Here is a 72,089-nt window from a genome sequence, read left to right as displayed (position 1 = left end):
TTATCTTTTATTAATTTTATTTAAAGATTTGTTTATTTATTAGAGGTGGGAGGAGGAGAAGAGGGAGAAAAATCCTCAAGACTCCCCACTGAGTGTGGACCCTGGGGAGGGCTCAATCCCAGGACCCTGAGACCTGAGCTGAAGTCAACAGTCAGAGGCTCAACTGACTAGGTCACCCAGGCACCCCTCTTTTATTAAATTTTTTAAAATTACATTTGAAAGCAGAGATTTCTCATGTCTGTGATCCCAGGATAGTTTTGAGATAGTTAGCTATCTACTTTTCTTGTGTCTCATCTCTCTTCCTGATGTCCACATTCTGTTAAAATGTCCACACTGCCCAGTCCCCAGCTGAATCCTCTTTGGATCAGTATCCGGCGCCATAAATTGCGTTCTCCACTGATATGGAGGTGTAGGTTCAGTGACCAATTCCAATGGAGGCTTTGGCACACAGGTGGGAAAGTAATTTCACCCACAGGTGTATAAAGCCTTAAAAAACCTCTTAAAAATTAATAAATGTTGTTTTTTAAAAATGGCTTTAGATTTATAGAAAAGTTGAGCAGAAAGTATGGAGAGTTCCCATATATTCCCTTCTTCCTGCACAGAGAGTCCCTATTAACATCTAGAATTAGTATGGTACATTTGTTGTAGTTAATCAACCAACGTCATTAATATGTCATTATAATACTGATACATTGACCCAGTATTGATACATTATCACCTTATAATTAATAAGCAATATAGATGTTTGAGCAAATATTGATATTTTGAACAATATCGAAATAGCAATGTATTGTTTGTTAAGATTTCATTCAGTTTTTAAAAAAGATTTGTGTATATATTTTACAGATTGAGACAGAGAGTGGGGAGAGGCACAGAGGGAGAGAGAAAGCTCAAGCAGGGTCCTTGCTGAAGGTGGAGTCAGACCTGGGGCTTGATCCCAGGACCCCGAGATCACGACCTGAGGTGAAACTAAGAGCTGGTTACTTAACCAGTTGAGCCACTAAGGCACCCCAGATTTCATTCAGTTTTGACCCAATGTCCTTTTTCTGTTCCAGGATCTCAACCCATCGAGGATACCACATTATATTTTCTTGTTACGTCTCCCTAGGCTCCCCTTGGCTGTGATGGTCTCATGTGTTTCTTTTTTGGTAATCTTCACAGCTTTGAGGAGTACAGGTCACATGTATTATTCTTCTCTTGAGCATCTGTTTTTCCCATGATTCAGCTGGGAGTTTTGAGGAGGAGGATCACAAAGATAAAGTCTCATTTCGTCACCTCCTGTCACGGAGACATTATGATGCTGACGTGTACTGGGATCACTAGTTCATCAGGTCTGTCTGCTGTAAAGTTAGTCTTCTGTCCCCATTTCCCATGCTGCAGCCTCTGGAAGGGAGTCATGGTGTGCAGCTCACACTTAAGTAGTTCTATTCCTCCTTGTTTAGGGTGAAGGATCTACTAACTTACTTGGAATTCTTTTGCATGGCAGGTTTGTCTCTTCTCCTTCATTTATTAACTTATTCAATTATTTATGTTGGTATGGATTTAGTGATGTTTAAAATAATTTAGGTTAAAATCCAATACTACTTTATTTACTTTTGTTCAAAATTTTCCAGCTTTGGATGTTGAGAACTCTTTCAGTTGGTGCCTGTGTCCTTTTAACCGAACCCCATCATTTTGTGTGTTTGAGTACCTTCTCATTCTTACTGTAGGTCACTACAAGATATTGCAGGCTCATCTTGTAGGTTTTCTACCTTAAACTGGCCATTTCTTAAAAAAACTCTGGATCATCTGGGAACTAGGTATATTCTTTGTAACAAGAGTATCTTTTTTTTTTTAAATACCATTTAAGCTGACAAGCAAAAAAATATATGTGTATATTCTAACCTGTGTATATCTGCATATGTGTAAATAGTTCTTTGTCTAACTATATCTATATTAGGTTAAATGTGAGTTCTTACTATTGTTTCAGACTCTAATCCATCACCATATGGATTATTCTAACCTCCTCCCCTTGCTTAAATTCCTGCTTTAATAGTGACAAATGTGTTTTCCACCATCTACCATCCAGTTATTAGTTGTTAAACTCCAGTATACATAGATAGAAGTATCAGAATTACTAGTGCTATACGTGAGAAACAATCAACTAGAGTCAAGTGCTTATTTACAGTTCTTTATGCCTTTAATCTTGCAGACATCATTTATTGCCAAAGTTACTTGCGTCAGAACCACTCCCTCCACCCCCATCAGTGAGGTTGTTTTATGTATTTGTAATATCGTTAAATTCTTTTGTCCCAGCCTGCTTTCTTTCCTGGGAAGGAGTTCTATAAGCTTTGACAGATGTGTAATGTCATGTATCCACCATTACGGTATCACGTAGAAGGGTCTCACCATTCTACCAGTCCCCTGTGCCCCCCCATTTCTACCCTCCACCCTCTTACAATCTCTGGCAACCACTTTTTAACTGTCTCTAGGGTCTTGCCTTTTCCAGAATGTCACACAATTGGAAAGATACAGTAGTTAGCCTTTCCAGACTGGATTCCTTCACTTAGTAATATGCATTTAAGGTTCCTCCAGGCCTTTCCACGATTTGATAGCTTATTTTTTTCTTTTTGTTGAATAATGTGTTGTATGGATGTGTCACAGTTTCCTTATACATGCACCTGTTCAAAGACATGCTTGGTGGCCTCCAGTCTATGGTGATTATGAATAGTGCTGCTATAAATATTTGTGTACAGCTCCATCGGTTCACATCCACACTCAGGAGCCTAGCTGCTGAAGGAAGGAGAGAAGCTTCTCTTTATGTAATATTTAAAGGTTTTCCCTTCTCTCTGTCCTGTCTTGGGACAGTAAAGTAATAAAGTGTCTCTTTTTAAAAGATGATTATGTAAGAATCACATGATAATATTCCATAGTTGAAGCCAAAGTGTCTGTTTGACTTATCATTGACATGATTGTGAATATGATGGTTCATAACTAAATGTGTCATGACAGCATGTAGCATCAGTGAAAAATGACACATGAAGGACAGATGTCTTATGCAAGGTAGAGATACTGCCTTGCATTGTTTAGCATCATACTGGAATACAGTGAAATTAAAATAAAATCTTTCTAGATTTTCTGAAAGTAAAAATAGCTGAAATGAAAAATGAAATTTAAAGAAATGATTTTATTGTTGGCCCTTCTCTGTTGCTGTCCTCAGTACAGGTTTAATCTGCCTATGTGGTAGCCCAGTACTGAGCCTATTCTAATGGTCTCTGAGGAGGACTATGTATCATTTAACTACTACATTTGAGTTCCTGGAGAGTGGAGACTGTGTCTTGTTCATTTTGAAATGCCCCGCAGTGCCCATTAACATTGTACCTAATAAATATTAGCAGTATTTATTGACTAAATGTATATGCACAGCACCATTAACTCTGAATAATTTGCTTCTAAGCTTAAAGTATAACTCTCCTTCTTTCAGTACCTACAAGGGCTTTCCAGAACATTTTTTGAGTCAGTCACTATTGTATTGTTTTGCAATGCTCATATTCTAGGGATGAGAGCCATTTTTAAAGACGCAACTGTGATTCATCCTCCACTACAGATTAATTTCCTTTGGAAGATGATGATGGATGGGTGTTTGTTGTCAGAGAGAGGGGCGACATTGGGAGGAGTGTCAGAGGAGAATATATTTATTAAGATAAATAAACATCAAATTTTATAGGCACTCAAAACATGCTTTCTGAGAAGGACCTTGCTGGGATTGTTTCTCCATTCATTTTTCAGCTTCTGTGCTTTAATTTATTGAAAATTTTGCTAGCCCAAATCTGCTTCTACCCACTGGAAAAACATTGGCTTTATAATGAAGCAAATTTATTGCTAACTGTGCCCTTTGAATTTTATGCATGCTGTTCATTTTGACAGCCAGCGTTGAATTGGTTTTTAGCTCTTATCTGAGTTTGTACTGTTGTATAATATCTGTTTTGAAAAAGTTATAATTTTTTTTTTTTGAGAAAGCCACTAGTGGGAGGGAAGCCACTTTGTAAGTATTTTGATGTGAGTCTAGGTTTTGTAAACAGCTTGTCTGAAGAAAAATGTATGTTATTAGTCCTTTTTCCTCCTATGTTATGATCATTTGTATTCTGTATTATCTGTGTACTTTTTACCTAATGTTGAAAAGCAGTGGTTCACAAAAACCAGACTGTAACAAAGTTTCCATTGGCTGTCAGTAAAATTTAGCAATTACAGACAATGTTGCTTCTTCCTCTTAAGGCTAAATTTAGTCAGTTTAAAGGACTATCCTTCATTCTATGATTCTGTTAAATATCTTTTCTTTCACAAGATGTAGTGACAGAATGGCAGCTATTTAAAAATTGTTCTTATTTAACAAAATGACAAGTTGGAAACCCTATAGAAGATTGGTTTTGTTTGTTTGTGGTCTAGGCCAGGAGAACTCATGGAAACTACTGTAAAGAGTGGCAAAGACTACTTCTGATCCCCAAATTAGCAGTTGCTGTGTACAAACTGATTGTTCTCTGAAAGAAATGTTTCAACTAACCACATTGCCTTTGGACAAGCTGAAAGAATGGGCGGCAGTTTACTTCTTCCTATATACCAGAAATCTCCCCAAAGAGAATTAGACCTTTAAGGACATAAGTCTGGGCCCAGGCTGAAGGAAAGCTCAGATCCAGCTGGAAGCATGCACAGGATTACCTGGTGCTGGGAAAGCAGAAAAATGGGCTCATATGTGCAACACAGGATCCCCTACTGGGGAAAGATGAGAATCTCCTTGGGGGGTAAATCAAGTTATTGGCAGTAGAGTAACATCAGAGAGGACAAACTGCAACTTTGTGAGCTGGATCTAGTTTCATGTTGGCCCAGGACCTGGGCTGATGAATTCCTTGCATGTGACACTTCTAGGGGCAGCCCACTGGCCTCAACAGTAAACAGAACAGTGGTGGGCCCGATCATCATTATCCATGGAGGACAATCTCCTGCAGCCAATTCATTTTCCACCGCAATTTAATTTCCCCCTGGGGGCTGATAGCCAAGTCGGTTGGTAAGAGCGTAGAAACATTGCTTCAGTAAGAAATCATGCAGGCTTTTAACATTTCTGGTAAGGACTTCGTTAGCATTACTAATTTTCTCTCTTCATCCGGACTTGTGGCTAACTCTTTTTTTTTTTTTTTTTAAGATTTTATTTATTTATTTGACAGACAGAGATCACAAGTAGGCAGAGAAGCAAACAGGGGGTGGGGGGAGCAGGCTTCCCGCTGAGCAGAGAGCCGGATGCGGGGCTCCATCCCAGGACTCCCAGATCATGATCTGAGCCGAAGGCAGACACTTAACCCACGGAGCCACCCAGGTACCCCCTTGTGGCTAAGTCTTAGCACAAAGCCTGCTACCACAGAAGGAACAGGCATCTTGGCAAGCACATGCCAAGACTATTACCCTCATCAGGCACTCGCACAAGCCCATTGTCGCTTGACCACAGTAGTGAGGAGTAGTCAAAGGGCAGCCCAGTTGGGGTTAATGTAGAGCATGAAATCAGCCATAATACCTGGCTTGCTAAAATGTGACACAAAGGCCACTGAGGGGAGGGAAGGTTTCAGAGAAAGGTGTAGGCCCTTGGAATGATGAGGCCTGCTTGACCACTTTACAGTTGGAAGGTGGGGGGGAGTTCTTCCTGAAGCTTTTGAAGCCCAAACAGCCACTCTGTGATCTGACAGTTGTGTGCATTGGCCCTTAGGCTGTGTTTAGTAGAACATGCAGGTTAGCATATCGTATCTTTCCCATAAACAGGTCCTCCTAGTTTCAGTAAGACCCCTTGTCACACATCATGTGCTTGAGAAAGAGTGATAAGGATTTGTGATTATCCTGAAGGACCAAAAAAAGCGGGAGCAAAGAGCAAAGGGTCTTTGTCTCTGAGAATTGGCCCCTTTGCCTTCTCCTCTCTTTCACAGCAAAGTTTGGAGTCATCTTTCATTCACCGGTGCAGGGATTGCTGGCCATTCCTGGCACAGCGCCTGGGAAAAAGCGACCAGTTAACATCTGGTTGATGTCATTCTGGGGTGGGGATGACAGGGGACAGGGAGGAAGTTTGGTGCTTCTGTGGTTCCTCTATTCACTTTTCAACTGTTCCCCTTGTAGACCTAGTCATAAAATATCAGTTGTTCCAGTGGCCTAAGGTTGTCTAGGAAGCCTTTCGTATCATAAATACACTTCTCTTTGGATCCACTTCTGATTTTCTCTAAACCAATTACCCATTTATGATACAGACGAATGCACTGAAATAAGCATAAGTTCTTCCCTGTCTTAAGAAGCTTTGTCAGTTGGCCAACCATTTGCTTATGCTAACTCTTGGCAAAATGAAATCCAGCTAATTATGTTGACAACAAAATCCTGGCCAGGAAGCGATGTTATTATTCTCTGTGAGGATCTGACTTCGAACTTTTCCATATTGTAGGAACAGGGCCTTCCGCGCCAACACCCTTCCATGTCATAACTGTTAACAGAGGAGTAGACACTTAAACTCCATTGCCAAAAGGAGCATTCTATAGCTTCCTCATCGATTCCTTTCTGAGGAGGGGTGAGGGACTTAATCTGATTGGTGAGTCTGGGGCAAGAAATGGAAATCACTTCCTTTAAACCTCCTGAGCCCTCTCAAAAATACTGAGCTGCATAGAGGGTTTATTTGGGCTTTTCCCATGAAAATGGAAAGATTACTGGGCAGGCTTTGCTTTTAAAGGGGTGGTCTTTGGTTTCCAGTTCAATGTATGGTGGGGCAGGTAGGAATATTTCTGAAGTTGATTCAGGATACCAACAAAAACCAGTGATTTAAAGCTCTATTCTGCAATCAGCTTTACCAAAAGCAAAACTGACATATTAATCTCCATATATCTGTTTCTTGGTTCTTATTCCTCAATCAGTTCCAAACGTGACAAAGGAATGTTATTTAATTTGGCCTTTAAATCCCAACACACACTCCCAAGCAGCTTAGTAGTGACAGGTGCAGAAACCATTGTTACTCATATGGTTCAATTTTCATGTCATCCGTGTCCTGGAAACCTTATATAAAACCTTCTGGACATATATCCTTACCTTTAACCATCTATGGGGATTCTGGGTCTGCTTTCTCCAACTGAGCTACTGTGTGACCTAGATCAGTGTAAGTTAATATTGATACGTTTAGCTTGGAGATCTAGAGCTGATTATAGGGGACCTGGTCAAGGACCACAGATGACCTAGAAGCTCCCTTCCTCTGTGAGGTCTTCAGACATTGCAGCCTTCCAGATAAGGTGATATTGGGGTCCAGAGGTCATGGGGGTCAGTTTCTGGAGTGCTTTCTTCTATATCTCTATTTTAAAATGCACCTGATGTGTTTCATGTGATTTACCTTCTCCCATCCAAGTACTAACCAGGCCTGACCCTGCTTAGCTTCCAAGATCAGACAAGATCGGGCGCGTTCAGGGTGGTATGGCCATAGACGTCATGTGATTTACCTTCTCAGTACATCTGCTTGCCACCTTAAATTCAGCAGAAAAACCAGAGGACCCTAAATGTAGGTAACTTTGTGATACCATGCTAAAATCTACCTCCACGTCTAATGTCCCATCTGATTGACAATAAGGATTTTTGTCTTTGAGATTTTTCCTCTTCAGTTCCCATTCCTATCTATTGTTTCCTGGTTGAACTCTGTACTAGCCCCAATCCAGGCCTCCCTCTACCAACCAAAGGGCCTTGATTGGACTGTGCTGATGGCTTTATCGATTAAGGTGTATTTGGAAACCTAATACTGGTTTTATGACATAATAATTTATTTGTGTTAATATGATAACGTGTCTGAAGATAGTTCATTTTGTTCCTTTCTCTGCTCTTCTGTGTACCCTGGGAGGCTGATCTCGGAGGATTGTGTTACCTGGTGTAATGAGAAAACCACTTAAGGTTGAAACTTCCCCCTCCCCCAAATTTAGTGACCTTTGTCTCAACCTCATTCTAAGTAATAGGTGCCTGCCACCCTGCTCTGCTAGGATGAAGGACTGCTCTTCCTCCTGCTCTTTATGCCCCCACCCTCTCCTGACCTGTTTCTGGAACCTGCAAATGATAAATTTGGGACTTTATCTCCTATGTGTGAGTGTATTTGGATGCTGAGGAAATCCACCTGCCAATCCTGTGTATGTGGCTTGTTCCCACTCATTCAGTATGTCATAATTTGCATATTCTTAATTAATACACCAGATCTGGCTTCTCAACATGTCTGTGTTCTTTTAACCTTGGATTTCAGGCTGAGTGTGGCTGATGGGTGACAACAGCTGGAAATACCCAGCAAGTAGGACGGAGAAGGTGGGATATTTCTTTTCCTGGTTTCCTCCCTGCTGAGTTAAGTTGGGTTGAGGCTTGGATCTTTTACTTAATACCACAGCTCCTGTGGGGCAGCCATTCCCTACCCCTTCTCTTCTGATTCAAGGCCTATTGCCATTTCCTTTTCAAACTTCATGTCATGATGGTTTTTCACTGTTGCTGGGTGCTCGGGTTTCATTATTCCTTTTGGTTTCTCCTAGTCCTGCCCACACCATTGTAAGAAGCTCCTTTATTAAACTCTGTATAGGTACTTTTTGAGTGTGCCACCTGTTTCCTGCTGATACTCTAATTCATACAGCATTGCCATTGATTCCGCAGAATGGAGGGATCAGATTGGTACCATTGCTTTGATTTTTCCCCCTCTTTCCTTCATGTTTGCAATGTAGATGCTACTATACCTCTGTGTATGAGGCATAAAGATATGAGGAAAGGTGCCAGATGAATGTTGTCCCTTTCAGCAAGAAAAGCAAAAGGTTTTCCTTTGGCCTTATGGTGTCTTATCATCAAGGGCTACCCAGTGCCTTTAGGATTTCCAGGGTGATAAGAAAATTGGGGATCAACACTCATAAGAGCACCTACTATGGATTGGGCACTGTATTAGGTTCTTGACATGTCTCACTGATTCTAGGTGAGGCAGTTAAATGGAGGTGAACGCACTAGATCAAGGTCACTCATCTAGAAAATGGCAAACAGGGGATTTCAACAATAATGCCCTTTGAGCAGCAATCAAACCCTTTATTCAAATGAAATCTTACGTGGAATAAAAAGAAAAAGATAACAGTTAAGCTCCTCTAGTTAAGTCAGGGAAGGAATCTGAGATGTTGATTAGCATTTTCCTGATCATTAGTGATGTTGAGCATCTTATATCCATTAGTCATTTGTATTCTTCTTTGGAGAACTGTCTACTCAACTTTTTAGCCCATTTAAAAAATTGGATTATTACTATCTATATGCTGCCTATAAGAGACTCAGTTGAGACCTAAAGACACATGCAGATCGAAACATTATTGAAAACATTTATCATGCAAATGGAATGAAAAGAAAGCTGGGACAGTGATACTTATATCAGACAAAATAGACTTTAAAATAAAGACGGTAATAAGAGACAAAGAAGAACGTACATAATCGTAAAGGAAACAATCCAACAAGAAGGTAAAACAATTGTAAATATTTATGCACCCAACATGGGAGCACCCAAATATATAAAGCAACTATTAACAGACATAGAGGAAAAAATTGATAGTAGTAATATAATAATAGTAGGGGACTTTAACACCCATTTATATCAATGGCTAGAGCATCCAGAATGAAAATCAACAAGGAAACAGTGGCTTTGAATGGCATACTGGGCCAGATGGATTTAACATGTATATCCAGAACATTCCATCCTAAAACAGTGAAATACACATTATTTTCAAGTGCACATGAAACATTCTCCAGAATAGATCACATGTCAGGCCACAAATCAAGCCTCAACAGATTAAAAAAAGATTGAAATCAATTCATACATTTTTTTTTTTCTGACCACAACTGTACGAAACTGAAATTGATCACAAGAAAAACCTGTGAAGAAAACAAATTTGTGGAGGTTAAATAATGTACTACTAAATAAATGGGCCAACCAAGAAATCAAAGGGCAATTAAAAAATACATAGAGACAAATAAAAATGATAACACAAACTTCCAAAATCTTTGGAATGCAGGAAAAGCTGTTTTTTTTTTAAGATTTATTTATTTATTTGACAGACAGAGATCACAAGTAGGCAGAGGCAGGCAGAGAGAGAGGGGGAAGCAGGCTCCCCGCTGAGCAGAGAGCCCGATATGGGGCTTGATCCCAGGACCCTGGGATCGTGACCTGAGCTGAAGGTAGAGGCTTCAACTCACTGAGCCACCCAGGCACCCCAGGAAAAGCTGTTTTATGAAGGAAGTTTATAGCAAGAAAAATCTCAAATAAACAACTAACTTTATACCTAAGACCGGAAGAAAAAGAATAATTAAACACCAAACCAGTAGAATAAATGAAATAGAAGCAAACAAACAAAGAACAATAGAAGAGCTCAATGAAACCAGGAGCTGGTTCTTTGAAAAGATTAGATAAACCTCTAGCCAACAGAGAGAGAGAGAGAGAGAACCCAAATGAACAAAATCAGAAACAAAAGAGAAGTAAAAACCCACACTACAAAAAAACACAAAGGATCATAAGGGAATATTATGAAAAACTATATGCCAACAAATTGGACAAACTAGAAGTGAATAAATTCCCAGAAACATATAATCTCCCAAAAATTAATCAGGAAGAAATGGAAAACTTGAAAAGACTGATTACCAGCTATGAAATTGAATCAGTAATCAAAAAACTCCCAACAAACAAAACTCCAGGACCAGATGGCTTCACAAGTGAATTCCACAAAACATTAAAGAAGAGTTACTGTCCATTCTTTTCAAGCTATACCAAACAATAGAAGAACCCTTGTGCCCTGTTGGTAGGATTGCAAGCTGGTGCAGCAACTGAGGAAAACAGTATGGAGGTTCCTCAAAAAATTAGAAATAATATTACCATATGACCCAGTAATTCCACTGCTGGGTATTTACGCAAAGAATACAGAAATACTAATTCAAAAAGATATATGCACAACTTTATTTATTGTAGCATTATTTACAATAGCCAAAATGTGAAAATAGCCCAAGTGTGCATAGATAGATGGATGGATAAAGAAGATTTCACACAATGCTATATTACTCAGCTATAAAAAAAAGAATGAAATTTTGCCATTTGCAATAACACGGATGGATCTAGAGGTATAATGCTAAGTGAAATAAGTCAATCGGAGAAAGACAAATACTGTATGATTTCACTCAGATGTGGAATTTAAGAAGCAAAACAAACAAAAAAGAGACAAATAAAAAACCAGATTCTTAACTATAGAGAACTAACAGGTGGTTACCAGAAAGGAGGTAGGTGAAGGTATGGCTGAATTTGGTGAAGGGGTTTAAGAGTACACTTAAATTGTGTTGAGCACTGAATAATGTATAGAATTAGTGAATTGCTATATGGTACACCTAAAACTAACATCATATTTTAAATGGAATTAAGAAATATATGAAAAAAAAGACCAGGGAAGAGTCATCTTTGCCTTATTCCTGATCTTAGAGAAAAGCAAATCTTTCACATTTTCACCAGTAGGTAAAATGTTAGCTTTGGGCTGGTCAAATATGGCCCTTATTATTTTGAGATAATTTCCCTGTATTCCTAGTTTGTTGAGCATTTTTGTCATGAAAGAGATTTAAATTTTTCAGTTGCTTTTTCTGGATGTGTTGAGATGATATGGTGATTTTTATCTTTATTCTGTAATGTGAAGGATTATATTAAATCATTTTCATAGTTAATTCATCTCTGCATCCTGGGGATAAATCCCACTTGGTCATGGGGTATGATACTTTTAATGTGCTCTTGAATTTGGTTTGTTGGTACTTGTTGAGGACTTTTACATCTGTCTTCATCAGGGTTATTGTAGTTTTTTGGTGATGTCTATGTGGTTTTGGTATCAGGTTAATGCTGACCTTATGAAATGAGTTTGGAAGTATTGCCTCTCTTCAATTTTTTGGAAGAGTTTGAGAAGGATTAATATTAATTCTTTAAGTGTTTGGTAGAACTTACCAGTCAAGCCATCTCATCCTGGGATTTATTTTGTTGGGTTTTTTTTTTTTTTTTTTTTTTTGACTGATTCAGACTTTGTTTCTTCATGATTTGGTCTTGGTAGATTTTGTGTTCCTAGGAATTTATCCATTTCTTCTATGTTATTTAGTTGGTGTCTAATTTTTTTAAAAAGATTATTTATTTATTTATTTATTTGAGAGAGAGAGAGAGAGAGAGAGAGAGAGAGAGTGTGTCAGAGTCAGAGTGCACACAAGCAGGATGAGGGGAAGAGGGAGAAGCAGGCTCTCTGCTGAGCAGGGAGCTGGTTGTAGGGCTTGATTCCAGGACTCTGGGATCATAACCTGAGTTGAAGGCAGATGCTTAACTGACAGAGCCACCCAGGAACCCCTAGTGGGTGTATAATTTTTCACAGTAGTCTCATCCTTTTTTCCCCTTGTGATATCAGTTGTAATGTCTCCCCTTTTATTTCTGACTTTATTTATTTGAGTCTTCTCTCTTTTTTTCTTAGTCAATTTTGTTGATCTTTGCAAGTAACCAACTCCAAGGTTTGTTTCTGTTTCTCTATCCTTTATTTAATTTGTTTCTGTTATAACTTCATTATTTTCTTGTTTATCTGTGAGATTATATCTTTTCCCCGTTCCTTGAGGTATGAAGTTAGGTTGTTTATTTGTGGTCTTTCTTTTTTTAAAATGCGGGTATATATCCCATGAACTTCCCTTTTAGTACTGCTTTTGTGCATTTCATTAATTTGGTATGCTGAGTTTTTATTTTCATTCGTTTTGAGGTATTTTCTATTTTACCTTTTGATTTCTTCTTTAATCTACTAGTTGTTCAAAAGTATGTTGCTTAATTCTCACATATTCATGAATTTTCCAGTTTTTTTCTGCTATTGATTTCAAGTGTTGTTCCATTGTGGTTGAATAAGAGTCTTGGTATGATAATGGTCTTCCTAAATTTAGAACTTATTTTGTGACCTAATGTGATATAGTCTGGTAAATGTTACACATACATTTGGGAAGAATATATATATCCTTCTGCTTTCAGGTGGAATGTTTTGGGTAAGTCTGTTATGTCCATTTGTTCTATAGTGTTGCTCAAATTTGCTGTTTCTTTGTTGATTTTCTGTCTGGTTATTCTATCCATTATTGAAAGTGGGGTATTGAAGTCTCTTACTATTATTATATTGCTGTCTGTTTCTCCTTTCAATTCTGTCAATGTTTGCTTCCTATACTGAAGTGCTCTGAACTTGGGTGCATAGGTATTTATAATTGTTATATTTTCCTGGTGAATTGACCCTTTTATCATATTGTTCTTCTTTGTCTTTTGTCACAGTTTTTGATTCCGAGTCTACATTTTGTCAGGTGTAAGTGTACACTCTCCTGCTGTCTTTTTGTTGCCATTTGCATGGAACATCTTTTTCCATCTTTCACTTTCAGCTGGTATGTGACCTTAAATCTAAATTCAGTCTCTTATAGAAAACATTTATTTGGACTTCAAAAAAAAAACCTATATAGCCACTTTATGTCATTTCCTATAGTTTTAACTTTACTTCCAGTTAGTTAACATACAGTGTGACACTAGTTTCAGGTATACAATTAGTGATTCATCACTTCATACATCACCCAGGGTTCATCCCAAGTGCACTCCACCATCTATTTCCCCCATCCCCCACCCGCCTCCCCTCTGGTAACCATCACTCTCTGTCTTTTGATTGTGGAGTTTAATCCACTTACATTTAAACTAGTTATTTAGGGCGCCTGGGTGGCTCAGTGGGTTAAGCCGCTGCCTTCGGCTCAGGTCATGATCTCAGGGTCCTGGGATCAAGTCCCGCATCGGGCTCTCTGCTCAGCAGGGAGCCTGCTTCCCTCTCTCTCTCTCTCTGCCTGCCTCTCCATCTACTTGTGATTTCTCTCTGTCAAATAAATAAATAAAATCTTAAAAAAAAAAAACTAAACTAGTTATTTATACGGAAGGATTTATACTTGCCATTTTGATCATTGTTTTTCTGTATGTATTATAGTTCCCTTTGCCCCTTTTTTCTTACTACCTTCCCTTGTGTTCCACTGATTTTTGGTATTGATACGCTTTGATTCCGCTCTCTCTCTCTCTTTGTGTAACTGTACAAAGGTTTTCTTTGTGGATACTATGGGCATAAAATATCTTACAGTTACAAAAGTCTGTTTTAAGCTGGTAAAAATATAACTTCAATTGTAGATAATAACCCTCCACATTTACTTCTTCCACCTATACTTTACATCTATTTACATTTTAAAAATGATAGCTACTTTTAATTCTTTTGCCTTTTAACTTTTTAAAAAATATTTTATTTATTTATTTGACAGAGAGAGAGATCACAAGCAGGCAGAGAGCCAGGCAGAGAGGTGGGGGGAAGCAGGCACCCCGCTGAGCAGAGAGCCCGATGCGGGCCTGATCCCAGGACCCTGAGATCATGACCTGAGTGGGAGGCAGAGGGTTAACCCACTGAGCCACCCAGGAGCCACTTGACTTTTAACTTTTTAAAAAAGATTTATTTGTTTGTTTATTTATTTATTTATTTGAGAGAGAGAGTGTGTATGCACGTGAGAGAGCATGAGTGGGGGAGGTAGAGGAAGACACCACACCCACACCATATCTTGACTCTAGCTGAAACCAAGAGCCAGAGGCTTAACCTCCTGAGCCACCCAGGCACCCTGCCTTTTAACTTTTAGACTAAATTTAACTTTTAGACTAAAATTCAGAGTAATTTACCCACCACTGTTATAACAATATGTATTCTGTATTATATACATATCTTTTACCAGCTTTATATTTTGCTCTATGCTATTGGGTTGCTGCTCAGGGTCCCTTCATTTCAAGATGGAAAATCTATCTTTAGCAATTTTTGTAGGTGGATGTAATAGTGATTAATTTCCTTAACTTTTATTTATCAGAGAAAGCCTCTATCTTCCTTTTTTCTTTTTCTTTTTTTTTTAGGGCAGTTTCGCCAGATATAATCTTGGTTAGCAGGGGTTTTGTTTTTTGTCTTTGTTTTTCAGCACTTTGAATATCATCTCACTCTCTTTTGAACTGAAAGCCTTCTGCTGAAAGTCCACTGAGGGTTTTATGTGGATTCCTTTGTGTATGAGGAGTTGCTTTTCTTTTGGCGATTTTAAAACTTTCCGTCTTCAACTTTTGATAATCTAATTATGGTGTGTCATAGTACAAAGCACCATCTTTGCTCTTAGTTGCCCCTAAGAATCTAGAGTACTCCTGGTTCCAAAAGTACTCTGAGGTATGCAAGAAAGAAGTCAGTCTTTTGGGCACCCCCTAGAATATTGGGAATGTTATGTGTGGTCCAACTCATTCCCCCTGCATAGTGAAGTTGGAAGCTGTTTTTTCCCTTACTCACTTGTGCTGCACTGAGCTGATGGGGAGAAGATGTGGTGAGTGTTCATATGCTAGTTCAAACTGTTGCTTCTGTATGTGCAGTTGCCAGGGTCTGACATATGCTAGGTCCTATGAGTGGTCCTAGGTGCTCTGAAATAGGTGAAATAGAAGCCAGTCCCTTGGGCAGTGCTCAGAAAAGTTGGAGTGTTGGTTGTGTGGTCTAAACTTTTCACTCCTCAGTGGGAAACTGGGAACTGAAGTTCTCCTCCTGATTATGTACTGTGCTTGGGAAGGGGAATTATGGAAAGAGTGCATCTCCAATTTTTCTACCAGTTTCAGTGTGGCTGATTTTGTACTTGTACAGGATGTAGTGAACTCTTAACTAGTTCTGGCTTTTTCACAAAGGAAATGCATCCATTTTTGATGTTGAACTTGTGTGCCCATTGGGTAAAGAAGAGTCCAGTGCTTCCTATTCCACCATCTTGCTGACATCTCTCTGTCTCATGTTTTATTTTTTGGGTGTCCTTGAAGATGTTGATGATTTCCCCCCAGATATTCTAGTATATTCTAGTATTTCTGTAACTGTTTTGTATTTGTTGTACTTGTTGTTTATGGGATGTCTTCCTCTCTTTCCCTGGGTTGTCTGCTTTTAATTGACAATTTTATATGATTCCTTTTTCTCCTCTTTTAACATATTAATTATACTCCTTTAAAATTATTCTTTTAGTGGTTGCTCTAGAGTTTGCACTATACATTTTTTAATAATTCTAAGTTGATATTCAAATAACTCTTAGCTCCTCATGGGTAGGATATGTACCTTAAAACAAAAGATTCCCAATTTCTTCATCTCATGATGTATAACATCGCTGCATTCATCTCACTTATATAATGGTTGTTATTACTTTGAAAAAATATTTATTAGATCAGGAAGGAAGAAAAAAATAAAAATTTATTTTACTTTCACTTACACCTTTGGTACTCTTCCTTTATTTATGTAGATATGATTTTTTTAAAGATTTTATTTATTTATTTGACAGAGATCACAAGTAGGCAGAGAGGCAGGCAGAGAGAGAGGAGGAAGCAGGTTCCCTGCTGAGCAGAGAGCCCGATGTGGGGCTTGATCCCAGGACCCTGAGATCATGACGTGAGCCAAAGGCAGTGGCCTAACCCACTGAGCCACCCAGGCACCCCTATAGATCTGATTTTTAAAACTATGCCATTTTTCTTTTCTCTGAAGAACTACATTTAAGGTTTTTATTTTTCAAGACAGGTCAACTTGGTACAGAATTTTAGGTTTCTTTTTTTTTTTTTTTTTTTTAACTAACATTTTGAATATTTCACTTTAGTCTCTTCTCACTTGCATGTATTTTGACAAGAAGTCTTATGTAATTCCTACCCTTATTTCTATAAAGTTAAGGTGTTTTTCTTCTATGGCTTCTTTTAAGATTTTCTCTTTACCGTTGATTTTCTGCATTTTGAATACTGTATGTCTAAGTGTAGATTTTTATGGATATCTATCCTATGTGGTGTTCTCTGTGCTTCCTCTGGGATCTGTGATTTGGTAACTGCCTTTATTATGGAAAATTCTCAGCCATAATTACTTCAATGTTTCTTCTGCTTTCTTCTCTGCTTCTACTGCTTCTGGTAGTGCCATTATATTATGTTATACTTCCTTGTAGTTGTCCCACAGTTCCTGGATATTTAGTTCCCTACTTTTCCATCCCTTTTCCCTTTGCCTTTGAGTTTGGGAGGTTTCTATTGTCGTAGTATCAAGATCACTGATTCTTTCCTTGTTTATGTCCAATTTACTGATGAGCCAACAAAAGTATTTTTTTCATTTCTGTTACAGTGGATTTCTAGCATTTCTTTTTGACTTGTTCTTAGAGTTTCTAGCTCTGCCCATCTGTTCTTGTGTTTTAGTATTAGATCTCTTGGTATATTAATCATGGTTATTTTAAATTAATGGTTGATAATTCCAAAATCACTAACATATTTGAGTCTGTTTTGATGTTTGTCCCTTCAGATTATGTTTTTTCCTTGTATTATTAAACATGTCTTGGATTTTTGTTTATGTTTCTGTTTTGCATTTTACCATGGCTTGCCTTTTTTTTTTTTCTTTCACTGAAAACTGGACATGATGTAGTGTGTGAAAGGAGCTGAGATAGGACTTTAGTGCAATGTTTTATGTCTGTTTGGCGAGGAGTTAGGCTATGTTTATTGTTTGCTTTAGCTGTTAAGTTAAAGAGGCTTTAGTTTCCTCTGGTGTCCTAATTTTTGTCTCTTCTCTTCTTTTTGGTTTTCCCTAGAGACTCCTTATGAAGAATCCTGATTGATATGCTGGTAAGATATAGGAGGAAGGGGAAGCATTCTATATTTGTGATTAAGTCACAGGTTTTTAGTGGGCCTGTACCTCTGGGACTTTCACAGTATTTTTCAGCTTTTACTACCTCCTCCTGCCTTAGATGAGACAGAAAGCCTAGAGGGGGCTAGAGTTGGGTAGTTTCCCTTATCCAACTCTGATAAAGTTCTGATAAAATATATTCCCTGCCAGGTAGGCCTTTGTTGTGGAAAATGCTCATGGTTTATTTCAAAATGGCTACTTTTCCATTCCCGGGTAAATATGGGATTTTTCTCTGCTCTTTACCATAGGAACCTGGTGAAGCTCCTGGAGGTAAAGCCCATGTAAGTGTGACTCTGCCCACATTGGGCTCCTAGTAATTTAAAACTCTCAAACTAGTCTATTCTTAGCTCCCAGCATTCACTGAAGTTATCATTTAAGTGTTTGAATGGCTTCTGGTACTGGGGCAGTACCTTAGCAGGCTATATTCCTTATAGCCTTACCAGTCTATATTCTCTGTATTCACTTCTCTCTCCAGTTTTGGGGGTGGTGGTTTGTCCTGTGATTTCGATTTTCTGAATGATCTAAGAAGAGTAATTGATTTTCAAATTTTTAGCATTTTCCTTATTGTAAGGGCGGGAGTCATGACTGCTAAGCTCTGTACATGTCAAATTATAGAATTCAAATTATAGAATGTCTTGTACTACTATTTTCTATGTGTTCAAATACATCTAGTAATCAATCAATAATAATAATAGTAATTATTATTATTAATAATTAATTAATTAATTTTTTTCCCTGGACACCTCCTTCCTGGAATCTTCCATTATCCAGACTGAAAAAGTCTAAGGTCTACTTCAGTTTTGTTGTCTATTGCCTTTACCATCAGGAGATTTCCTTTGCCCTTCCTTCATTAGATGTTTTTCTTTTGGTTCCTATGTCTTATTTTTTCTTGATTTACTCTCTCAATTTTGGTAAAGTAGATTCTCCAGAATCTTCCTGGGAAATGGTACATAGGAGATAAAATTTCTGGGTCACTCCAAGTTTTAAACTATCTTTTATTTTATTCTTCTGTCATACTTGATCGGTGATTAGGTACAAGATTATGAATTAAAAATAGTTTTTCCTTAATATCTAGGATACATTGCTATATATTAAAATCTAAAAAAAAAAATTAATACCAGTATGATTCCTCATCTTTTTCCTCTCTAATTTGGAATCTGTTGGGATTTTTCTTTATCTCTAATACTATGAAAACTCACGATGATGTGTCCTGGTGTAAGTCTTTATTCATTTATTGTACTGAGCCTTAGGAGGTCCTTTCAGTTTCGAAATTCATGTACATCAGTTTTGAGAAATAAGTTTTGTAATTCTTTTGATAATTTACTTCCCTTTTTCTTTTTCCCCCAGAAACAGCTATTCATCAGATATTGGATCTCTTAGATTGATCCTCTGATTTTTATTTTTTTCCATTTTCCATTAAAAAAAATCTTTCTTGAAGATTTTTGACTTTTATCATTCAACATCAGTTCTTTTAAATTTTAGCTGGAGCATCATCATCATTTTAATTTCTAAGTGGACTTTCTCATTTGTTCATCTGCTTTTATACTAATAGTCTATTTTTGTATAAAAATGCAATATTTTCACTTTTATTTGAGGATAGTATTTGTAGGTAATTACATTTTTTTTTCTTTTTCCTGTATTGTCTCTCTCTCTATTTTTTTGGTATTTTTGCCTGTATAGTCACATTGTCTCTGTTTTCCATGTTGGAAGATTTTCCTGGAAATTGTTTTAAAATGTACCCATGATTTTGTTTTTATTCAGATATGGTGAATTCTAACAGAGCAGGAGATAATTACCATTGAAAAGATAGTGGTTATTCATAATTTCCAAGAGGAGGGGGTATGTCACGGCATGTCCACGGCATGTAGGGCCACAAGAAGCATTACAAGTATCAGCCAGGAGGCAGAATTAATGAGAGGGGAGTGTGGGCAAAAGCCTTTATTGTGGCTCTTGGATGCTGTAGATTCTCTATGATTAGACACAATATAGAGAAAAACAACTTGGCATGTTTCAGAAAGTGATGAGTGAGAAATACACTATTTAAAGTATTCATTAATTATGGCAGCAAGGTCTACCCTTTCCTGATTAACATAGACCCAATATCTCCAGAAAATAACCATCTAGTTCCCTAAGTTGAATATGCCTGGTTGCTAGCATTTGATAACAAGAGTGTGGAGGAATAGGAAAGAGATCTTCTCTTGCTGCAAAGGTGACAAAGGGGGTGTAGAGGTGTGTAATGTAGTGTAAAGGTGTAAGGTGTAAAGGTGCGCATCACCTCTTTTATTTAGTCTCATGCTTCTTATTATCCCCAGTATTTGGCCTTCTCTGTGTTCTGCTGGGTTTGCTTCTCTGTCATCTCTCTGTATAAGCACTTAGATTTCAACTTCTACTCTTCCACCAGTTACCACTTTTCTCTTCTCTTTCCATTTTCCTTATTTGGGTATTGCTCACTTACATTTGTATTCTCTTTGTCTTTATGGATTATACTTTTTCCCCCTTTTACTGACTTTTTGGTGCAAGTACAGAAGAGAGAGACTATAAAAATGCATGCTGAATTAATCATATTTATCTGGAAGTTTGCTTTCATTTTCAATACCCAGGTTACCATTTTTTGGTTTCAGATGGGACTTCTTGGTCTATATATCTTATTTCTGGTAATCTTTGTGGCTATTACTGACCCTCATGATAACTTTCAGGTCTTCGACAAATTCTGATGCTTGAACGTATGTATCTCTTGCCAATCAGATGTATCTGGGAAAGACTATCCTGTTAAGTGTGATGGCCTAGCCTCTGAGCTTTGTATCTATCGCCCAACATCCCAACATCTGCCTATTGGTCCAGCATCTCTCTGAGCTCTCTCTAACTTTTCTGGTCCATAGCACAGTAAGTCTGACACAAAATACTGTCCAAAACTTCCATGGGCATGAAATACCCTCTGCCTGGCATGTCTTGTCCTATTTTATATACCTGGTGAGCTTTTACTCAGCTATCAAGACTAATGCAAGTGTTTGCACTTGTTTTGTTTTGCTGATGGTTTTCCTGTTCTTACCCTTAGGTAGAGGCAGAATTTATCTTCTATGTCCCAAATCACCTTGCATTCATTTCCAGTATGTAGCACTGATTGACTGATTAATTTTTACTGGTCTGTTTTGACTTTAAGGGCAGTGAGTTATGTATCTTTGCATCTCAGTGGTTAGAATTATCCTTGCCACACAATAAGCACTCAGAACATCTTTGCTGAAAGTACTCAGGACATTTCCCCCCCATTCTTCTGCTATTTTAGGAAGTCTGAAACATCCAGAACCCAGGTCTCTTGGCATTTCTCTTGGAGAGTTCTGGGAAAGGAGAAATTGTGATTCTCATTAGAAGCCATTTATTCTCAACTGGCAAATTTCCCCTGATTAACTAAATTCTCTCAAGCTGAAAGGAATATATATTCCAACCTTAAAATATTCTCCTGAAGCACATTTCCCCTTCTCCATGCTTCTTCCTCCTCTTCCTTTTTCCCTTTCTTTTCTTTATTTTCCGAATTCTATAAAATAACACTGTTAAGGTGCATTTAAAAAAATAAAAAAAAGCAAACCTGATCCTCTCTCTTGTTGGAGAAATGGCTGTGTCTAACACTGGCGTCAATCCTCTGAGCTTTATGCAGGGTAAGGGGATTACCCAGTCTCTTGACTAGCATAGAGAATAGTGGATGGCACTTTTTCCCAAAGTAAATACTCCAAATGAGTGCAGAGGGGAGGTTGTCTCAGCAGGATGCTAAGGGCTTCAGCATACCTGCTAGGTCTTCTTCTTTGCTTCGGAGAACAATGTCTGATAGTTCAAGCCAGAGAGATTTAATATTGCAGATATAAACTTGCTACTCTAAACCTGAGTCAAGGTGAAATCAGGATCTTGTGCCTGTCAGCTTGCTTTTGGTGTTTAAGTGAATGTCAGTGAATATATTAGAGAGGGCCACTCTTTAAAAAAAAAAACAAAAAACAAAATAAATCAAAACAAAGCAAAAAAACAAAACAAAAAAACCCTCCTTGAATGCTAAATGTATTGCAAAAAGAGAAGATTCTATTTTATCTATTCTACTTAATCTTTTTATCCCTAATTTTTAATAGCATAAGGTATAAAACAAACACTTAAACCCTACTAAGAGCATATGATTACAAATTTATTATAACCATATATACAAAATGCACTTGAAACTTGAATGGATAACTTTCAGTTTATACTTTTAAATAACATGAGAAAGTAAATCAGAATAATATACTTAGTGTTAATAATAATACCTAAAAATGGGCCTTAATATACAAACCCTTTTAATGGCTTTTTAAATTTATTTTTTAAACTGAAGTATAGTTGACACTCAACGTCACGTTATTTTCAGGTGTACAGTATAGTGACTGGACAACTGCACATATTGTGCTGTGCTCACCACAAGTGTAGCTGCTGTCTGTCACCATACAACCCTATTACAATGCCATTAACTGTATTCCTATGCTGTGCGTTTCATCCCCATGACTTATTTATTCCATAACCGGAAGTCTATAATTCCCACTCCATTTCAACTCTTTTCCCCACCATCCTCCTTCTGGCAACCACCAGTTTGTTCTCTGTATTTATGGGTCTTTTTCTGTTTATTTGTTTTGTATTTTAGAGTCTATATATAAGTGAAATCATATGGTGTCTGTCTTTGTCTGAGTTACTTTGCATAGCATAATACCCTCAGGCCCATCCATATTGTTGCAAATGACAGAAATCTCATTCCTTTTTATGGCTGAGTAATATTCGTGTGTGTGTGTGTGTGTGTGTGTGTGTGTGTACATGTGTATCTCACATCTTCTTTTTGGTTTTTTTTTTTAAGATTTTATTTATTTATTTGACAGACAGAGATCACTAGTAGGCAGAGAAACCCACAGAAAAAGAGGAAGGGTCTTTTCCCTGCTGAGCAGACAGCCCAATGCGGGGCTCGATCCCAGGACCCTGAGATCATGACCTGAGCTGAAGGCAGAGGCTTTAACCCACTGAGCCACCCAGGCGCCCCTATCTCACATCTTCTGTATTCATTCATCTATTGATGGACATAGGTTGCTTCCACATCTTCACTATTGTAAATAATGCTGCAGTAAACACAGGGGTGCATATATCATTTTGAATTAGTAGTTTTGGTTTTTTGACTAAATACTCACTAGTGGAATTACTGGATTATGAGATATTTCTATTTTTAATTTTTTGAGGAACTTTCATACTGTTTTCCATAGAGTTTGCACCAATTTACATTCCCATCAACAGTGCATGAAAGTTCCCTTTTCTCCACATCCTCACCAACACTTGTTATTTCTCATCTTTTCCATGATCTCCGTTCTAACAGGTGCGAGGCAATATCTCATTGTGGTTTTGATATGCATTTCCCTGATGATTATATTGTACTTATTTTTTTTTTTTAAAGATTTTATTTATTTATTTGAAAGAGATCACAAGTAGGCAGAGGGCAGGCAGAGAGAGGAGGTGGGAAGCAGACTCCCTGCTGAGCAGAGAGCCTGATATGGGGCTCGATCCCAGGACTCTGGGTTCATGACCTGAGCCGAAGGCGGAGGCTTTAACCCACTGAGCCACCCAGGCGCCCCTATTCTACTTATTCTTAATGAATTAAAGTTTTATGTGAAAGAGGAGACATGAATGTAGATAGTAACTAAAGCAGAATTCACAAACTCAGATGTCTTCAGATGACAGACATGACAGACAATCAACTTAAAGGCGTGAAGTCCCAAGGTATGATACTAGCAAGGGAGGGACTCTGAGGAAATTGGTGAGTGTTTCACTTAAAGACAAACAATTCAAACTTTTGAAAAGCACTTAGTGGGCTATAGCCCATAGTCTATGAGGGTGGGATTTCTGAACTAAGATGATGCCGTCCAATCAGGCATGTGGTAAGTATTGTGAGGTCTGGTTAAAAGCAGGAATCCCAGGGATAGCCCCAGAACTTCTAAGCCAGAATCTTCAGAAAAGGGTTCTGTGAATATCTATCTACCTACCTACATACCTATCTTTCTATTATCTATAATCTATCATCTATTTATCTCTATCTACTATTTAATTATCTATTACCCAAGTGATACTTTTGACTGGGAAATCTTGGGAGCTTTGAAATACAATGCATAGCCTGGTGCTCTGTAACTAAATGCAGAGCTATCAGATTGGGGAAGATTAGAGGCCAAATGATGGGCTAATACAGGATGAGCGTTAAGAGATGGAAGTGAGGTCAGGGAGGATATCCTGAGGGAGAGATGTGAATGCTGTGAATATCTTGAATGCAGTCAAGGAGATGGATAGGGCTACGGTTATATTATGCATGTGAGCCAGTGGGTTTGCTAATATTTCCATGGTCCTACGGACTGGTTTGAGATGTTTAGAACATGAGGAGTAGAACAGCCTTTGAATGTGTTTTTGTCCCTACTGGAAACTTGCTTGGGATAGGGAAATGGAGTCTTCTGCTGATAGACCAACTTGTTTTTTGAATGCCTCAGTTGTCATAAGGTCTGTTTGCCATTTTTCTGGATGAAAAGATTCCAAAGTTGTTCTAATTTATATTTTTCATTTATAAAGGTCATTGACAATAGATCACTTAATCTGCCAACTTTTGAAGGGAAAATAAAATTCCGTCATGAAAAATCGATGGTTTTCTCTGCACCTTAGTGAAATGTCATGTCGGTGGTAAGACTAAGATTAAAAAAATGACCCTACTACAACTTGGCATATCAAAGGTAGAAAACAGTTGTCAAGCTATAATCACCTGTTACTTTGCTGCACAAAAATAAAGTAAGCTTATGATAAATGTAAGGGAAAATCAAACAAACATAGTATGGTAAATAAAAATATTAAAAATACTTGCTTTATAGATTCCATAGATAAAGTGCATAAACACAGATACTGTCTGAACAAGCTTGAAAGTTCAACATTTTGTTTTGGTAGCAATGGAAGTATTGGATAGTGGGAATAGAATTAAAGAGATTCAAGCTCTGGTTTGTTATTGGTAATGACTAATTGATAGCGCTGCTCAAAACTATATGGTTATTAATAATGCTGCGCAGACTTTTGTTCATTACTAAAGCTACTGCTGTTGAGCACTAAAAAAGGTCAGCTACTATTCTAGTAAATACCACTTTGGTATTTCTCAATTTTTTTTTTTTTTTTACAACAACCATCAGAGTAGTCTTATTACTTTTATGTTGAGGAGAACTGTGACTCAAATGAGTAGAGCTAAGGTTTGCAACAATCAGTCTGACCTCCTGTTTTTCACCAACTGACTGCCAGAATCAGCAAGTAGTTGATTAATTGCCTACCATAAGCAGGTTACTACGCAAGGTAAATATAAAATAAGGATCTGGGACTATGAATGGAAATGATGATGACTAACAATTTAAAATAGGGTACAAAAGCCATGCAAGCAGTGAAGACATTGTATATCAGGAAAAGTCAGTGGAAGGAGTTATCATTGAGGAATAAGGACAGACTTCATTGATTCATCCTGGAGGGAAACACAGGATTTGGGCAAGTAAAATGACAAGGGAGGTGAGTGGGGGTGTGATGTGGTTTTTGAGGATTAACCTGACTTCAGTGAGAGAGTGGATTTTTTCCTGGAGCAGGTGAGTGGAGAGATGCCTGAAGGAGTTTATTGCTACTGCCTCCTTCCTATGTCCACATCTTGTGGTGATGATGACCTAGAAAAGTGAAAATGAAGAGAGGTCGTGGAAACATTAAATTATCAGCCTTGCATACTTAACCTCAGCTTAATCAAAAACGTAAAGAGCAGAAATTACTGTCCTTGGCTAATGGCTATAAATTAAGAACCTTGGTAAAAGGGCGACTATAGACATAGGCGCTTTGAGAGGACAAGCATGCACCTAGCCATTATTTATTGTTAGATAACAAAAATATTAGTATTTGAATACCTGTCACTAAAAAATTTGATAAATATTTATTTATATCCTATCACTGTGAAGTTATAATTCTAAGACTCTTTGCTAGTCAGGGGAAAGATTTTTCTACAATGAAAAAATTTAAATAGTTCTCCAAACTGTACACACATAACTTTTAGACTAGAATGTTTATTGTAAGAAGTAACATTTACAAGAACATTGCTATATAAAATTGTGTTCACTTAAGGTTATAAGCTATATCAGTTTACCAATTTGGGCATTTATTGATTTACTATAGAATTAGCTGCTTTACTATGGTTTAGCTTTGATAACTCAACCTGGATAATGCTCTGTGGAAATTTTCTTAATAGACAGATAGCTGAAGGCATATATTTCCCTTGAAAACAAATTCACAAATAGAATGCAGCTTCTTACAGACTGGTTTTTAGCCACAACTCAGAATTTGTTTTTGGAGTGGAATAGATTCTGAAGACCTAGGAAGGGTGAATGAATGTGTGATTGATTCATTGACTTTAAGCAAAATGTGCTCTGAGTTTCCTGCACATGGTGACCCATTCCTAAGTTCTCTGTCTGTGGACTAGAGGCAAAATGACCTGTATAGGGGTTCAAGGTCTTATGCTGACTGCTCAACTCATCAATGTGGATAAGTCTTTGGAGAAACCTTTGTATAAATGTTGTGATATCTTGAAAAGTTTTCTGAGGTCTGATGAAGTTCTAAAATGCCATAAATCTTTGATTCTTTCATTTTCTTAGGACCACAGAATATATTCAAAGGCTAGTTGTTTGGGGTTTGAGAGCAGCCCAATGGCACAAAACCGAGTAGAACAAACTCACTCACTTACACAGAGAGACCATGGTTCTGTCACATGGTTCTGCTTTAACTGATGGCTTCCAACTATAACAGTTCAAAAAAAGACATTACTGGATTCTCAAGACTCTTAGCAAAATCTCTGATTGCTCAGGCATTAATATTATTAATTCCTAGTTTAAATCAGAGTAGATTAAAAAAAATACCTTTGGAGAAGGTAGTATTGTCATTTTATCGAAATTAAAAGAATCTTTTTTGTATTATATTTACCAAATTGAGCATTTTGTGCTCAACTCCAAACACATTTAGACTTGGTTTCAATAGTTTCAGGACCCACATGTGTCTCAGAGGTAATTTAATACCATATTTCATTTAATGTTCACTTACATGGTCTGTTTTTTGCCACACTTTGTTCTAAATTGATTCAGAAGAGTTAATCTTCAAACACTCTTACCTCCTTCTGCCAGCTGGTCTCTTTGTAGGTTCTTTAGACGATATTGGGCTGGTAAAAATAAAGGTCTTATTTTGTTAAGTGGCTACTCTATCATCAGAAGAGCAAAACAGACTCCAGTCAATTTTTAGGCCTATTGGTTAAATCTTCTTGTGTAGCTATCTGAGAGTTCTAAAACTCAGGAATAATTTATTTGGTTAAAGTTTCTTTACCTGTAAAAAGTGAAATATTTATAAATACATTTACAGTAGTTCATTTGTAGTATTTATTTGTAAATTACTAAAATATAAGGAAGAAGTGGAGAAACATGGGCAATGAAGATAAAGATCGTCTCTATTAGTAAGGATTCAGTCAGGAAAATAGAAAGCACTAGGTATTTCAAGCCGAGAGGGATCAATGCAGGGAGCTGATTGATAATTTGTTGGAAGGATGGAGGAGCAAATCAGAAAAGAATATGTTACCCAGACATCAGCTGCCACCCCTGGTGCTGCCACGGCTGCTGCTGCTGTTGGAGCCCTGCTCTTGCTTCTAGAAGTTCTTACTATACTAGGAGATAAGAAGAGGTGAGATGTTTTCATTGAGTAGCCAGAAATCCAGGGGTGAGAAAGGTGTGCAGAGAGGGATAGAAGAAGACTCTGAAGATGGACTGGGAAATGATGGCTCTGTAATTTCTTGTAAATGAGAAGTATTGAAGGAGGTAGACTCAGTGATGACCGGGACATAATAAATTTTTACAGAAATTTGTTGAATCAAGGACATTGTAGCCCACCTCAAGAACTTGGGGAATTAATTTATTTTGATGCTATAATCAGGATCGTTGTTCTATTTCACCAGTTATATTTACTTCAGTTATAAAATGCAAGCCCTCTCACATGCCTGAAATCAAAACTTTTCTTGGAGTTTCTCTTTATAATTCAAAGCATCACTTACTGGGTTATGAATTAGCCCTTGTTATTTATCTGCTGCAAGTGTTTAGGAAAGAAGGAACTCTGGCATTTTTGGAGACCATCCTATCCTTGAAGTCCACACACCTGAAGGGCAGTTCTTTCTGCTGGGACCTTCTGCCTCTTGCCCTTGTTTTCTGGAAATCCTTCCTTCTTGGACTATCCTTTTTCTGTTTTATCCTATGTATTGGTCCTGAAAAATGGGCAGAATGCCACATATAGGCCATCTCATGGTAGAACTGAACATTCATGGTAGAATTGAACCTAATATATTGACATAGAAACAAATGCTATGAAATTGAATCCTTGTTTTCTTCTTTTGTGGGGGGCAGGTGACTGGGAGCTGGATCTGTGTAGAATGCAGGAATCAACCATTGAAACTGGTTTGATTAAGCAGTTAAGCCACATAGCTATTTGTCTATTTTCCCCTTCACTAAACTGACCAGCTTTTTGACAGAATGGAGTAATTAATTAAATAAAAATGTCTATTTGAGCACTTTATTCTACCTCTCTTAGTTATTTGAAATGTATTTTTATTACAACCAGTGAATTACTGAATACCAGTTTAGAAATAGTTTGCATTGTATGACAAGATAACCACTAGAGCTTAATATTTTTCGAAAGATTATCCAAGATATAAGGCTTAAAATGTAGTCATTGACATTTAGAATTTTCTTTATGCCCTTCCCTTAATCAGTCACTTCTTACCAACTCGTCTAAGTTCAATCTTTCCCCAGTATATGTCCCTCATAATGTGTCAGTCTTCTCCTTACTTTTGCTTGGCTCTACTTTGGTTCAATAGGGTGATTACAGTGCCTACCTGTGAACACCTAGATCTGTTTTGCATCCTTTCAATGGTGGAGGAACAGGACTTGGGGTTTATCATTAGAGGAAATAGGAAGTGTCTTAGTCTCATGATTCCCAATTAAGAGCTCTTTCTTTTGTATAGTTAGTGGGGTTGGATGTAACCTTGAAGGTCTATTGCAATTGAAGGAAAAATAGAAAAATGTTGAGTGTGTTTAATTCTGTTCGCTAAGCATACCACCTTCCAGTAAATAATCACAATATTTCCCCCCCTACTAAGTCTCTCAGGAATTGTCTGAGTGGCTGAATGATCTGAGGAAAAATTCCAGCTACACTGGGGCCAATGTACAAGATGAAGTTTACTGTAGTTGATGTTTCTCACAGGTTAGTCTGTGAAGTTTGTAATTTACCATGAGACTCCAAATTAAATGTATGGCCATGGTGCATGGGAATTTATTGTTGAGAAATGGTGTGATATGATCAAAGAAGATTTTCAAGAAGGGGGTTGCAGGGTTTGGCAGAAATCTTTTTACTAGGGACGGACAGGCAGAGGTAGAGTGGGAGCACAGTTGGCTAACATCAGAGACTCAGTTAGGCAAGTCTGGGATGGTGATCTAGGGGCTTAGATTCCCAGCTGTGCTCTAGGCAAGCATTTGGCACCTTGTGTCTAAGACAAAAAGGCAAGACAAACATGGCAATAGAGAATATATGTGCATGCCCTTGTTTTATCTGTGAGAGTTTTACATGAATACACACTTTAGGTAGTCCATTTCTAGATAAGTGGGACTTGGCTATTGAGAGAAGTTGAGAAGGCACGCTGTATATGTGGAATTTTAAGTTTCCTGAGTCTGTATTTTGACCTGGTCTAAATTGTTGTCATCAGAAATAAATTACCATTGACATTTCATGCTTAGTGACAATTCAGAAATCTTCTTCTGTGTTCTTGAAAAATCTTTGGTTTGGCAAATAAAAATTGGCAGCTACTATCTATAGAAATCCATTCCTTTAAAGTGAAGTTGACAGCACCATTTAATTAAGTCCAATTTTTTCCACACAGGAGAGTTGTGAAGATGAATGAAGTAATTTAAAAACATTTCTTTGGGGGTGCCTGGGTGGCTCAATGGGTTAAAGTCTCTGCCTTGGGCTCAGGTCATGATCTCAGGGTCCTGGGATCGGGCCCCGCATTGGGCTCTCTGCTCAGTGGGGAGCCTGCTTCCCTTCGCCTCTCTGCCTACTTGTGGTCTCTGTCTCTGTCAAATAAATAAATAAATGATCTTAAAAAAAAATTCTTTGGTAGCATATGGTAGAAAAAAACTTTAAAAAATATTATGATAGGGACATAATATTTTTCTTAAACAAATGGCAATCTATCATTTATTGATCTCTATCTATTCTCTAATCTATAAAAGAATGTCTTTCAAATATACTTGATTTTGACCTAGAATAAGAAATACAGTTTATACTATTGCATGTATGTGGACACACAACGTACACACATATACACAAACTCTTTATGTTCTTTTAATTCAGGGGAGAGGAAAAACAGCTGGTTGAGAGCCACTAACTCGGTCTCATGGCTCTCTGGTTGTGACCTGTGCCTTGAAAAACACTATTAGTAGTATTTTATATAAACAGATAAACAATAAAAAAGCCATATGCCAAAAACCCTTTATAGTAATTATTTAAAACAGAGCACAAGTCTCAAAAAAGTAGAATTATTTTCTTTAGGGATCTAGAGGTAGTGATAAGAGTTTATAACATGTTACCTTTGAGTTCATCCTAATTGAGTTCTGTCTTCTCCATGGGTTTCTAATTGAACTTTCTTTATTGCTGTGAGTGATGTATAAATTAGCAGGCTAATTCCCATATCTAGTCCACGTGCTATTTTTGATGAATAATAAGATTATTTTAAAAAATAAGTATTTATACATATTGAAGTTATCTCACATGTGTTTTTGCATCCATATGCACATTTTTTCCCCTAGAAAACAACCACACACTCAGTTCTACACCCCCTTCCCATTGTTACAAGAATCTAGATGGCAGGTTGGAAATCCCCAGAGACATTTGTCGATGCTGACATTGGGACATTTCTCCAAAAAACTGACAATATCTTTGCTCATTTGCTTAGCTTTGTCAAAATGATTGGCCAGTTTTGTGGAAGTAGGCTGACTTTATACTCTAATGATTGTCTACATGGAAACTAACTACCATCTCTGTTTCCCCAAATTAGGAGAATTACTATACTTTTTAAAACGTAAATGCTGCCTTCATTTTTAGGGAGCACTCTGTATTCAAAATCTGACACTGTTTCAGCAAGAAATCTGTACAAAGCAGTGACATGCTGTTTTGATTATGTCTCAGCTCATCCATTTAAGAAGGCTGAAAAGTTGTTTCAGCAGATTTCCTGCAGGTGTGCCTGATTACCTGGGCTCCACTGTTTCAGAAAGATAAATGGAAAACTTAGATCTTCATGAAATAAGGGCTGGAGGGAGAAATTCTGCAGTGAACTGTCTTAAGAAGCAAAGAGCTTCTTATCCCTAGAAATCTTTAATCATTGATTTGGTGACTGCTGTTGGAGGTATTTTGGAGAGGATGGTGATGTAGGATTTTAAGGCTTGTGGGCTTAAATAGTTCATATCCAATTGGGAGCTTGTATGAGTTTAAATTATATGAAAAGATTGACATTCTAGACCTTAGGATCTATTGAATTTTCAATGACATACACATGGGTTGGTACCCATGTAAGCCTGGCACCCAGTGTTCTAAGTTATCAGTGGTTAAGTTTGTGTTCAGCATGACAGCATCTTTAGAAAAGCTTGTGCTAGATTTATTCTTTAACTTAAAAACACCAATCACTATTCTTCGGCCATTTCTTCTTTGTGGGATGTCAAACTCTGGATTTGAATAAAAGTTTTTAAAGTTTAGAGACTGGGGAATCCAGATAGTGTCAAATGTGAAAAATCCTTGAAGAACATCTCATGATTCTTAACAATTTTGGAATCATAGGTCTTTTCAGACTCTATCTAGAAAAGTGCACATTGAACTTGATAGACTCAGAGGACTCACCCCAGATTAAGAATACTTGTAAGGAAAAATAAAAACTTTCTAAAGTCTCATATTTTCACTTCTTAGGGATTGCCAGAACACACCAATTACTCAAGTTATTTTCACGGGACCCTGATTCCTTTTCTGAAAATTAAATACCTTGACAGAAGGAATAAATACCCTCTTCCACCCAACAATTACTATGAGTTATATTTACAGTAAAAATCATCTCAGAATTAAAGAGGGGTTCATAAAGCCCTAAAACCAATAGAAGAAATTCAAAGTAAAAAGGTGAATGGATGACTATATAAAGTGAAAGACTGTTCATCAAAGAAAACTATAAACAAGAGTAAAAGCAAAATGAGAAATTGTGGGAAAGTAATTGCAACAAATACCTAGAATATAAGTTGCTTTTAGAATCAAAAAGAAAAACACTAAATACCAATGTAACAAATGGTCAGAGTATGTGAAAATATGATTCTTTTAACAGTAGTTATTGAGTCATTACAGTGTGGGAGAAAAACACCCTTGTCCTCAAGGGGCTTAATTCGCAGTAAATGAAATACAAATGACAAATTAACATGTGAAAAATGGCCAACTTCACTTCATAATAAAAGAAATGGCAAAATTATTGAGAAACAACATTGGCCTGTCATAATAGCAGAGACAAAAAAAATACTGAATATTATTGAAGAGATAGGAAATAGATGCTCTTATCTATTGCAAGTAGGAAGTTCCATAGTGATAACTTTTTGGAGAGTATTTTGTCAACATGTATTCAGAGTTTTAAAAACTGGGTACTCCTTGATCTATTTATTTCTATTCTATATATCTGTTCTCAAAAAGTAGTTAAAAATTCAAATACCTACACACAAATTCTACTGCAGTATTAGTTATAACTAAAAAATAGTTATAGTTATAAGTTATAGTTATAGTTATAACTAAAATTAGTTATAACTAAAAAACCAAACCAAATCCTAGGAGTAACCTAAATTCTATTTAAAAATATACACCATGGTCCAATATGTGTTAAAGTAACATATACTTAGGAAAAACTACTCTAGAAAACACTGTGATTTTCATTCTATTTTTTGATTTTATATTTGTAAGTTTTCTATCTATATTCTTTTTTTTTTTTTAAGATTTATTTATTTACTTTAGAGAGAAAGTGCAGTGGGGGAGGTGATGAGGGAACAGAAGACTGGCTGAGGACAAAGCAAAAGCTGACACCCTGCAACCTTTCCCCACCCCCACTCCTGCCTGGGACATATGCGACATTCTTTAGGCATCTCCCACCTATCTTAATGTTAATATCTTGCTAGAGGGAAAAATGGCCTCCGTGTCTTGATAGCTTGTAGGTCCTCTTTAGCATATGAAAGTTCTATTGAAACCTCCCTTTTCCTTACCACCCCAACCCCATCTACAGAACCTGCCACCCCTCACAACTCAGGGGCAGCAGCTCTTTCTGCCCACGGGTCCTGTCCCTGTGCTTTAATAAACCACCATTTTGCCCCAAGATGTCTCAAGAATTCTTTCTTGGTCAATGGCTCCAGACCTCACCCCACTGAACCTCACTTATATTCTAAAACTTCATGGTGGGTGGGGGTGGGAGAGAAAATCTCAAGCAGAGGCTGGGTTAAGTGCAGAGCCTTGCACAGGGCTCAATCTCACAGCACTGAGATCATGACCTGAGCAGAAATCAAGAGTTGGATGCTTAACCAATTGAGCCCCCAGGTGCCCCTCTATATTATTTTTCTAATGAAATATTTATTATAATAAAATATTAGCAATAATTATGTTGGGCTGCTGAATTTAGGATGATTTTTATTTTCTTTGAAAGAAAATTACTTATTTGCTTCTCAAATTCTCTATATTGAGCAGTTTTATATTTTTTCTAAATTCAGAGAAGAAAAAAGCATTATTTAAAAGCAGATATTGACAGCAAGAATATATTCAAATGCCTGTCAAGTTATGATAATTCTATGGAGGCAAGAAAGAATATTCATGTAGAGAAGACACTTGGAAGAACCAGCCGTCTTTAGAACATGTAGTTATTTGCTTGATAACATTTATGGGATTTTGATTCATTGGAAAAGAAGACAGAATTGAGTATTTTCTACTTGATATCTGATGTTACTATGTAATTTTGAAAAGGTTATACTTTGAACTTTCAAATGTTCTTAAATGTACTAGGCGGTTTTGAAGTTTAGAAATTGGTTTACAGAGGTCTAAGCTTTAAGTTAAGCACTTGCAACATTTATCAAATATTGTTCTCATAGCTTCACAGTAAGGCATTTGAAACCACATTAAATCCTTTTATCTCATTTACTTACATTTTTTCACAATAAATCTTAAGAAGTGCAAATCAGATGCCTTTTAGAAAATCCTAGCTAAAACCTAAGGAAGGCAAAATGTCTGCAAGCATTTTAATACACAAGTGGTATACCAGTGTTTTATTGCTACATTCAAAATAAAAAATGAAAAGAAGTTTAAAGAGATTAGTAACATATTTCAATCACAAGTCTTTTCATAGTTTATATGAGAAATCTTCCTATATGTTAACATTTAGATGTGTATCTTTCCATGCCCACATATGACTATGGATACAGAAACACATACACCACACAGACACCCCAGCATCTCTTCAAGTATTCTTTGTCTCCTTTTCTTATTTATTTATTTATTTATTCCATCAATTGATTGTTTCCCAGACATTTGTTATGTGATAGATACTTAAGTATAACCAATACCTAGATGGATGAGATATGTTTTGGTTTGAGGAGCTTACAAATGTAGTGGGTAAGTACAAAATGCTGTTATAACAGAGGATGCCACAGAGTAGTATGTACCAACAAGGAAATGACTAATTGGTCTTGCTTTGGGGGTGAGAGTGTAAAGAAATAACAATTATACTGGGGTGAAGGGCAGGAGCTTCTTAGGTGGAGAAGAAAAGAGTATTCTAGGTAGCAGGAATGGCACATAAAAAAACTCGGGTTTGTGAATGCGTATTCCTTGTATAGGACTGACCAAATTGTAGGGTGAGCAAAGGGGAATGGCCCTTGGGGTTCGATTGTGAAGGGCTCTGTAGACCAGGCTTTATTTAAGTCTCAATCACAGTGACCTGGGACCTGACCATTATCAAGCTTCAAGGCCAAGAGTCATCTTCTCCTTTGCCTGATCTAATATCCCGGAGGGTTCTATTTGGAAATGCAAATAAGGCCTCCTCGGAACAGAAAACAATCCTCCATTCCCGCTGAGGAAGTGCTTTGCCTAAGCCCATTTTTCTTTCTAGGTATACCTTCTTCAGAATCAAATAGTAAACAATGCCCAGAGTGCTTTCACAAGACCTTCTCATTTGCAATGACCCAAGAAACCCAGCTTTGTTAATAAGCACTGAACACCTACTCAGTCTGGCAACTGGGTCAAAATGTTAATTACTCTCCAATAGCCACATTTTTTTTCTCTCTTCATTTGCTTTTTCACCTCCTCAGAGACTTTAATCAAGTTTAAATTTTCCTCACTGCTGAGACTAGTGTAGTGTTAAAAATAAGTTAGCCCTTTGCCTGTCTCCTGGGCACCTATAATCTCAGGCGTCATTAGCTTCTCTCCCTTTCCAAGTTAATTATATTCAGTGTGAGCTTGAATTTTCAAATCCATCTGCTTTCTCCATCTCTGGAGATAGTTTATTTATATCTACTATTTTAAATAGAAAAGAGACGGAACAACAGTTTCCTCATACTTTAAACGTTTTGAGTTTGATGTAATAGCCATTTCTTTTAAAATAAAATCAATGGGAGAGAATTTATTTCACAGCATCGCTATGTCTAAACACTGAAAAAACCTGTCCAGTACAACTAAGGTATGTCTCTGCTAGTCTCTTATCTAGGTACTTACCACAATTTATAATTATATATGTATTTCCATGTTCCATTTGTAATGCTAACTGGACCGTAAACTCTGTAAGGGCAGGAAAATGTTTTGTTTATCAATTTATATATTATGGTTATATATATATATATATGTGTGTATATATATATATATATATATATATATATATATGTTAGTATATTATCTGGAGACTGCTAGGTGCTCAGCAAATCTTTATAGAATGAAGAAAGAAAGGAATCAACGTTTATAATAACTGTAATACTTCAGAAGATCACAATTTTTTAAATCACCAAGGGCCATTTTATTAATTTTACTTTTATGGGTGCTATTTCAGTTATTTATTGCTGTGGAACAAGTTGCCCCAAAAGCTATGACTAAAACAACAATTATTTATTATTTTTCACGATCCTGTGGATTGGTTGGGTGGTTCCTCTGTGGCTTTCATTTGGGTCACTCATATGACTGTGAATGCTGGACAGTCAGCTGAACTCTCAGGTCCAAGATGGTTTCACTCACATCTGGGAGTTGGTGTTGGGTGCTTCAGTTCTCCTCCTCATGGCCTCTCATCTTCTGGTAGGCTACATTGGCTTTTTACATGGTGTCTGAGTGCAGGATTCTAAGAGGGCACAGATAGAAGCTACAAGCTCTCTTGAGGCCTATACTTTGGAATTGACACAACCTCACTTCCGCCATAATTGATTGGTCGAAGGAAGTCACGAGGTCAGCATAGCTTCAAGGGATGGGGGAAAAAAATTCTACTTCTCAGTCAGAGGGATTATAAAATGTTGTTCATACATTTTTCAATTTGTTGAGTATTTTAAAGTGATGATAATGAAGATGATGAGGGTGATGATGATACTAAAATACCAAGTATTTACAATAAGCAGTGTTCAAAGTGATTTAAGTATTTACAACTCACAAAAGAAGTATGAATTGGGTGATATCATCATCCTCAATTTATAGACAGGGAACAGGGTTAGAACAGTTAAAGTACTTGCTCAAAGTGTTATACAAATTTAGATATGGAAACATAGGTTGACTAACTTTAGCCTATAGTTTTCCCCTCCTTCCCTTTCTCTGTACTTTTTTTTTATGAAGAAACTAATCCCTGCTATCTGGATTATGCCTCTCTATGTCACCATCAATCCTGATTTAAGTAAGCATAGATTATTGTTTTGGCTGGGTTGCTAATAAACAATAGAGTTGAATAAATAAGTTTATGTGTCGGCATTGTTAACTACTACTGGTAGCCTGATTTTGATAATGTTAGAGAGTAGGTTCAGTCCTTTTTATTTATTTTTATCTTTATTATTATTGTTATGAGTGTCATTTAACCCTTTAAAAAATTGATTAATGGGCACCTGGGTGGCTCTGTCAGTTAAACATCTAACTCTTGATTTTGGTTCAGGTCATGATCTCAGGGTTGTAAGATCGAGCCCCATGTCCAGCTCCATGCTCAGTGGGGAATCTGCTAGAGATTCTTTCTATCTGCCCCTACCCTGCTCATGTGCTCTCATTTGGAATTGACACAGCCTCACTTGTTGTGTGGTTGTAATTGACACTACCCTCTCATTCTCTCTCAGATAAATAAATAAATTTTAAAAAAATAATAAAATTAATAAAATTGGTTTAAGAACAGGCAGCAATTATTTAGTTAATACAAATTGCAACTAGTCTTCCTTTCGGGTTACTATTTCAACTGGTAACTTTCTCATAGGCTAGACATCTCAAAAAATTTTTCTTTCTCTAGTCTTCTTCAGTCTGCATAACCAGCTTTATTTTTTTGGAAGGTTTCTCCTGTCTGTCTCCTCCTTCACACTTCCATTAGGCATAATTTGTTGCAGCTCAAAGTTTGGTGTATGGACCAGCAATATTGGCATCAACTGGGAACTTGTTAGATATGCAGAATCTCAGATTGCACCTAGAACTGCTAAATCAGAATCTGTATTTAAAAAGAGAGAAGACAGGGACACCTGGGTGGCTCAGTTGGTTAAGCAGCTGCCTTCGGCTCAGGTCATGATCCCAGCGTCCTGGGATCGAGTCCCATATCGGGCTCCTTGCTCCGTGAGGAGCCTGCTTCTCCCTCTGACTCTGCCTTCCACTCTGTCTGCCTGTGCTCGCTCTCGCTCGCTCTCTCTCTCTGACAAATAAATAAATAAAATCTTAAAAAAAAAATAAAAATAAAAAAAAAATAAAAAAAAAATAAAAAGAGAGAAGACAAATAAAATTAGAAATGAAAGAGGAGACATTACAACTGATACCACAAAAATACAAAGAACCATAAGAACAATGAAGATGAACAATCCTAGTGAAAAAATTATATAATCTAAAAGAAAGAGGTAAATTCTTAGAAACATACAACCTTTCAAGATTGAATCAAGAAGAAATAGAAAGCCTGAATAGGCCAATAATGAGGAAAGAGACTGAGTCAGTTAAGCAACAATAACAACAATAAAACAAAGAAAAGCCCAGAACCAAGTGGCCTTACTGGTGAATTGCACCAGTCAAAGAAGAATTAATATCAATCTTTCTTAAACTCTTCTGAATTTATAAGTGGAAAGAATACTTCCAAACTATCTTATGAGGCTAGTATCCCCAGAATCCAAAGATACAACAAAAAAGCTAAAGGCCAGGACACCTAGGTGGCTCAGTTGTTAGCCATCTGCCTTCAGCTTAGGCCATCATCCCAGGGTGGTGAGATGGAGTGCCACATTAAGCTCCATGTTCAAGTGGGGAACCTGCTTCTCCCTGTGCCTGGCACTTCCCCTGCTTATTCTCTGTCAAATAAATAAATAAATAAAATCTTAAAAAAAGAAAAATATGGGCCAATATTTCTAATAAATTTAGATGCTAAAGTCTTCAATAAAATGCTAATAAACTGAATTCAACAGTACATTAAAAAGGTCATATACTACAATTCAGTGGAATTTATCCCTGGGATGCTAGGATGGTTCAACATATGTAAACTGATTGATGTGATATATTACATAAACAGACTGAAAGATAAAAACCACATTGAATGTCTTAATGCAAAAAAACATTTGACGATATTCAACATCCATTTAAGATAAAAATTTTCAACAAGATAGGATTGGAAGGGTCTTACCATAACACAGTCAGGTCCATATATGAAAGGTTGGCAGCTAGCATCATACTTAATGGTGAATAATTTAAACCTTTTCCTTTAAGATTTATCAAGAACCAAGGATACCCACTCTTGCTGCTTTTGTTCAACACAGTACTTAAAGTCCTAGCCAGAGCAATTAGGCAAGAAAAAGAAATAAAAAACACCAAATTGGAAAGAAGTCAAATTATCACTATTTGCAGATGACATGATCATATATGTGGAAAATCCTGAAGACTCAGCAAAAAACTGTTAGAACTAATAAATTTAATAAAGTTGCAGGATACAAAATCAATATACAAAAATCAGTGGCATTTCTATACAGGAATGACTAACTATCTGAAAAGAAAATTAAGAAAATGATCTCATTCACAATAACAACTAAAAGAATAAAATAGGAATAAACTTAACCAAAGGGCTGAAGAGCTTATCCACTGAAAATATACAATATTGATGAGGGATATTAAAGAAAACACAGACAAATAGAAATATATCCTTTGTACATGGATTATAAATAATATTGTCAAAATGTCCATTCAGTGAAATCACTGTCAAAATCCCAATGGCATTCTTTTCAGAAATAGAAAAAACAATTCTAGAATTCATATGGAAATACAAAAGACTCCAAATAGCCATGGCAATGTTGAGCAAGAGGAACAAAGCTGGAGGGCATCATACTTCCTGATTTCAAACTGTATTTTAAAAACCACAGTAATTAAAATAGTATGGTACTTGCATAAAGATAGACATGTAGACCAATGAAACAGGATGGAAAGCCCAGAAATAAATACAAATACATGCATTTATGGCCAACTGATCTTTGACAAGTGTGCCATAAACAGTGGAGAATGCATAATCTCTTTAATATATATACTGTTGGAAAAACTGGATATCCACATGGAGAAGGAAATTGGACTCCTCTCATACCATGTAGAAATAAGAGATAATTGATACAAAATCAATGCAAAATAGATTAACGACTTAAATGTAAGACCTGAGATAGAAAACTACGAGAGGAAAACATAGGGAAAAATCTTTTGACATTGGTCTTGGCATTGATTTCATGGAGATGACACTAAGTGCACAGGTAACCAAAGCAAAAATAAACAAATGGTATTGTATCAAAGAAAAATGGTCCTGCTACTGAAGGAAATAAACAGAATGAAGAAACAACTTACAGAATGGGAGAAATATTTTCAAACCATAAATCTTATAAGAGGTTAATATCCAAAAAATATAAGGAACTCAGCTTAATAGGAAAAAAAATAACTTGATTACAAAGTGGGTGAAGGACCTAAATAGGTATCTCTCCAAAGAAGATATACAAATGGCCAATAGGCAGAGGAAAAGTTGCTCAAATTCACTAGTCATCAGGGAAATGCACATTGAAACCACAAAAGGAGTTATTGCCTCACATCTGTTAGAATAGCTATTATCACAAAGACAAAAGGTGAATGTTGTCAAGGATGTGGAGAAAAGGGGAACCTTTGTACACCATTAGTGAGATGTAAATTGGTATAGCCATTATGAAAAATGGTATGGTGATTCTTCAAAAAATTAAAAATAGAGCAGCCACACGTCTTAGCAATCACACTTCTGAGTATATATCCAAAATAAATGAAATCTGGAAGAGGTATCTGCACTTCCATGTTTTTGCAGCATTATTCCCAATAGTCAAGATATGGAAACAACCTAAATGTCCATCAGCAGATGTGTGGATAAAGAAAATGTAATACACACAGATGACACACAGACACAGGCTTTGCACACATACACACAAGAATATTATTCAGCTTTTTAAAGAAGGAAATCCTGCCACTTATGACTACATGGATGAACGTGGAGGACATTATGGCAACTGAAATAAGCAAGACACAGAAGGATAAATGCTGCATGATCTCACTTAGGTGGAATCTAAAATAGTCATATTTATAGAAGCCAAGAGTGACACTGTGGTTGCCAAGGGCTAGGAGGTGGGGTGAATGGGGGAGATGTTGGTCAGAGTATGAAGTGTCAGCTCTACAACATGAGTAAATTCTGGAGATCTAATGTCGAGTATGCTGGTTATAGTTAACAATATTGTATTGTATCCTTGAAGTTTGCTAAGTGGGTAGATCTTAAGTGTTCTCATAACCAAATAAATAAACAAACAAGGTGATGAGTATGGTATGTTAATTAACTTGATTGTGGTAATCATTTCACAATTGATACATATATCAAAACTTCAAGTTGTATACCTTAAAAAATAGTATCCCTATTTGTCAATTACACTTTAATATATCTGGAAAAATTCCTTTGTTAAAACTTGGGCAAGAAAGGGAATCTGTATTTTAACAGTATCCCCAAGCGATAGGCCTGTGTTATACATTTTGAGAAGCAGTGGCATAGTGAATGGATGAGAGCATCAGATCTGGGTTTGAATTCTGAGTGCCCCTTGCCGGCTATGTAATCTGAGGCTGGCTACCTCAAGCTCTGAGTTCCTCATCTATAAAATGGGGACAGTAATGACAATAACAGTATGTAGCTTTGAGGGTTGACATGAGGATTAGATAAGATTATGCTCAATATCTGGCACATTTGGTGTACTCAACACATGTTAGTTAAGCATACGCTTCTATTGTCATTGTCCAGTTGACAGCAACTTTTTCTCCCATTGGACCATTGTGATAATTTCCTGCCTGCTTTTCTAGTTTTAGGCTCTCCGCATTCATCCCATCCTCTACTCAAGTGACAGTAATTTCCACCAGCAAATATCTGATAGTGATATTGCTCTCCTCAAAAAACTTCAGGGCCTCTCACTGCATTCATTAGCATTTTACTACATTTGTGAGCCAAACTTCTTTGCAGGAAATTTATAGCCTCCTACTGTCCGAGACCTCCCAGAGAGAAACATGGAAAGGCCCAAGGTGGGAGCTTCAGAATTGTGCCCTTGTTTTAACAAGAAAAAGCTGTTTGACTTTGTCTACCCTTCTTTGGGCTCCAATTTTCCCGATTCTGACAATTAAGTAGTTTGGTTAATAGTTTTACCAAGGTCTTTTACATCCAGTGATTGAGGATGCTGGAGCTGAAACCAGTTCTACTGTACACTAGGAATTCCAGAGCTTTGCACAATATTGAAAACTGAGGACAGGACCTCATTGCTAATGTCTTATTTCTGGAAATAAGTTTAGTCAGTCAGGAATTTTTTGATCACTGCCAACAGGTCTGCTGCATGGGCCCTCTCCATCCTCCAAAGGGAAGTGAGATCATCTTTGGGGGCAGACCTCTTGCCTTGACCCCTAAGGGAAAGTGGTCTTGCCTGGGAGAATCCTTTTCTTTTGTTAGGAACTTTCTTGCCCCATCTCCTCTGTAAGGACCTTCCATTTTGTACAACTCCTCTGAGAGCCCTTCTGTTTGCTAGATGGGATACTACCGGATTCATGACTCCTTTAATGATGTCAATTAGATTTTTAAAATTTACTCAGTTGAATTTTTGTTACTTAACAGGAATAAATCTACATATGATATTTCAGAGAGTTTTTTTTTTTTTTAAGATTTTATTCATCTATTTATCACAGAGAGAGAGTGAGGGAGAGCGCAAGTAGGGGAAGCTGCAGGCAGAAGGAGAAAGCATGCCTCCTGCTGAGCAGGGAGCCCAGTGCAGGGCTCGGTCTCAAGATCTGGGGATCATGACTGAGCTGAAGTCAGAAGCTTAACCAACTGAGCCACCCAAGCATCCCTAGGGAGCTGTTATTAAAAAGTGTCTACTATTACTTAAATCTTTTCATAAAAGAGATACTTGCCTTGGATGTTTTTTCCCCACAGAAATAACAAGTATATGGTGTTAAATTAAGAAGAACATATTTTATTATATGTGTTAGAAAAACAATTGTATTCTCAGTAAAAACCATGCATTTTAGAAATTTTTTTTTTTGCTTTTGATTTGGATGTGACTCTACACTTTTGAATAGGCTTCTGATATACCTTTGAAGCAGTCTCTAGGAGCAGATCTACCAGAATTATATTCCCAGAAAGGAGAATGGAGCCCAAGATAAATTTTATTCTCAAGAAACTCAAAGTTTTATTTTAAGGATGCCATGTTAAGTTTTTCAGTTGTTAAAGTAGCAAGTATTTGTGACTTTGTTGTTATAGAAATAAAATTTATTTCACAATTATTTACATTTTTTTCTCAATCCTGTGCCTGAAAAAAAGTAAAACATTTTGTGAGGTGTTTAATTAATCTAGATTCTTTTCTATGATTCTTACTATTAATGTGAATATTTAATGTTGTGTATTTATTTCCCAAAGGCGGTTATTAAATTAATGGTGCATTTTAAACATGAATTGTATTTTAGAATTGAGAACTCATTGGAGATCATTTTTTTCATCACCCAAGTAGGTAGAATTGATCTATAGGAAACAGGAGACACTGGATTTTCAGTTCTTGAGATTGGGTAATGTTTTAGGCATTAATTCCACACCCCCCCCCCCCCCCCCCCGTGGAGTCCAGCATAGTATCCTAGCGGTAAATTCTTATGTAGATATCTGTTAAAATACTGAATATACAAACACCAAAAATCAAGATACGAATTTAGCATAGTTTTTTGGATGGACATTGCTGTATTTGAGCTAACTGCTGAAAGAGCAAATGAAATAATTTAATACTATCCTTCCTGGGGTGAAGTCATAAAGGAGTCATAGCTCTGGGCTATTCCTAAGCAATAAGCAAGGAGGAGGCTACGTGTAGAATGAACTAAATTTTGGTATTGAAAAGTGTCAATGAAAAAACTGGGGATGGTAAAAGAAAATATTGTTACTTTCTATATTTTGCTTTGGGCTCATTGTATAGACTCTGGGAAATCAATGGAAAATTCATCTCTGCCATCTTGAATAGAAGCCCAAGCAAATTATGATGAATCAGGTTTTTTTTTTTTTTCCCAATTCTGTAGCTTTTAATACATACTTACACAATCTTGATTTACTCACTGAACTCTCAGGAATTTGTTATAGTCATTAAGTATCATCTTTAATTTTCTTATTAATTGTTTCTCACTGTCCCCAAAGGAAGGAAAGTTTGCTGGAAAGAACTCAGGACTAATTTTTAGCTGCCCATTAAGAGTGGCTCTCTTGACACACACTAGACTGTGTTAAAAATAACTCTATCTTAAAACTATACTTTCAGGGATCATTTCTATAGTTTGTTACTAGAGAAGAGTCTCTGAATGTGTAAAAATAATGATCTTTCTGGGTGTTATTTTTCTCATCTGTGGCATCTGATAATCTCTAAACTATCTTTCAAGTCCAAGATTCCATGACTTCTGTGATACCGTAACCCATGAAAAGCAGTAATTTCGAAGACTTCAGGTATAATACAAGTGCCTCAATTTCTGAGAATCCAATGTGATAGTGCTCTTCGACTATTAGCCATATTTAGGACACATTTTACTAATTCTGAACTCTTTATGCTTCGCTCAGGAGAAGCTATATTAAGGAAATGTGAAATCCTTTATGTAAGAAAGCCTTACAAATACAAGCTACAAGCCAGAAGTAAATAATTATACAAGCATTATTCATTAATTCATATTAACTGGTCAAAATTTAAATGAGGTACCTTAAATTGAATAAGCATATAGTTCTGATTGTAAGTAATGACCAATTCCCAAGTATTAATTAGATATGGGAAACTGATCATTAACTTGTCTTGAAAGTAAACATGTACACATATCATGGGCAAAAATACGAAACAGAGGATCTCTATCAAACCACCTCAGCAAATTTGCATCTGTCCATGTGTGTGTGTGTATACATTTATGTATAGAAAAACTGTATAGAGGCACAGAAATGAGTTTAATAGTCACCCTTTTTATTTTTTACTTTAATTAAATGTTAAAGTTCTTTACAAGTCTTAATACATATAAATTAAATCACTAACCAATTATATACTGGAATTTTTGAGGCCTGTTGGAAATGCTATTAGAAAAATGTCTGTTGGTTTAAAGTCATTTAAATCTTTAAATTCATAATATTGTCTGTATTAAAAAAGACAATGGAGGTAAAGTCTTCAGCTATTTTTCAATTACCAGATGACAATATCTGTGTATGACCCATGGTGGTGGGTCTTCAGATATCAGGGTTACTCACTGAACCCCGACTATGCACCTTAGGGAAGTGAGAAGGAAGGGCTTTACTGTAGCTGTGACCCAGCTTCTTCTGACCTTGTAAAGGAGCACCTAGGCTCTGGGTGTAGCTCTGTAGAGTTCAGTTAGAGAACTGACCTACATCAGTCTCATGTTGTTTACATGACCTTTAACCCAGATATGTGTTTACATATTACCTTGTTTCAAAATGGTCTTTAGGAGATCTAGAACCAAGTACTTTGCGTCAAAAGTCATGTGTCTTGATAATTGAGATGTAAAACTTGACATTACGTTGTTTAAAAAAGGTGGTCTCTGTGACTCTTTTCTATAAAGGGTAGATTAAAAATCAGTTTAAGACATCCACGGAGCAAGTGATTTTATGATTTAGATGAAGGAGGTGGGTTTATAGATTTCATCCACAAACAAAATAACAGTGTTTAACCTTTGTTGAGAATACAGGCTATAAAAGTCTTTTTTTTTTTTCTTTCTATACAAAGCGCATGTTTTATATAAGCCCAAAGAGGAAGAGATAGATGTAGTGAATATCTACAAATTTAGGGGTATTACTTTTGTACCCTTGAACAAACATATATTGTATCTAAAGAGAATGTATCAAATACGTGCTTAACATCCTGAAGAGTACTATCATTAATATGCAGATGCTGGTTTCTGTAATTCATAAGCATGAGAACAAAGCTAAATGCAAAATATGCTTAAACCATTGACTAACTTCTTACAGACATTAGTTATTTCCTTATGGGGCTACATAAGAAAGCAAAACCCCCCAAATTATTGACTTTCCAGAATGATAGTTATAAGTTGCCAAGATGGTGCTTTCAAAGGACAGAAACAGGAAGACCCGAATTTTAGCCCATCTCTTTGTACTGCGTAGTAGCATCAATCTATCACTTAACCTTTCTGAGGCTAAGTAAATTGAGGTAATACATACCTTATGAGTTTGTTACATGTGATCTTACATATTGCATATTTTCAATACATGGTGACTGTTACGCTAACAAGTGGAATTGATTATCAAAGACATTAGATGGGACCATGTGAAATTTTGTAGATAAAAAGTGGCCAAATTTCAGACCTCATTGTACAATGTTCCCCTCCTAGGAACCTCAAGAGCACTGTTGCAGTGAGCAAAGTATGGATGGCAAGGTCAGATTTCTTTGTGAGTTTTCAGTTAATAGTCATGGGATGACTTTTTATCAGTGACTAGTTTATAATACACTGAAATGACATCCACAACCATGGAGTTCAGGTATCTTAGACTATCCCATTCCTCACTTTCAATGCAGACAAATATTTACATTTTAGTAAAGTTAGCATATTAAAATCATTGCATTTGAATGGTTACTTGTCCATTCCATGCTCCTAAGAGTCACAAGGGCACGGGAAGGATGGACACAAGCACGCTGCTTCACCTGCCCTTTCTAATAATACCAATAACATAGGCAAGTCTATCTAGACTTTTGGTGATCCATATACTTTCCTAAAAGCTTGATTTCAAGGTATTTTCTATATTGTTGATTTCCCTCTCAGTCACTCTTCTTTGCACTTGAGGCAGGCGTTTCCGGAAATTTCCACTCAGCATGATGTAGAGGAAAGGATTAATGCTGCTGCTGGCATAGCTGAAACAGATGGAGAGATAATAGCCTACATGGAAGGCCAGTGTGGGCTGCTCCATCTGTAAATTCACCAGTTGTATCACATGGTAGGGGGCAGCACTCAGGATAAAGACTGCCACCAACACCAGCACCATCTTTGTCAGCTTCATCACTCTCTCTTTTGGAACACTGGGGTTGTAACTACAAAGGAAACATTAGGATAGACAGAATATAAACAACCATAGAAATTGTGGGCAATGATTTCTTAGAACTTCATCAACAGAGATGTAATGCAGTTACCATGTACTCCCAGATATGTTGTGATGAGAAGAACAGATTTTGCTCCAAAACAGAGATCTACAGTCTAACTGTGATATATAATATCAGACATAATATCAGATATAATATCAGACAAATCCAGATTGGGAACATTCTACAAGATACTTGACCAGTATTCCTTAATACTCTCGAGGTCATGAAAAATAAAAAAAAATTAGGAAACTGTCATAGACCAGAAGAGACTGGGGAGATATGACAACCAAATGCAATATGGTATTCTGCATTGACTCCTAGACCAGAAAAAGGACTTTAATGGAAAAACTGGAGAAATCCAATAAGGGATAGAGTTTAGTTAGTAGTAATGTCCTAATGCAATATTCTTTGCTCTGACAAATGCATCATGGTAAGGTAGAATATTAATGGAGAAACGAAGTGAGGCATATATAGGAACTCTTGCTACTGTTTTTGTCACTTTTCTATTAATTTAAAATGATTCCAAAATAAAAAATATTTCAAAATTCCCAAGTTTTGTCATGTTATATTATATTTAAGCATTTAATAGAAATGTTCCAGGGACATAGTTGAAGCAGATGAATAAGCCTGGGGAATAATATTAAAAAAAGCATAGCAACTGAAAGTTGTTGTAAGGTAATGATTCCTCTGTAGTTTATCACAGCAGGCACCATCATTCCTCTAACTTCTTCCATTTTGAGGCATAACTGGACAGTATGAGTTATGCTCTTTGCATTTCTGAGAAAAGTGCGGTGCACTGACCATCAATGAAAGCTTCTCAGGAGACAACTCAGGGAGAGTGCCTTACAGTTCAGTGTGACTGCAACTCTGGCAGATGCTGGGTTTGACCCAACTTAAGCCCAAGGCAACCCCATACTGATCCATTAACAACACAGAAATAAAACCTTGCCCACAGGACGCAAAGAGAGCCATTACTGATGAATTACTGGACTAAAGGGAAATGCAGTTCAGCCATAATAGTAAGGACATGCAACATGTATGGGAGAGACCCCTGAAGTGTCGGGTTCTGGTGAACTAAAGGATCTCTTCTTCAGAAGGCCACTACTTTCAAGAGCAGAAGATGTAGTTGATATTCCCAACACATAGAAACAGAAACAGAGTTAGATAAGATGAGAATCAGAGGAATGGGCCCCTAAGGAAAGAACAGGACAAAGTCACAGAAAGAGAGCCAAATGAAATGGAGATAAGCAAAATGCCTGTTAGGGAATGTTAGGGAATTTAAAGTAATGATCATAAAGATACTCAGTGGACTGGAGAAATTACTAGAGAAAATTAATAGTAGATTAGAGGTATGTGTGCTGGCAAAGTGAGCACAAAATAGTATAATAGAGGAAACAGAAGAATGGATCAGTGACCTACAAGACAGAATGATGGAAAGCAATCAAACTGAACAGGAGAGAAAAGAAAAAATTGAAAAATTAGAATAGATTAAGGGAACTCAGTAACACAATCAAGCATAATAATATTTGCATCACAAGGATTCCAGAAAGGGAAGAGAGAGAAAAGGGGGCAGAAAATTTATTTGAAGAAATAATAGCTGAAAACTTTCCTAATTGGAGGAAGGAAAAGGACCTCTAGATCCAGGAGGCACTGAGAGCTCCCAATAAAACCAACCTAAGGAGATCCACAGCAAGAGTAACAAGATAATAATAATTAGAGTAACAAGAAACAGTGATAAAGAGAGAATTTTAAAAGCAGCAAGAGAAAAGAAAGCATTTACAAACAAGGAAACTCCTTAAGACTTTCAATTGATTTTGCAGGCAAGAAGGGAGTGGCATGATATTTTCAAAGTGCTGAAAGAAAAAAACCCCTGCAACCAAGAATGCTCTATTCAGCAAGGCTATCATTGAGAATAGAAGGAGGGATAAAGAGTCCCTCAGACAAGTAAAAATTAAAGAAATTCATCACCTCTAAACCAACCTCAGAAGAAATATTAAAGGGAATTCTTTAAGTGGAGAGGAAAGATCATAAGCAGGAGTAAGAAAAGCAGAAAGCACAAAAGCAGCAAAAATAGATATATCTATAATAATCAGCCTAGGGATTCATAAGATAAAAGGATGTAAAGTATAATATCATATACTTAAGATATTGAGAGGAGGGAAGTAAAAATTTAGTGCTTTTAGATCTAGGGTTCAAACTTAAGAGACCACAGACTAGTATATGCATAAAATGTCATATATAACCTAATTATAACCACAAATCAAAAACCAGTAATAGATTAGCACAATATAAAGAGAAAGGAATCCAGGTATATCACCAAAGAAAGCCATCTAACCATGAGAGAAGAGGGTAAGAGAAAAAAAAAAAAAGAACTATAAAAACAACCATAAAATAATTTTTAAAATGACAATAAGTATATACCTATCAATAATTAATTTTAATGTAAATGGACTAAATGCTCCAATCAAAGGTAGGGTGACTGAATGGATAAACAAGTAAGACCCATCTATATGTTGCGTACCAGAGACTCATTTCATTCCTAAAGACACATGCAGTTTGAAAGTGAAGGGATAGAAAAGAGTCATCATGCAAATGGAGGTTAAAAAAAAAAAAAAAGCTGGGGTAGCATTACTTATATTGGACAAAATAGACTTAAAAAAAAAGACTGTACAAGAGACAAAGGATAGATACTACATAGTCAAAAAGGGAACAATCCAACAAGAACATGTAACAATTGTAAATATATATGGGAACAATATGGGAACACCCAAATACATAAAGCAGCTATAAACAAAAATGAAGGAAGTAATTGATACTAATACACTAATAGTAGGAGATTTTAATACTCCACTTGTATCAATGGATAGATCAGATAGAAAATCAACAGGGAAACAGTGGCTTTGAATGACATATTGGACCAGATAGATACAAGAGATATATTCACAACATTCCGTTTGAAGAGTGGAATACACTTTCTTTCAAGTGTGCATGGAACATTCTCCAAAATAGATCACATCTTGGGCCACAAAACAAGTCTTAAAAAGTTAAAGAAGATTGAAGTCATATGATATATGTTTTTCTGACCATATGCTATGAAACTAAAAATCAACCACAAGAAAAAAATCTGGAAAGAACACAAATACATGGACATTTAATAACATGCTACTAAATAATGAATGGGTCAATCAAGAAATCAAAGAGGAAGTTTAAAAAATGGACACAAATGTAAATGATAACAAAACGGTCCCAAATCCTTCAAATGCACCAAAAGCTATTCTAGGGGGGAAGTTTATAGCAATACAGGCGTACATCAAAAAGCAGAAAAATCTCAAATAAACATCCTACTCTTATATATAAAAGAGCTAGAACAAGAACAAACAAACTCAAAATCAATAAAAGGAAATAAATAGTAAATAATATAGCAGAACAAATGAAACAGAAACAAAAAAACCCATAATAAAACAGATCAATGAAACCAAGAAATGGTTCTGTGAGGAGATAAACACAATTGATAAAACATTAGCTAAACTCATTAAAAAAAAAGGGCTCAAAATCAGAAAGAGAAAAAAATAACAACCAACACTACAGAAATGGAAACGATAATAAAATATTATGAAAAATTATATACCAACAAATTAAACAACCTGAAAGAAATGAATAAATTCCAAGGAACGTATAACTTCCCAAAACTTAATCAGGAAGAAACAGAAAATTTGAAATGGACTGATTACAAGCAATGAATTAGTATCAAAAAGTTCCCAACAAACAAAAATCCAGATCAGAGGGCTTCACAGGTGAACTGTGCCAAACATTTAAAGAAGAGTTAATACCTGTTCTCAACCTATTCCAAAAAATAGAAGAGGAAGGAAAGCTTATTGTTTGAGGTCAGCATGACCCTGATACCAAACCAGATAAAGACACTACAAAAAAAGAACTATAGGCCAATATCTATGATGAACACAGATGCAAAAATCCTGAACAAAATATTAATTAGCAAACTGAATCCAACAAGACATTAAAAATCATTCACCACAATTAAGTGGGATTATCCCTGGGATATCCAAAAATTAACCCACCATATATATATATATAGTGTCAATTAATCTTTGGCAAAAGAGGCAAGAATGTGCTATGGGAAAAAGACATTCTCTTCAACAAATGGTGTTGGGAAACTGGACAACTACATGCAAAAGAATGAAACTGGGCCACTTTATCACACCATGAATAAAAATAAACTCAAAATGGATTGATGACCTAAATGTGAGCTCTGAAACCACAAAAATCCCAGAAGAGAGCACCGGCAGTAATTTCTCTAACATCAACCATGGCAAAATTTTTCTATCTAGGTCTTCTGAGGCAAGGGAAACAAAAGCATAAATAAATTATTGGAACTATATCAAAATAAAAAGCTTCTTCACATCAAAAGAAACTATCAACAAAACAACAGGACCACCTACTAAATGACAGAAGGTATTTGCAATGACATACCATAATAGAATTACCATATGATTCAGTAATGTACCACTGGGTAATTACCCCCAAAATACAAAAACACTAATTTGAAAAAGATAGATGTAACTCTGTGTTTATTGCAGCATTATTTATAATAGCCACGATATGGAAGCAACTGCAGTGTCCATCGATAAACATAGATAAAGAATGTGTGATATATACATATAATGGAATATTACTCAGCCATAAAAAGAATAAAATTTTATCATTTGCAACAACATGGGATGAGCTAGAGAGTATAATGCTGAAGGAACTAAGTTAGTCAGAGAAAGACAAATACCATATGATTTCACTCATACGTAGAAGAAACTAAACAAATGAAGAAAGCAAAAAAAAAAAAAGAGACAAAAAATAGGCTAAAACTAGAGAAGAAACTGGTTGGCAGAGGGATGTGGGTGGAGGGAAGGTTAAAATACATGAAAGGGATTAAGAGGGGATTAATTAAGAGGAAGTTATGTGTGGGAAATCTAGTGATTTTGTCTGTCCAAAATAAATACAGTAGTCCAGTCTAAGGACAACAAATTTTAATAATATTTTTAAAACCCAGCATGTTATATATTCACTGACTCACTCAAACAACTTGGCATAGATAATTTCAAGTAGAAAATAATTTTTTAAAAAGATGTGTTTGTTTGTTTTTAGAGAAAGAGAGAGCACGTGTGCATGGGAGGGAGGGGCAGAGGGAGAGGAATGGAGAGCGAATCCTTAGCAGACCCTCCCCAAGCCCCTACCCCTCAGTGAGCATGGAGCCCAGGCAGGGCTCTATCTCAGGACCCTGAGATCATGAGCTGAGCCAAAGTCAAGAGTCAGATGCTTAATGGACTGAGCCACCCAGGACCCCCTAGAAAATAATTTAGATTTATTCATAGAGTTTTATAGACAAATATCTTTAACGTTTCTTCCCAAGTCTATTGTCTTAGTAAGTCTTTGGCTTTACTTAGTACTAATTAATCTTGTCCTAAGTATTCATGTGTTAATGAGACCCCTATCCTCCAAATTAAAAATTTAAAACATAGAAGTTAGAAAGTTATACATGGCATCTAAGATATTCATATATGTATACAACTCTGCGAAATGTACAAATAAAACATTTAAATAACATTGTTGATGACAAACATAAAGATATTCTTTAAATAGTATCTTGAGTTCTGTTTACATTTTTATGAAACCATTACATCAGTGATTGTGACATTTATCACTGAGAGATACTCAAATAGCTGCTTCAGAACTTGTCCTGTTTTCAGAAATCACTCATGTAGACATTAATGCCCATACGTCTAAATGTATGTTTCAAGTGATTGTTGTTTAAATTTCTGTTGTAGATGTTTTAGGATCTCTGAATTGTTCTTTCTACAAGTAAAGCAAAATGGGGTAAACACTTACCATCTGGCATCCTTATTCTGTTGATACATCTCCCAAGTATAGCATAAAATTAAAATATAGCACACCAAAATCAAAGGCAAAGGAAAAAAAAAAGTTGTTATTGTCAAATAAAGTGTATACCTGTAAAATGAGAGAGAGAAAGAGAGAAGACATAACTGTCATATTCCCAATGCCAGGAACTTTTACAGTTTATGAGGCATGGTTCTCAAATTTTGGGGGGCTTAAGATAAAAGTCCTTGGGGAAAAGGTAAGGATTTTTGTTGCTTTTACATAGAAAAAAATAAAATAAGATAAAAACAGAGAGGGGGGTAAACCATAAGAGACTCTTAACTATAGAGAACAAACAGGTTTACTGGAGGGGAGGTGGGGGGGGGAGATGGGGTAACTGGGGATGGGCATTAAGGAGGGCACTTGATGGAATGAGCACTGGGTGTTATTATGCAAATAATGAATCATTAAATTCTAGTCCTGAAACTAATACTACATTATATGTTAGCTAACTTGAATTTAAAATCTTGAAAGAAAAAAAAAGCTCTTGCTTTCCATTGTCTGCTAGCAACAGTGCTTATCTCTTCTCTAGCCAAGCCAGAGGCTACGGAGTACGAACAGGAGAGAATATGTATTACCATTATCTTTTAATGTTGTTAACAACAATAATGAACAGCAGGTATCATTTATTATAGAGTAGGCACGGATATGAGTACTTTACATACTTTAAACCACTGAATTACTACAACCCCATGAGTACAATTGCCATTAGTATTCTGCTACAGAGGAACAAACTAAGGCACAGTGGTGGGAAGTGGCTTGCCCAAGGTCATCCAGCTAGTTAGTGATGAGCATCTGGGTAGGATGAACCCAGACAGACAGTTGAGCTGCACAACCCACGCTTGTAATCAAGACTCCAGATGGTCTCTCAAAGGGCCTGCTGTGAAATAGGCCAGTCTTTTCCTCCATGCTCCCTCAGGGGAAATTTTCAGGTAGGCCAACTCCATTTCTGTACAGATGCCAGGTGTCCTCCTTTCTGGGAAGAAGCATGGCATTGGTGGAAGCAGGCAGCCCACGTTGGGTGGGTGTGGACAGAGTGACAGGGAGAGAGAGCACCTGGGGCCCAAGGGACTCTGAAAGCCGTACAGTGGTTCCAGTCTCAGTTCCCCATAAGAACTTAACTCTAGGAGGATCCACAGAGGCTAGAACTTCAGAATATCCTTTATGACAACTAACCAAAAAGAACAGAAGCAGGTTCTGGTGCAAAACTGTGAATTATTTCTTTGGCAAAGGCTGAAGTCATACAGTCATCTCAGGTTGGGCTCCTCTTTAGATATGTTGGGGTCCATATTAATGTATCAGCCAGTGGTGATTAAATATCATTTCCCCGGGGCGCCTGAGTGGCTCAGTGGGTTAAGCCTCTGCCTTCGGCTCGGGTCATGATCTCAGGGTCCTGGGATCAAGCCCCGCATCGGGCTCTCTGCTCAGTAGGGAGACTGCTTCCCCCTCACTCTCTGCCTGCTTCTCTGCCTGCTTGTGATCTCTGTCAAATAAATAAATATCATTTCCCTTTAGATTGGTAGATGGCTTTTACCTATAAGTGCAGCCAGTGCTGGTGGGAGAAATAATGAATAAACAATAAATCCTACATATGTTGCAGTCCTCTGGAGATTTTCATTACTGGGTTTGCAGCCTTGCAAGGGCCTCTGGCACCATCTCTCTCAGGCCATGACTACATGATGCAGAAATCACTCATCTCTTCAACAAGTGGTGTATGGGAAAAAGGAATCCTCCAGAACGACTTGAGATAATATATGCAAAAAGCACCTAACACAATACGTGGCACTTAGTAGGCCATCAAAAAATTTTAGTTATAGACTCCAATGCTGTGTTCAACATTTCAAATAAAATTTTTCATTTAATTTTTCTTTTCAAATTAAAATGTGAGAAGTCCCTGTGTTGGCTGCTGTATTAGCTGCTGAGAGCTGCTGTAACCAATTTCCACAAGCTGGATGGCTTGAAACAACAGAAATTTATTGTGTCCATTATGATGACTGAAGTCTGAAACTAAGGTGTTGGTGGGGCTGGCTCTTTTGGGAAGCTCTGAGGGAGAATCGGTTCCATGCCTTTCCCCTCGCCTTTGCTAGTTTTGGGCAGTGCTTGGTGTTATTTCACCTGTAGATGCATCACCCCAGTTTCTGCCTCAGTATCCACAAGCTTTCTCCTGTGTGAGTCCCTTCAAATCTCACTTCTCAGGAGGACACAAATCCCTGGATTTGGGCCTGGCTCTAATCCAGCGTGACTTCATTTAATTTAATGATATCTGCAAAGACCCTCTTTCTTTTTTTTTTTAAGGATTTTATTTATTTATCAGAGAGAGAGAGGGGAGAGAGTGAGCACAGGCAGACAGAATGGCAGGCAGAGGCAGAGGGAGAAGCAGGTTCCCTGCTGAGCAAGGAGCCCGATGTGGGACTCGATCCCAGGACGCTGGGATCATGACCTGAGCCGAAGGCAGCTGCTTAACCAACTGAGCCACCCAGGCGTCCCCAAAGACCCTATTTCTAAATAAGATCACATTCACAGGTCCTGAGAATTAGGACTTGACTATCTCTTTTTGGGAGGAACACCATTCAACCAAACTCCAGTGGCATACCGATAAGGTCTTAGTCTCAGTAACTTCCTAGACCCTTTTGGAAATTTTGCCTCTGCCTTGATTTTTGTGTTTCTGTTGTACCTGGTTGCCATGGACCTTTAAAATCCATATTTAAATATATTTTTGTCCACTGAAGCTACGTAATTAAACTCCAAATCTTTTTCTAAGGGTTACCCTCCCCTTAAAATCGAACTACCAACCTGATTGCGGAAAGCAGAAAAGTAAGCGGGGAGACTGCCCCTTGGAGGGTCCCCAAGGACACTCTGCACGGCTGCTCACACGTTGACAAGGAGGATGAAGCACTCCACAACTTAATTCAACTCTATTTTTCTTAAGTTTTAACAACCTACCGGAGTACATCGTCAGGGGATGTTAAATCAAAAGCACAACTCTCCACGCCGTCTTTAAATTTGATGACCTTCGAGTAGACCCAGACAGGCAACGCCAGAATGAAGGAAGCTGCCCAAAGGCCCAAATTGATGCGGATGGTCTTGTACCTCGTTCTCCAACTTGTAAGTCGAAATGGTTGGACGAGAGCCAAGTACCTGCAAAGCCCGTTAAGAAGGGTTTAGGAACAATCAATAAAAGCACTGAGCTCCAAGGATGAAAGGTTCATGACAAGAGTAAATTATTAGTATTATTATCCTCCCTGAAGCACACCTCTATCAGGGTAGAAGAAAGTTATATTTTTTAAGAGCTGGCTGGTACCTGTAGAGAAAACAACTCCTGACCCCGCAAGTCTGAATAAACCACTCACTGAAATAACTGTCGTTTCCACGAACACACTGATAATGGTGAAATTTAGCCCTGTGCAAACTCTCTCTCTACAAAGGTGGTTCCCATGCAGGCTAGGCTCTGGAAAACTTTGTCTCTGAGTGGGGGTTTCCTCCAGGAGGGAGAGGCCCTCTTTAGTGACGCGGAGGCAGGAAGGAGGCAAGTGCTCTGGCTGGTAGGAGAGCCCGTTGGCGGGATGAGGCTCTGGCGCACTGGGACAGACATTTTGCCCAGATGGATTTCCATTGGGGGCCCCAGGCTCTTGGAGGTTCAGTTCACAGAAATCACAGTGAGGACACACAAACGTGACTAGTACAGACAATGCAAATTCCTCAAGGAACTTAGGCTGGAGCCCAGAGAGGGGGGGATGGGGGCTAATTTCATAGGGAAGGGTGTTTTCTTTCTTCTCTCTTTTTTTCCCATTTCTGATTCAGGAAAAAAAGGATAATCATGAATTAAACGTGAAGTCCTGACATACCATATATATTTGGTTCTCTAGGAAATCCAAGAAGAATTTTTCAGACCCAACTGGAAACTAAAGAGGCTAGACCCAGAAGGAAGAGTGTTTGTGAACGCACACTTCTGCTGGAGGTGCAGGTGTTGGAAGGCAGTATCTGTAGACATTACATTAATGTAAAATATGTTTTGATGGTCATTTAATGTTTAAGGAAGATTTAAGGAAGATTTAAGGAATCTTCTTAAGGAAGATTTATAAAAAGAAAAAAAATTCTTTTCCCCTATTCTTTCAATTGTGCATAAAAGGCAGGACTTTCTAAGGGATACTTATTAAGGGACCATTTGGCATGAAGGGAGACTTTTGAGGCTCATGGTACCTTAGCCACTCCTCCTTCTGCACAGGGCACCTTCATTATCTGTGGCTAAGGAATGAAGGACTCCTCCCCCCACACCCTTGCTGGGGAAGGGAATGGAGCAGTGATTGTACAGATGCCCAGCCATCATTCTGTCAGGGATTAAAGGGTGAAGGAGTTACGGCATCAATAGATAAGGGAATCTTCTCTGATTGTATCCTCACCCCAACACCTTCCTTCCTCCAGCTGAAAACCCCTCCCTGGCTTTCCATGGCCTTTCAGATAAAATTCAGAATTCTTACCATGGCTTGCAAAGACTTTCTTCACCGGTACTGCCTGTCCCTCAGGCTGTAGCTTGTGTTAGTCTCTCCCTGGCCTGCCTTCAAGCTCTCTTCCCTTTCAGGGCCAGGTGTATGCTGTCCTACCTGCCTGGCTCCCTCTGATTGCTCTTGCTCTTCTTTGGAGTCTCTGTGTAGCAGTCTGTGTCTCAGAGAAGCCTGACCACTCACTCTCTACAAGGGCCCGTGACTATATATGCAGATTGTAGGGGAACTCTCCTTTCCCTTCCTAGTACCTATCATTGTGTGGAAATGCAGATTCACCCATGTGACTCTTCACTTAATATCTGTCTACATCTCAGGAGTGGAAGCCCCACGAAGGAAGGAACCTTGACTGTTAGTTTAATGCTGCTGTATCTCTTATATCCAGCAGAGTTCCTAGCCTATAGACATACTCAAAAATTTGCTGGATGAGTGAATAAATGAATAGGGGATTTGGCTTCTGCTTACTGATTTTTGAAGTTCTAGAGAATTTATTTACAAAAGTAATCTAGGCAGCTTTCATTTGGAGGTATATATTTTTAATATTTTGGATGTTTACAGAACTTTTTTAGTATGGATTTGGAGGTAGGCACCCACTTTGGAAACACTACACATACATGTAGATATTACTTATCAGAGCAAGAAGGATGAAAATGATCAGAAACACTTAAAACTTGGGCTCTATTGAATTCGCAATTAAAAAACACTTAATGTATAAGCAATAAAGCTTGCTGATGGCACTGACATGGTCAATGCCATGGTTATGGCCTTGCAAAGAGAAGTACATTTCTTTTTAAAAAATTGCAGATATGGTTGAAGTTTTATGCATATAGTACAGTTGGAACTCAAAGAAATGCTGAAGAGGAAAAGGTTCAGTTTTATAGAAACTTCATTTTTCTCTGGTCATGTAATCGAGTGAGGGCAGAGAGAAGGATAAGGGTCCTAGTGTCAATTCTGAAGTAAAATTTTAGCATAGTGTGTCCACTAGATTTTAAAAAAATGAAATTCAGGTGTATAAGACACACATGCACATGCACACATTCACTCACAGTAAAAGAACCTGTGAGACTTAGGAAATGTGTACAGCTGGTCTGCTCCAATGAGGACAATGTCCGTTCTCTTTGTTTGCTTAAGAGGTTTACAGAAGAGGTACGATTTCCCTTCTTTAAAGAAAAAGCCAATACTCTCCGGCTTTCAGGGTTTAGGGTTGCAAGAAATTTTATTATCTCTGAGAATGGGATTACAGTTGGTAAGACTTGTACTTAAGTTTTTTGCAGTGGGCCTGCCCTGTGCAGAGCCCTCTCCCTGTGTTGGGAGGCTGGCAGGCTCACCAGCCTTTACTCAAGACACTTTCAGCCTTGGCTGGCATCAGCTGAACTAACCAGACCTACACAGTACATTGATTTTAAAAATGCAGTGTTAATTATAAATTGAGAAGCACACTCTATATTTTGAGAATTCTTTTACAGGAAAGCAACAGGTTATAAAAAGTACATTGAACATCACCATCATTATTCATGTCTGAATAATAATGATTCAGTGAATGATTTCTTTAAACCTTGCTATTCCTTTGTTAATTCATTTGAAAAACTGTTCATCACTTCTCCACCCCAAAGGCACATGTGGAAGGGTAAAAGAGACAGAGTTGAGAAAGGAGTTGCAGATGGACCCAGGGCAATTTAACATAGCCCTCAAGACTGAGAGTCATTCATTCATCAATATTTTCTGAGCACCCCTGTGCCAGGCACTGTCACACAGATACTTGGGATATATTAATGATCAAAGACCCTGCCTTTGTGGAATTTACCTCTGAGGGGCAGGGGAAGCTGAACAATAAACAGTACACAAATACATGCACACATAAAATAAATTAAACTATGTGATATATTGGCAACAAGGGAGACAGATAAAGCAGATCGGGGTGGCGGTTAAGTGTGCTGGCTTGGGGTAGGGATGGGAAGATGGATGGAGACTTTATGTGGGTTGGTCTCTGAGACAATTCCCGTTATGCATATTACTGTGTCTTTAGGGCTTGTTTCTCTTTGGAGAAAGCTGCTAAGACCTAGTCTGGAGGTCCTAGCTTCTGAATGATGCAGGGACATCCTAGTTTGCCTGCGTCCTACAGAGGCCAGTTAAGGAGGTAATTACTAGCAACCTGCCCTCTCTAGAGACAGCTTGGTCCTGGACTGGGCTCCACCACTCACTGGCTTCACAAGTACCCACCATCACTATCGTCTCCTTTAATAACACTAGTTTACATTGTTGGTGAATATGGTTGTGGTACATTCCAGGTCACAGTCAAATACACTTCTAATGTAAAATGGTAGCATTTGCATTAACCAGTCATAACAAGGGGTATAAAAATGGTCTTCCTGGTACTGGAACATCTCTTTATAGCTATTCAGGAGCCCAGATCTATTCCCCAGATTCCTTCAAAATGCTAGGTGATCACGGGAGTCTGTGAGATATTGAACATACCAGTAAGATATTGAACATACCAGAAAGAGCCCTGAACAGAGGGAGGAGACCTACTTTAGTTCTCAACTCTGCCACTGACTTGCCAAGTGCCTTCAGAAAAGCCCCTCACTTCTTAGGACCTCAGCTTCCTTATTGCAAGAACGATGCACTCATTCTGGCTTCCAACCTTTCATGATTTCCAGATTTTTTTTTTTAATCTTTCAGTGAATTATAAATAAAACTATAGTTAAAAAGAATGATTTTCAAAAAAGGAGATTTTAGTGTCTTAAGGTTTTCCATTCAAAAACATATTTCGGGGCACCTGGGTGGCTCAGTGGGTTAAAGCCTCTGCCTTCGGCTCAGGTCATGATCTCAGGGTCCTGGGATCAAGCCCCTCATTGGGCTCTCTGCTGCAGGGAGTCTGCTTCCTCCTCTCTCTCTGCCTGCCTCTCTGACTACTTGTGATCTCTCTGTCTCTGTCAAGTAAATAAATAAAATCTTTAAAATATATATATTCTATGAAAGCTGGAAAGAAGATTTTTAAGTCCTCCAATGAAACTAGCAAAGGAAGAGGAACTTGGCTGTTACAAACCAGCACCAATGTTGCTTAAGTTGGGATGACAGTGGGAAATAACAGGCACTTCTGAATTATGTTAAGCTATTTCAAAGTTTCTTTACTTACCTGTCCACACTCATCACAGTCATGATGGCGCTACAAGCAAACTGGTTGCAGGTATCCAGCGACGTGATAATGGTGCAGAGAGGCCCCCCAAACACCCACTCTCCTCCCCGGGCCCATTGATGAATAAGAAAAGGCATTCCAATGATGTGAACCAGATCAGCTACAGCCAGGTTGCAGATATAAATGTCAGGAATGGTTTTTTTCCTGGACCTGAAAGAAAAGCATGGAAACTGAGGATTGATATTGACAATATGCACCTTCTCCAATTTATGCCACCTGTTGCAAATTGTTAATTATAAAAATGAATTTTAAAAAGAAGTTAAAGGAACACCTACCCAAATGCACATACAAATGCTTAGTCTTGTGCATATTTAAACATTCTGAACTACATATCTAATAACTAACTGTGGTAGCTTAAAAATATGGCCACCAAATCTCTGATATTGCTTTTGAAAGGTGGAACCTAGTTTTGTCACTTTGAGGGTGGTTGGGCTTAGTAACCCACTTTTCACACATGTAATTTGGTGGAAATGACAATGTGTGACATAGAACATAAAGGCATTATAGAGTTCCTCCTTGCTCTCTCTTGGATCACTTTCTCTGGGGTAGCCAGCTGCCATCTTGGGAAGATACTCAAGCAACTCTTTGGGGACATCCACATGGAGAGGTCCACATGCTGTCAACAGCCAGCACCAGTCTTCCAGGTGTGTGAGTGAGCTACTTTGGAAGTAGATGCTCCTGTTGCCTTGGAGAGGAGCGTAATTGCAGCTTGGTGAGAGACTCCAAGCCACTGAGAGAACCACCCAGTTAAGTTGTTCCTGGATTCTCACCCCTTGAAATGGTGTGAGATAATAAATGTTTATTGTTTTAAGCCACTAAGTTTTGGAGGTAGTTTCTACATAGCAACAAATTATACCAACTTGAAGCTTACTCCAGAGAAAGGCTAAGTCCTTGCTTATGCCTATCACCAAAGATAGCAGAACAGGGAAAACAAATGGTTTCCATCGTATAATGCATTTTTTCCCCCCACTGAAGTGGAAGTCAATCCTAACAGGTCATTGCTAAGGAAATTTCAAACTTTTCTTAGAAATATCCTAAAAAACTTTAACCCACTAGCAAAGACTATAAATTAAGATGTCAAAATCCAGACAAAGTAAGAGAAGAAATCTGAAAAGGGTAGACAGGTAGAGGCAGGGAGGATGATCTCATGGCTTCTGCTGAGGGGAGTGATTTCAATGCTACCTAGATATGGCACTCTTCTTCATAGGCAAAAGGATTTCCTAAGAGCAGAAATTTATATTAAAAATTCACTTGGTCCCTGTGTTCAAGGAGTTGGGACATAAAATAATAAACAGGTAACATCTTTATCTGGGAGATGATATTCATTAATTCAACAAATATTTTATTGAATACCTATTATAGGTCAAGCATAATATTGTGCTCTGGGGCTGCAAAGCTAAATAATCTAAAAACCAGAGCATCAGAGAGTTAGTACTGTAGATACATCTAAATACACGATCCCGTAGGGCGATGAGAGAAAGCTAGCGCAAGCACAGGGACACACAAAACAGGCCTCTGTCCCTCCCTTGGGGACAGTCAAAGCAGTTTTCTTGGCAGAAGTGGCATCTGAACTGAGGACAAATAAGACTTTTAAGAGCATATAAAAAATTGGCCCTAAGGTTATGTCACAGTTGCTAGTTCAGGGTTTTGCTCCTTGCTTGGAGGCTAGTGTGTGTCTTTATTATTCATTGGCTAAAAATTCTACAGCCCGTGAATTTTATTTCTAAGCCAGTGAATCCTCTTGTGAGACTAGTCAGCGAGGATATTTTACCCAGGCCCTGGCAAGTCCAAGTTGTGTGGGAAGTTACTGCCGTTGAGTACTTGACTCAGCAACCACACTCTGGGCGTTGTCGATGCCACTATAAATTATGTTGACTCCTTGTCCCCAGCAGGGGGTGACTCATATCAGAAAGACCCAAAATGAGAAGAGATTTGAGGAAAAGATCTTGTTGTCAACCAGAAGAGCAGCCAAGGATTGTCCTTGGTCTTTCATCCTGTCTTCTCCAGGCCTGTGGCAATGGGAGATGGCAGGGATGAAGGATAGACCCTAAAGGTCAGGTAGAAAAATTTCCACATTGAAAAACAAAAAACAAAAAAACAAAGCAGAAACATCATGAAAACTCCCATAAATCTTAGCCTATAAGCAGATGTTATTTCCATTTGAATTGGGATATAAAGTGCTTGCTTAGGGTCTAATTGCAGCAATTAGATTCACGGCTCTTGCTCTTCTCCAGACAGGACCCATCATTTACTGATAATGAATTATGGTAATTCCATTGTTGAGGACAGTACAGGCCATTAACTGGCAATTAAAAAATTAAGTGTTTCTAAATGATATTCTGTATAGAAAAGGAGAATTCTGAAGCAAAAGATGATCTGGGCATAAGATAATAGGGTAACAAAAATAACACATTATGTCTATTACTGCTTTCTTTACTCAAAGTGACAGCATAGAAATTAAAACACAAATAAAGAGAAATTGTAAAATCTCTACCTATATAACTTGCATTCTTTTTTTAGGTCTAATTTATCTTCAGATTTTCCATTGCCAGGCTTCATTAGATTTCTGTCTCTCGTGACTCAAACATTTAAAATAAAAAATATAGACTAGTGTGAACATTTTAGCTAACATGTTTTCCATATGGTTAACATGGCCATATCTAATGTTCACTAATTTGGAGAATGATAAAACAAATTACTGTTTTCCTCATTACCCTGCAATAAATTATATAGTTGTTATAAACCATAGTTTGCAAGGATATTTAATCAAAAGGGAAACATACTGATTCAGTAAAAAATTCCTAATTATGTATATAGCATACATTTATGTAACATCTAAATAATGTATGTCAACATGTGTTTAAAAATATGTTGCAATCATTTATCTATTGGTTACAGTGATTACCTATTGGGTAATAGTAATAGGACTGATTTTGACTTTAAAATTTTTCTATTAAGGGGTGCCTGGGTGGCTCAGTGGTTTAAAGCCTCTGCCTTCAGCTCAGGTCATGATGGAGCCCCGCATCGGGCTCTCTGCTCAGCAGGGAGCCTGCTTCCCCCTCCTTCTCTGTCTATCTCTCTGCCTACTTGTGATCTCTGTCTGTCAAATAAATAAATAAAAATCTTTAAAAAAATTTTTTTTTATTAAAAATGTGTTTACATTTTACAGTCAGAAATGAGAATATATGCTATGGATTAAAGAAAACTGCTGCAACATACAACACCGCACACGCAGGAGGCCGTTTCGCTGGTCAGTTTGCTCTCAAATCCATTCCCCACCTTCTCCAGCTATGTTCCTAGGTGTCCTTGCCAACTGGTTTTTGGTTGGTTTTGGCCAATAGGAAGCACTACTGGGGGGAAACTGGAAGATGGAGGAGAGGAGAGGTCAGGGCAATTCCTTGTTCTTTCTACTGTTGGCATCTCTGGGCAGTGGCTGCATTCCATCCATGGTTCCACCTTCATCCCATAGTCCCTGTTCCATGGCCCCAGACCCCATTCTGGCTGTAGCTCCCATTAGGCAGCCCAGACTCCTGAGGTCGGTAAAACCACCTGCCTCTTTTTCTCCATCCAGCTCAGGGGCCAGGAGAAGGGAAGTGGTGTTGGGGTGGGAGATGGTGGTAGGACAGGGTAGAAGCTTCCTGCTTTTGTGTATCTCTGGGTTTTCTTACCAGCCCCCGTTAGGTTTTTAACTCGAATTGAATTAAATTCCTATTTTGAACCAACCAACCCCAATGAATTAGTAGTGATTTTGTGGAGCGCACTGTGCTGGAAAGAATTCTTCGTCTTCACCCAGGTACTACTTACAGGACAAGCCTGTGCTCAGACTGGAGATGACTGGCAAGGATGGGAAAGGTTAGGGTCAAGGGACATATTTGTCAGCCTTGCTCTAGATACATAGTGTAATACAGTTGAAAGAGAACCTTTCATTTTCATTTCTATGCCCCCATAGTGTCCTTGGGCAAGGCATTCAACCCCTTTAGATTCCAGAGTTGTCTTGGTGCACTTGGTGCACATCGCAAGGAGGCTCTCTCAACAACTTTCCATTTCAGGTGAATAGATGTGACTGAAAAGTTCTGCAGTATCTAAAACATAGGGTATGTGTGCAGCAAGAGTACGGTCTATCTGTAAGAGCTTACGTATGACTGATACTCTGAGAATGGCTGAGGACTGGGTCAGAGGGAGCCAGTAGTTATGATTTAAGCTGGCTTGGAGAAAGGAAGAAGCCTTTTTCTAAGTATTTCCCCTCCCCATCTGTCTTAGCAAATGGTCTCCCACCATCAGATTATTAGTGTTCCTTCAGGTTAAAGCACTGACCCTCTTGTAATCTCTGTATAAAATGTAGACATCGTTAGGAGGGTTTAAAGTAAGGTGTTTTAATAATTCATGATTTAGTGTGAATTTGTTGACTTTATAGGGAGTTGAGGTTAGGGAATGACAGAAGAGGACTTTTTATTTATCAGGAAGAAGAGCATCCCTTAGAGTCTTTGCCCACATGAAGCTGACTGTCAGCAGACAGGTGAATGATGTGTTCAGGAGGTAGGGGTGAGGGACTGATGGAGAAGAACATCCTCCCCTTTGTGGAAGTAGCTTCCCAGGGCCCACTGAGACCGTGGAACATAGTTATGTAATGGGGTTAAGTTCGCTAGTCTCTCTCTGAAGAATACAAGGGAGAAATGATTACGCTATAATTGGCCCAATTTCCCTCTTACATTTTTCTAATCTAGCTTCCTTTTGACTAGCTGTGAATTTAACGTGTGACAGACTAGTAATGATCTGGCCTCACTACTTTTATAGTCACCTTCGTAATGCACAAATTGCTTCTTACTCTTAAAAATAGCCACACAGAACCTCTTATTCTGGAAACTCCGTCTTCCTCAAATCTGTTTTTTTTCATACATGTTTCTAGTTTTCCTGTGCAAAGTTAGAAGTTAGTTCATTGCTTTCTTCCCAGTATCACTAATGATCTTACTGATTTTAGTTCTATTCATTTTCTGAGATAAATATTCATCATAAATAGGAAAGTCCCTAAATCTTTAGATGTATCTATTTCTCCTTATTTTTAGTGTAGTTTTAGTATTCTAATTAGGCCACCCATCTGTTAAGAAGGCAACAAGTAAAAGATCATGGCAAAACATGATGAAAATATTAATAACAAATTGCCTTAAAATTTTTGGAGAGCAATTAAAAAAAAAGTGTTAGATTAATTCCAAGCCAAAAAAGAAATTAAAATTAATTTGCTTCCACATGACTTTTAAAAGATGAATACATTTTTGGAGAGCAATTTGCAAAGAAAAATATTAAAGTCCTAGTAATGAAAGTTAAAATTAAGTTGTTTCCAAATGTTTTTTGTGAGACTAAAAGATTCATCTTAAATTCTCCATTAACATATATCTTCTCACATATTATCTATAAAATGGTAATGACACAAAGGACAGATTTTTCACAGTCATTGCAAATAAATTGGTCAGTATGATGGCACAGGTTTTCTTTTTTCTAGTTAAATGGTTATTTGTTTTATGCTGAGAATCTGTTTCCAGGAATTATAGCTCAGTATCGACTTTTGGAAGAGTTCATACTCCACATTTCTTCTTTTTTTCCAGCTTTGTCTCCAGATGGGTAGATAGGGTCAGACCATTATCTATTGGTGTAATTTGAGGGGAACCAAGAATTTTCTCTGTCCCCATAGACCTCTTCAAGAGCTTTTCACAGTGTCTGAAATTTAACATTGAAGAGTCTTTGCATATAACTGTTGCCTGTAAAAAATGCAACCAGTTCTGCAAAGAACTCGATTTCTCCTCAAGGCTAGATCTATGGGTGTGAGGTACGCTGCATGTATCTCTAGGAGAGGCCAGCAAAAATGCCAAGGAGTATGAGAGGAAGATGGAAGGAGAAGTGAGCAGGAGCAACAGGCAAACAAGAGAGAGCTAGAAACATTCTCATGCTTTTGACTATTAACTCTCTACTTGGTATTATTTCCTCCTTGAGCCTTCCTGAAAATATCTGGTTACCTCTATTTTCCTGCCTGGAACTCATTATTTGAGCCATCTTTTTTTTATTTTTTTTCCACTTGATTGTTCCTGATGTCTTATATTCTTTTTCAATTTTATGTGTTTAAATCTTTTAAAAAATATTTATTTATTTATTTATTTGACAGAGAGAGAGAAAGAGAGAGACAGCAAGAGAGGGAACACAAGCAGGGAGAGTGGAAGAGGAGAAGCAGGCTTCCTGCCAAGCAGGGAGCCCGATGCGGGGCTGGATCCCAGGACCCTGAGATCATGACCTGAGCCAAAGGCAGATGCTTAACAACTGAGCCACCCAGGCACCCTGATTATGTGTTTAAATCTTATCTTTTCCACTAAGTGGGAACTTTTTAGAGTCAGATGCTGCCACATTTCTTTGATATTTTCATAACCCTTGGTGCTGGGCTTGCAATAGGTATTAGTAATACATACTGCGTTGAACTACTTCTAGCACTTAAAAAAATTAATGTAAAAAGCTTGATATTCCAAAAACCAATATTGCACCATATGTTGACTACTTAAAATTTAAATAAAAAAAAAAAATAAAGTGCTTGATGTTCACAAATGACTTTACAGGATACAATACAAAATACCTTGAATTCATTGACAGTAAAATTCTAATATATTAAATAAATCTTCAGTAATGGATGATGTAAAAAATGCCATTCATAATGCTACACTTAACTGCAGAGATAATGACAATAAAAATTTGAAAGTGGGCATGCTGATGAGAAGCCACCTGGGGAAAGCTACCCATTATGAGCTTTCTCAGGGAGGGTGAGTGTCATCTCCATCACCATCATGATGGCTGCTCTTGTTCTTAATTGCTTCTGTGATGATTCTTTTATCCACATGGTAGATACACCCATCTTTCTAGTTTTGATGATTTTTAAAAAACGATTTTTATTTATTTATTTGAGAAAGCAGGCAGGGAGGAGCAGTGGAAAAAGCAGGCTACCACTGAGCAGGGAGCCCAATGTGGGGTTCTATTCCAGGACCCTGGGATCATGACCTGAGTGGTAGGCAGATGCTTAACCGACTGAGCTACCCAAGTGCCCCAATTTGCTTGTTTATATTAGCAATCATGGGATCCGAGTTCAATTCCAGGACTATCACTTTCTAGCTGTGTGATGCTGGACAAGTTATTCTCTTTCCTAAGTCTCTTTCCCTAAATGGGTATAATAATAGTACTGCTCTTTTCAGGATTAAATGAGATTGCAACAGAGTTGCAATCTGCTTTGTAAGTATAATATGATATGCAAAAGACTGTTGTAGTTATGTGTTAATATTCACCTACTAGGAGGTACTCTCAACTGTGTTTTCTTATATAGAAGCATGGATGAAATTTTCTTTAATGATGATTATAAGCATGATTACAGACTAGGGCAATAACATTTAAGATCTTATGTTGATTAAAACAAGTAAAGCTTAAATGTAAAAATTATCAGGATAGCAAAGATATCAAGCAGTGATGGGGCACACTGACTCTGCACACTACCTCTGAACTTATGGGAAACAAGTAAATCTATTATTATTTTCCAGGTTGAGCTTTATGCCAGGGGGTTGAGAGGACGGAGGGAATTACCTGAGTGAGGTGGGAGATGTGAAGCAAAGCCAGCTGGTGTTGGGAGCAGATGGCTCTCAGTTTGGCCTACATGGGGCTGGTCTACACTGAAGGGAACAGCTCACGCTTGGTGACTGCCTGAATCTTTGGGTGATCAGGTGGAGTCTCTCTCTTGCCCAAATGAGTGCAAAATAATCTCTTTAACCAACTGGGGGGGGGCACAGTTTTTGTTTTTTTTTAAGAATAAATATCAAAATTCCATCTTTATTGGCTGTATAACCATCTCTGAGCTGTACACAGGATAACTCCTATTGTTGAAAGTTGAAAATAAAATGGTTGTGTTGTAGTTTTACTCCATGCCTGGGCTCCAGCTCTAGAGATTCTGAATTAATTAGTCTAGAATGAAACTATGTATTAGGATTTTTGAAAGCTCCCCAGGTAATCTTATATGGGGCTAAGATTGAGAATCATGGCTCTAAAAATTTACCAACCCAGCAGGAAGCATTGTTTCAGTCTTTTCATTTTGAGTTTTGCAATTCAGATGGTACTTCATACATGATGCTAATATCTGTAGAGCCTTCTTTAATGCTCTTAACCAAATCTTTCCAAAACTGATTTCATTAAGAAAAATCCTATAGAGGGAAAAGGATTCATGTAGTGAGTATGGAATGTGCCTAAATTCTGGAAAACAATAGAAGCTCTTACCTTATTATAGTGAATACAATGAGGACATTGCCAACCAGCCCCATTGAACAGATAATCCCAATCATAGAAGGGAGGATGATTGTATCCACAATTCTGAGGGTTTGATAAGCAGATTCTTTATTGCAGGATTTGTTCAAAAGTTCAGCAGAGGTGTTCCAACAGGAAGAGTGAAGTGAATTCATTGTTTATGAACTTCCAGTGGTCTAAGCTGTGAAAAGGTAAGAAGTGATTTCTTTTTTTTTCTTTTTTTTTTTTTAATTAATTAATTAATTTATTTGAGAGAAGACAGTGAGAGAGAGCATGAGAGGTGGGAAGGTCAGAGGGAGAAGCAGACTCCCCATGGAGCTGGGAGCCTGATGCGGGACTCGATCCCAGGACTCCAGGACCATGACCTGAGCCGAAGGCGGTTGCTTAACCAACTGAGCCACCCAGGCGCCCCAAGAAGTGATTTATTTAATGAGTTTTTAAAACAGTTCCATGAAAACAACATTTCTTTAACTTCATTGAAAAAAGTATTTATTGAGGCCTTCTTTGTACCAATAACCCATGCAACATTAGATTCCAGGTGAATAGGACTGTTCTCTGTCCATAATGGCCTCACAGATTATCAAAGGGGATATGTAAACAGCAGATTACAGAACAGTGCACTGTGATAATATGCATATGTTATCACACCTTATTGTTTTCTTTGAACACTGCTGATACTTACTCAGTGCACATAGGTACTGGTCATTTACAGCTGGCATCTGTTCTTATTTGTCTGTGTGTCTACTAGTATTGACTAGAACCCCTGCAACACTTACACTGTTAAACATGTCTTCTCTGTCTGTGGTAAAGTGCATAGGGACACCAACTCTGATGATTTGGGAATGGAATGCAATACGATTTCCTGAGATGATTCCTGGGCTATCTTGAAGGATGAATAAGAGTCAGCTCATTAGGGGTAACTGGGTGACTCAGTTGGTGGAGTGTCTGAGTCTTGATCTTGGCTCAGGTCATGAGATCGAGTCCTGTGATGGGCCCTGTGCTGGGTATGAAGACTCTTTAAGATTTTCTCTCTTCCTCTCCCTCTGCACCCACCCTCCCCCCGCGCACGCACTCTCTCTCTTTCTCTCTCTTAAAAAAATAAGTAAGTAAGTAAGTAAGTAAGTAGATAAAAGAAATGGGATACATTTAAAAAAGAGCTCAGTAAAGGACAATGTGGGAAGGAAAAAGTATTACAGCAAGGGGAGTACCACATACAAAGTATATTTATGGCACAGGAAAAGTGTGCTAAAAAAACAAATAAACAAAATGAAATAGATCTGGAAAATTATTTGCTTGACAAAGACACTTAGAAGTGTCATCTAAGTCTTGTTTCTGGTAATGGTAAATTGGGTAACTCAGATTAACCCTCCCACTGACAACAATATAGTATGCTGGACAAAAGTTTATATGTATATGTATGAATATGTGTATGTGTGTGTATACAGCAGTTTAAAAATGTTCAAGATCTGACCAGTGTTGGATGAGATCCTGTAACTGGGAGGTAAGCAGAATATTAAAGCACCAAGGCTGTCTTTATCCAGAAGGCATGTATTGTTGCCACAGCTGTTTGAGCTCTGGTTCCATGTCTGTCATCGTGTCCAGGGAGAGGTCAAGGCCCACAGCTTACAGAGGTGGGAGATTTTGCAGGAGGATGCTTCTTCTGAGCTGGAGCCCCAGATGTTACATCCTCAGGTATGGATGAACTGGATTTAGGTTATTCTCTCCTACCTCTGCCACCACTGGGAACTGCTCATATGGTTGCCTTGCTATCTTTGCAATGGAGGAAAAAATGGACCTCTGGGGTTGTGGTTTCCAGAGACCTTTCGTTAGGAGGGTCCAGAAGAATCCTCTCTCAGATTTGTACTCTGAGTGCTCGAATTAGCCCAGGGACTCTCAGGACTTGAATTTAGCCTGATATGGTCCAGGAGTATGAGGCCCCTAGTACTGGGCAGATGCAAATGCAAATTCTTTTTGAAGGGGAAAGCAGTTATCCCAAGGCCCCAGGGAACTCTCAAAATATTTTTTAAGGTTAATGGCCAGCAAGCAGTCAAAGATACAAGCATATATACTGCTTGAAGTGGATTAGACTTAAAAGTAAGACCCTAAATTGTAAAACTACAAGAAGAAAATGCAGGGAAAAAGCACCTCAACACTGGTCTTGACAACAAGTTTTTTGGAAATGATACCAGAAGTGCAAGGAACAAGAGTAAAAATAAGTAAATGAGACTATATCAAACTAACAAGCTTCTGAGCAACAAAAGAAACTATCAGCAAAATGAAAAGGCAACATATGGAATGGCAGAAAATATTTGCAAACTTTTCATCTGATAAGCAGTTTTTATTAAAAAAAAAAAAAAAAAGAACTCATACAACCCAGTAGTAAGATACAGATAGTACAATTAAAAAATGGACAAAGGATTTGAATAGACATCTTTCCAAAGAAGACACCTGAATGGCCAATAAACACATGAAAAGATGCTCAACATCACTAATCATCAGGGAAATGTAAATTAGAACCACAATGAGATCACCTCACACTTGTTAAAATGGCTAAAAGAAAAAAGACAAGAAATAACAAGTGTTGGTGAGGATGTGGAGGAAAGGGAATTTTTTTGCACTATTGGAAGAAATGTAAATTAGCACAGCCACTATTGGAAACAATATAGTATCCTTACTAAATAAGAAAAAGAATTACCATAAGACCCAGCAATCACAATCCTGTGTATATATCTGAAGGAAAGGAAATCAGTATCTCAAAGAGATATCTGTATTCCCATGTTTATGGTATGATTATTTGCAATTGCCAAGATATGGAAACAACCTAATGGATGAATGAATAAAGAAAACACCAGACACACACACACACACACACACACACACACACACACAGGAATATTATTCAGCCACGAAAAAGAAGGAAATCCTGCTTTTTGTGACAACATGGATGGAATTTCAGAGCATTATGCTAAGTGAAATAAGTCAAACAGAGAAAGGCAAATACAATATGTTCTCATTTATATATGGAACTTAAAAAAGCTGAATTCATAGAAACAGAATGATGGCCAATGGTAGTAGAAAGAGGCAATGGGGAGTTGCTATTTAATGGGTATAGAGTTTTAGTTGTGCAAGATGAAAAAGTGCTAGAGAGCTGCTATATTACATTGTGATTGTTCAATATTCAACACTACCATTCATTTAAAAACTTAAGAGGATTGGTACCTCAATAATAAAAAACATATGTGAAAGGACAAAATGGATATTTGAAAAATGGGGCAGAGTGACTATTACATTTTCTAGTTGGAATAATTCAGTCAGTGACCTATTGGTAAAACATTTTCACAAAAAATATAAGGTAACATGGAAATTGGGAAAAAAGATATTATTA

General features: G+C 37.6%; 1 protein-coding gene and 1 long non-coding RNA gene across 2 annotated transcripts; one reads left to right on the top strand and one right to left on the bottom strand.

Moving 5' to 3' along the window:
* Positions 1-17,671: 17,671 nt before the first annotated feature.
* LOC309865503 lies at positions 17,672-46,074 on the top strand. Its single transcript, XR_014312139.1, has 3 exons — positions 17,672-17,707; positions 18,017-18,049; positions 46,005-46,074. It is a non-coding gene; the product is annotated as an uncharacterized lncRNA (long non-coding RNA).
* Positions 46,075-46,383: 309 nt separating this feature from the next.
* MCHR2 (melanin concentrating hormone receptor 2) lies at positions 46,384-68,880 on the bottom strand (the record flags this gene model as incomplete). Its single annotated transcript, XM_082731873.1, has 5 exons — positions 68,678-68,880; positions 60,329-60,538; positions 55,637-55,831; positions 52,646-52,765; positions 46,384-46,699 (listed from the first exon to the last, which is right to left on the bottom strand). Exons 1-5 carry the CDS (start codon positions 68,857-68,859, stop codon positions 46,384-46,386), a joined length of 1,023 nt encoding a protein of 340 aa, XP_082587999.1. The 5' UTR covers positions 68,860-68,880.
* Positions 68,881-72,089: the final 3,209 nt, after the last annotated feature.

The sequence above is a fragment of the Mustela nivalis genome, assembly GCF_964662115.1.
Source record: "Mustela nivalis genome assembly, chromosome: 5".
NCBI lineage: Eukaryota > Metazoa > Chordata > Mammalia > Carnivora > Mustelidae > Mustela > Mustela nivalis.
Note: the sequence above shows the minus strand (reverse complement) of the source record. Positions and strands in the feature narration are given on the sequence as shown.